This window comes from Anabrus simplex, chromosome 11 (assembly GCF_040414725.1).
Source record: "Anabrus simplex isolate iqAnaSimp1 chromosome 11, ASM4041472v1, whole genome shotgun sequence".
Taxonomy (NCBI): domain Eukaryota; kingdom Metazoa; phylum Arthropoda; class Insecta; order Orthoptera; family Tettigoniidae; genus Anabrus; species Anabrus simplex.
Genome location: NC_090275.1, coordinates 35,142,051 through 35,214,139, shown reverse-complemented (window position 1 = coordinate 35,214,139; position 72,089 = coordinate 35,142,051). Strand labels below are relative to the sequence as shown.

Below are 72,089 nucleotides of genomic sequence, written 5' to 3'. Positions count from 1 at the left end.
GAATGTATCCCCTAAATTCAATTTCTATATGTCCAGTAGTTTTGGCTCAGTGATGATGAATCTGTCAGTCAGTCAGGACATTTTATTATATATATATGATAATGCAGGGACCATTGTCCATATCTTCAGCCCCTACTACATCTGTCATAGGCTGAAGTGTCATGGAATGTGATGCAATATAAATTTGTTCCTTTTTCTCTTCATCCTGTATAAGTTGCTGCATATTTTTTGTAATTGGCTCTATGCAAATGTATAATTTCTCATTACCTATTTATCCGAATTATATCAAATTCTGGGCATTTTCTTCAATATGCTATAAAACACAATATAACGTGGGTAATGTTTCAAAATGCTAAATTTGTGATTTGTGATGGTCAGAAACAGTATGAACCTGGTATGTGAGCATTGGAGAGTTGGTCATACTGATAAATTTCATTGAAAGAAATAATTCGATATCTCGTGACGTCATTTTATTAGCTACTGAATTTAGCCAATCAGATCGCTTCATGGGCGAATTCAAATGGGCTTTGCGAGGTGGTGTTGCTTGAAAGCCATGCTGAGAATTCGACATCAAGTATAAACACACCGTGGGTTTCAGCCATTGTCACCGTAACGTACTTGCTATGGCGCAATGCTGTCAGCTCAGAGGTCTTGTGTTCAACGCTGTCCCCTGGCAAAGATTTTTTCTTCGATTGGCGCTCTCAAGCTGGTCTTAAACCACATGTAGATTTAGCAACAGTGCTTCACTCAACCCCTTTGAATTTGCCTGCAAAGCAATCTTATTGGCTAATCTGAGCAGCTGAAAAAATGACAACATTGTGAGATATCAAATTATTTCTTTCAAATAATTTGTCAGTGTGACCAACTCTCTAACACCCGTATACCTGGTTCACGTTGTTTCTGACCACCCTGTATTTCTGTAGACTGTAGTTCACTAAGAGACTTCCCGCATCAGGACAAAATGAATGCAGTTTTCTATGAATTTAAGAACTAGAATTTTTCACTGTTCGCTACTTAAATTTGTCCTAGTCAAGAAGGCTTGTGCAAATGAACTTTATCAACTTTATCATCATTAGCAGTTGATAAATGATCAGATAATAAAGCTAACAGTGACAAAATATAAGTGTATTGGACCTGGATTAGAGTACACATAAAAGAAACACATGGGTTCATAATTCTCAGCTGTAGGCATTGTCAGTAGGAAATACAGTTATTCTCAGAATGAATGAAAACCTACAAACTATTTTCCAGTCATTCGACCGGGCCAGGGATGGAATGAATGAAGCCCCCATCTTGTGGCGAGGGTAGGAATTGTGCCGGCTGCCGAAGCTTGTTGCACTCCGCTGGGGCAATGATTAATGATTGACAGATGAAATGAAATGATATTGGAGAGTGTTGCTGGAATTAAAGATGACAGTGTAAACCAGAGCACCCGGAGAAAAACCTGTCCCGCCTCCGCTTTGTCCAGCACAAATTACATGGAGTGACCGGGATTTGAACCACAGCACCCAGCGGTTTGAGGCTGCCGCCTGAGCCACGGAGGCTATTCCCAGACTACAGCTGAAAATTTTAGAGCCATCTATGCATGCATGATTACGTAATAAATCGCTGCTCTCCCTCAGTTCAACCATCCAAAAGGGTATTGCGACATCATGCAGCAAGGTGTTATGTGACTTGTTTCCAAGCATCCTTGTCTTGGGTAAGAGAGCTGGATTCCTGCATGTTTTGTCCAATAGTTTCTTCGCATGGTCTACCTAAAGAGCTTGTGCTCATCCTCTTGGTTGATGAATATCAACTTCTCTCTCTACAACAAATTCTTCCACCCTCTGGTTTTCTGGCTGTCTGGCCAAAGTACCTAAGGTACTGCTGGCTCACACTGGTTGACAGTCTCCTATTGATGTTGAAACTTTAGCAATATTGATTCATTGGTGCAAAAATTGTATTTACTTGTGCAAACTGGTAATGCTGACCAGACGTCTGTTAATGTTGAAGATTACGACTCGATGAATTCTTTCATAATTTTGTTGTACTGTTGTCATTAGTTTTCAACATAAATTTTTAACAAAGCTATACAAATACAAAAACAATTTAAATTGCCTTTCCTAAAATTAGGATGCAGGGATTATTATACAGCAGGGATTATTCACATATGTGCTGCCTGTGTAACTTAAGTATTTTGACTTTTTTCTGTACATTGAGATAACACTATATTCAACACAACTGACTAGAGGCATTCCTCCAATGTTGGGTTATTAGCCATTGAGTGTATTTTGTGCGTGAAAAAGGACCAATCACGATTAATGTTCATGCATTGTTGTTTAAAAATTTGGAATTTGTACATTACTCCTCCTCCTCCATTTGTAGTCATTGCCAAAAAGTACTACACACACTCTAAATAATAATAATAATAATAATCGTATGGCCTCAGCTACCGTGTGCAGACATTTTGATTTGACGCCATCTGGCTGTCTGCTCGTCAATTTCGACGTTCCGTTTTAATCTAGGTCCGCTAGATGGCAGACAGAGTAAACCGGATCTCTCTTGGGCGTCTATGGCTGAGATTTAATTAATTTTGTTGGGTAAATACCAAATGTATCACCAGAGATCTTTTACATGCCGACATCGTACGACATGGAGTGTCGAATGGACTCTTTTCGGCCCTTCAAAAATCCGACTACCTCTGCCGGGTTTGAACCCGCTATCTTGGGATTCGGAGGCCGACACTCTACCACGGATCCACAGAGGCAGCTGTGATGTAAAGCTACACACACTCTAAAAATACAGTACTGTATCATCCCATTTACACACATGCTATGGAAATAAATGCTGTCCTATGCAGAAAGTGTATTTTGTGGTCAGCATACAGTCTGCAGCTATTAATCTTCATTTTCTAGTTTTATATTATACTACCATCCATCTGATTTTAAATACTAAGACAGTTTGTGTTGAAAATGGCATGCATCCATTAAGTGGGGTATTGTTTTAACCACAATTTTCTAGGAAAAATTTGGAGTGCATCCATTGTATGGTGGCATCCTGTACACAAATAAATACTGTTAAACATTTTTTAATATTTCATTACTCGTGCCCTCTTGATTAGCTGTACCATGTTTCTCTCCTACAGGAACCCCTACAGTCTGCAGCCTTCTCCCACGATGGGAGTATCGTTGTGGTAGGCTGTGTGTCCGGGCGCTGGATCGCAATGGATGCAGAAACTAGGGAGATCTGTGCAGTCCATACAGATGGCTCAGAACCCATTCAGGTGAGTAATTGTAGTTTTAATGCAGTCTGCTATTTGATGAAGATTTAAACTTTTAGTCCTGTCACCGAGTACCAAAGTTTATGCTGTTTGCATTAAATAAGGTAGTTTTAAAATCTTACTCAAAGCGTACATTTGGATGCCTCAAAAGACCTACTTAATTTGCAACCCCATCAGATTTCCGTCTTAGTTAAATGGTGCAAAAAATAGTTCTTTTCCAAATATTTTGGCTCCCATGTATTCTAGTGCAAAAATGGTTATTGTGAAAAAGATAGTGAATAACATTTTCTACAAGATAGATCCTATCCATGTTTGTTGTAGAATTCATAGTTTCAATGAACAGTCCTATGAACGCAAGACATTTTTTTTCTTGCTGAGAAATTCAATTTAATTTTAAAATCTTTTAAGTACAAAAAATGCACTTCTTCTTTAATTGTAAGAGAGGGCCAGGAGACCTAACTTCACCTCAGACAATAAGGGCTTTATCTGATATATTCAGTTCAACATTTTTTTTTTTTTACCAAGTTTTTACAACTATCTTACCATACAGAATGTTTGGCTCCATGCCTAAATGGTTAGCATGCTGGCCTTTGGTCCAGGGGGTTCGATTCCCAGCAGGGTCGGGAATTTTAACCTTAATTGGTTAATTCCGATGGCTCGGGGGCTGGATGTGTGTGTTGTCTTCAGCATTAGAATTCATCATAGGTAGGGTCCCATCCTCACGAACGTGCAGGTCGCCTATACGGCGTCAAATTGAAAGACCTGCACCAGGTCTCTCCGGAGGTCACACACCATTAATTAACCATACAGAATGCAATAAAAAACTACCTATTGACTGAACTATTAGTGAATTTATTGATAGATCCTGTTTTCTCACACGTTTTGATATTTTAAAATAGATGGAAGTTAATCTGATGAAAAGCGCTGTTCTCTCTCGTCTTTCAGGTGGTGAAATTCTCTCCTAATGGAAACCTCATCGCCTTGGGTTCCAGAGACAATAATATCTACATCTATCAGGTAGCTGAAGAAGGTCGCAAGTACAGTCGTGTGGGCAGGTGTACGGTGAGTGTTGTTTTGTCCCTTTTTTCTTTAATTAATTTAATTAATTAATTGGTCTTCTAAATCTGATACCCTTGTTTCTTGTAAGTTATTCTTGAGAGCAGGCTTGACATTTCCAAATATGTCTTCTATAAGTTACAACAATGCAAATCATTTAATTAACAAGCTTCATGTTATTAAATGTAATATAAATGACAAGTTGCAATCCTCTTTCGGGATATTAGTTGCAGTCAGATAAGTTTGGCTGGTATTACACAACTCTGTATCTATTTCTCCTGAAAATTATGGTAGTGGCAGTTGTTTTAAGAGGATGTATCACTGGGCTACCATCCTCAGCACTGATTGGGGAGGGGGAAATATAGAAGATATCCTACCATTCAAATAATGAAGCGAAAGGTCGTGAAGGGCAAGAAAATGGAAAACTCCCAAGGCCTCAAACCTGATACCGTCGGGGTCTCGAGAAGCAAATCTCTATCAGACTTGTCTAGAGACCCCCCAGGGATTCCTCTTTCAGTTGCTTCTGCTATGTTAGTGTATACCATAGTTGTATTTGCCCCTGCCGACTAGGGGTTTGTGTAATGCTATCTGTTCATAAGGCTAAAATAGTTACTACACCAATTTCAAACTGAAATAATTCTTTATATGATTTAACATTACTAGCAGTGGACATGAAAGAAGCAAAAACCCAGATATCAGAACTTCAAAACATTGCAAATAAAATTGGCCTCAAAATATCATTTGAAAAAACAGAAATTATGCCGCAAAAACCAACACAGCTAAAAGAAGTCGCCATAAATGGTAATAAAATCAAAATAGTAACTCAATTTAAATATCTTGGAGAAGTAATAACACATAACCTAAGTGAAAAAATCTCAATCCAAATAAGAACAAATAGATTAGCTAAAGCACAAAAGTTAACATGGGATATCTACAAAAAGAAATGTCTATCAATAAATACAAAAATAAAACACTACAACACAGTTATAAAACCAGTAACTACATATGCAGCAGAAACACTCTTTTACCTGAATAAACAATCAAAGACTGACAGACTTCAGAAAATTGAAAGGAGGATTGGAAGAACGTGCATCAACAAAAAATACCAGAAAGATGGACAGTGGTGGTTAATACCTAACAAAGTCGTGTACAAAGAGCTAGAACCCATTAGATACTATGCATAAGAGGAGACTGGGATTCTTTGGACATATCATGAGGATGCAGGATTTGAGACTTCTGAAACAACTAGTACAACACAATCTCGTCTCAAAAAAATACCACAACAGGACGTAAATGGATCGGAGAAGTAAGAGAGGATCTGAAGGAAATAGGCCTTACAACAGAAGACACCACAAATAAGATAAAATTGAATACAAAACTCAAGAATACAAACCTCCGCTTTGCCCTTACACAAAACAAACCAACAACACGCACATTTTCAACTGAGGAAAGGGCACGAAGGTCGGAGCGTCTGAAGAAGTACTGGGAGGACCGCAAAGCCCAAACAATCCCTTCAAAGAGACCTGAACGACGGACTGACTAAAGTGATCCTATGTGGTCATAAAAGAAGAAGAAGAAAAAAAAGAAGATTAGATAATTGCCGGAAATGCAAATGCTTCAATGAAGACTTTGTTTCGTTGAAAAGGTTTTGGAGAAGACGTAGTTCTTTGTGCTGTTTGTTACTAGACTGAACGCTGTCCCAAGTACTATTTTGAGTGTGCAGCTTGATGAAGTGTAGATTTGTGTTCATTGACTCCTCATATTGACAGGAAAAATATATTCCAAAGACCACTGACTACTGCTCTGTAGCTTTGATATTGCCAAAGATTTGAAAAATTCTCGAATCCTACTGTTGTTATGCGTTATGCTTTGAATAAACAAGTCAGAGTTTTAACATGCGACCACAACAGTAAATCTTGATGTTGGAACGTAATCCAACCTACGAGCGCAAAAGGTTAATATGCCAACACTACTTTCAGGATAGTGGACCACATTGACATTGCAGCATGAGCTCTTATCACAACTATGGTATAGTGATTGATGACAATTCAAGAGGCACTTCCGATTATTACAGTCACCATCCACGCTCCTGTCCCAATGCTAAATAAGTTCCACTGTAACTTCCATATAATGGACACTGGTTTCTGATTTAAATTCTTCATCATCACAAGCTTAAGAAAAACATCCAGTCTCTGAGCCAGAGAGATTCAGCCAAGGAGCTGGACAAGCTCTGCACTGCTTTATCATTTAAAAACAAAAACACAAATTGCTATTTAATGATATGCTGAGTTTTTGTTGTTGTTGTTGTTGTTAAAACTGTATTTTAAAGTTTCATTCATTAAACAAAATCTGTCCTTCTCAGGAGCATATAAATCACAAAATGACTTTCATTAACTCCACTGCTTCACATGCTGCAAAATACTACACTTGGGGCCTACAACAGATCAACATCAGTTTGTTCAAAATCACATGCATGCACTGTATGTACACACTCAAATGTCTCCAAAAAATGTGCAAGACAAGTAAATTGCCTAACCTCATAAGGCCTCAATTTCAATAATTCAGAGAATACTATCCTGTCTTCTGCACCAAACTGTTTTACCAGATTGCTGTGTAGTTATCTCACAATGGATTCTTCATCTAATACTGTTCATAACCTTTTATGAATATTTTATAATCATCTTATTTCCTAATTTCTTAGTCACAAAAGATATTAATATGTGGTGTCCTTGTTCTTCCATTTCTCACCAATGCAGCAGTGCACAAACCTTCTTATGGGAGAGATTTAATTATTCCATATTGTGTTTTATTCCCAGTCTCATAGCATGTCTCTGTCTCCTTAACTCTATTATATTTATGGATATCCGTAAGCATATAGTAAACAAAGACACTACTGAACACAATTAGATTTATACAATAGATGCACATTACGAAACTCGCAATAACATTTCCTTTGTCACTGTTGTGATCCTCATGGTTAATACCACGTAACTGTAATGGTGGTGGTGGTGATTATTGTTTTGAGAGGAAGTACTACTAGGCTTTGTTAACACTAATCACAGGGAAGAAAAGAAAAGGGTCCAACACTTCGAAAAATAAAGGTATTGGCCAGAGAAGCTAGTTGCTTTGCATCGCACCGACACAGATAGGTCGTATGGCAATGATGGAAGGAAGTGGCCATGGCCTTAATTAAGGTACAGCCCCAGTATTTGCCTGGTGTGAAAATGGGAAACCACGGAAAACCATCTTCAGGGCTGCCAACCGTGGGATTTGAACCCACTATCTGCTGGATGCGAGCTAACAGCTGGGCGCTCCTAACCGCACGGCCAACTCGCCTGGGTCCAGAGAAAGCCAAGAGCCATGTAGAGTATAAAAATGAGACTCCCTAGGCCTCGAATGTTCTAATACCATTGGTGTTGGAAAAGAACAAGAGTTGACCAAGAGAAGTTGGATAGGATAGATGAAAGTGAGGAGCCTGGCATAAGTAAGTGAAAACAGTATCAGAACTTGGCTAAAGGCTCCTTGGTCTCCAACCCACGCTCCCAAGTTTAAGGTCCTTGAGATCCCCTTTTAATCTCCTCTTGCAACAGGCAGGGGATACTGTCGGTGTTATTCTACCACCCCCACTCGCAGGGGGAATAACTAGCAATTAATTAATTTTCACCAAACCAGCAACGTGACTACTACCATAAATTCAGATAGGCAACACTAGTACAACTACAGTTTTTGAATATTGACAAGTCAGATTCAAATTCAATTCTTTGATTCACTTCAGTCCATATTATGTTAGTGCAGCCTAATACCCCAAAAGAGGACCACATAACTTGTCAGCTAACACAGATCTATGCCAGTATGTATTGCTTCTTCGTTACAATATATTTTTGACTGGCAATAAGAAATGGTTTATTTTAAAAGTTATTAGAATGTAACGACTCCAGTTTGTGAAGTTATTCCACTAGGACTGTATCTTTCTCATCCTTGCCTCAGTAAGGCTCATCTTTCTTCACCTTCATATTTTCCTTGTTTATATTTGAGGTTTTGCCCTTAGATTTAATTATGAATGTAGCAATCCATTAAACTAGAATGAGAGAGCTCTGATAAGCGAGCAATGGATAGATTAATGGTAGAGATTTCAGCATGTTTAAGTGCTCATCTGCAGAAATTCCCTGGAGGCAGTTCACTCTCACACTATTTAAATAGTTTTAGCACAAAATAATTTCAATATTTGTGAGAATTTCAAATTTGATTTTGTTTAGATATATATTGCTGCTGCTGTTAGTCATATAATTGTTCTCATGAAAAAAATTGTTAAAATGACCCTTTCTGGAGACACATTTTGTACATACACTGCTATTCCAAGCATAGTTTTCTTTGGATCCAGGAAATGATGGGTTCAAATACTGCCATCAAAAGCCTTGATGATGGTTTTCTATGGCTTCCCATTTTCACATCTGTCAACTGCTGAGGCTGTACCTTAATTAAGAGCACAGGTGTTACCTTCCCAACCCTAACCTTTTCTCATCATTTTGTTACTGGAAACCTGTGTGTTAGTGTGAGGTTAAACCACTAGCAAAACAAAAAGAACTACTTCCCCTTTTTAATGTTGAGTTGCAATTAGTAAAAGTTAAATATTGTTATTAATGCCTGATACAATTAATCATAATATGATCCTGACATACACCTGAATTGCATTATTGGTGTTCTCCCACAGTTGTATCTATTATGAATGACAAAGTTTTAAAATATATTTTAAATATACCGCATGGTGGTGTTCGCTGCCAAAACCTGGGTGCTCTATAAGAAAGGCATCAATAGCCTGGTAACTTTCAGAATGTTGTTTTGGCATCAAATGCAGAAAATAAGTTGACTAAGATGGTAACCAATGCTGGGGTGTTGGATAGGGTACAAGAGTGGAGGCAGTTGCTGAGACTAATTAGGAAGAGACAGCTTCAGGTGCATAGGCTGTTTGATGACTGAAGTGATGGAAAGCAAAATATCAGGAAAGTGCCTTTGTGAAGACATTTCTTGAAAACTCTGGATTTCTAAGCTGTGAAGAGGCAGAATGTTCTCCTGAAGACTGAGCTACTTGGAGAAGACCATCACAGGAGCACCATTCCCAAGACCGAATATCTCTCGATGATGACATGGCCAAAAGTCGGATACCCCTTGGCTTCAAGTGAACTTGCCCAGTATATCGCCAGAATACATGACTATTGCTGTAATGTATGAATATCATACATGTAAATGCTGTTTTAATCAGTTGAGGAGATAGTTGTGCATGATTGCCTGAATTTATTGGTACCTACATTCTGTCACAGATTTCTCTGCAGTTAAATGTACCTTTCTTCACTCTTAGCGATGCCATTGTAAAGTGGAAATGTCATGAAAATGGTGCACTGTAAAATTCCGCACATTGATCCACAATTGAACTGATGAATTCTGAACCATGGTAAGCGAACCAGTCTTTGGACAATTGTGTAAGCTATTGCCAAGGACTTCTGCAGCAGGTCAAATACATTGGTAGGATCCTCCACTAGGAGGTAATAGCCCTTGGTTTTCAAGTTTTTGCTGCTATCCCTGATTAACTAGAACTAATGCCCAAGCAGTACAAGCGATGCTGTCATTGGCCTGTGGAGCAAGGAAAGGCGTTACGAAGTGAGTAGTTACCATGTGTGAAACTAATAAACAACATTTGTTAAATCAGCAATAAAATTTGGTGACGATAGTGTAATTGTGTGGAGATTCTTAAGATTTGAACTTGGGTAATTAATTGTAAACAATGGATCTATGAACTCCGGCAAGTAAGGAGGCACTTTAGATGATAAGCTGCTTCCCAGTCTGCAGCAAAAGTTTGGAATAATGTATTGTGTATCGACATGATAATGCTGCTGTCCATAGGATTAAATAAGTTGTCATGATCTGAAGAAAATCAGGCAGACTTTCACCCAGTAGATCATCTTCAGGAGATGCTGGAGCATTGACTGCATGCCAAAACCTTCTCCATCACCAACTGTATGTCATCCATTCACCATGCTACAAGAAGAATGGGAAGGGGCGAAATAAATCTGTCAGTTTACCAGAACTTCCAAGAAGAGCCAACCTTGAAGGTAGCCCCATGCCTTGCACCATTGGAACTACCAAAGCAATAGGTGTCCTTTTACTTTAGACACACAGTGTAGAGGTCAGTTGCTACATGTTTTACAAACAGACAAGCTTTCCAGAGAAGAGAAATGATTCTGGAACTTGTAATGAATGAAAAGGTGAAAAGAACAAATATAAAAATACTTAGATAGGTGCTCTCCTCATCAGTCACAGTTCTACACCCATTTAATTTATATTTACATGTTGTGATCCATTCATCCTTGGTTCCTAGACTTTTACCACTTGCATTCATCTTTATCTTGCATGCCTCCTCTTTCTATTCTCCCTCTTCCCACACTTACCTGTCATAGTGTGCATCCTACTTTACATTTCTTTTCATGGACCCCCCCCCCCCCCCTCTCTCTCATCATCATCATCATCGACCATCTCCAGTTACCCGGGTGTGGTGTACGAGCCCCCCATCTATGTCCATGAACCGCTGTTCTCTCATAATCTTCTCACAACTTTGTCCTCTCTCCTCGACATCTTTCTTCACCAGATCAGTCCATTTTCTTCTGGGTCTGCTCACTGGTCTTTTTCCTTTTACTTCTCTTTCATATTCTCTTCTTGCAGTTCTGCTTGCACTGGCTAAACCGCTTCAGTCTTGCTTTCTGGATCCTCTGTAGTAAGGAGTCTCCTGTTCCCACCTCCTCTCAGACTTTTTCATTCCTGAACTTGTCCTTCCTGGTCTTCTGTATCATGGTGAATAGAAACTTTATTTCTACAGCTTTAAAATCATATGATTTGCTCAATTTTCGGGAGATAGTGGGTTCAAACCCCACTATCTGCAGCCTTGGTTTCCTATTTTCATACTACGTAAATACTGGAGCTGTACCTTATTTAAGGCCACAGTCTCATCCTTCCCATTCCTGGCCCTTTCCTATCCCATCAACATGGTGCAATGTAAAAGAAAAAATTGCAAATTTGTAGGTTCAATCATTAGTTAGTATATAGGACTGTCACTCCTAATATTGTAACTGAGCTAAAGAACTCTAAGTTCTTCGTGAGGTTATATCGTGACGTTTGATAGGAGTAGAATTAAGCTGACTGCTGTATGTGTTTGTTTAACGCTGGCCAAGGCGGAGAGAAAACGCAGGAGAAGCGCCTCTCTCACCTCGCTTTTGGTATGTCCCTTCTGGTGTAAATACTTCTGCACGTCTTGCATTTTGGCACTTGGTTTCATTACTTATGTACATTTGTAAATACACTAATAAGAATGTTGCACTTAGAAATTTGGTTTCTCTTGTATTACACTTGAATGGTATTAGATTGTGACTTGCCTATGTTAAATGAAAGAATAGACCTGGGTATTCCTTCTTAGTGGCTGCTCAACTATAACACTCCATCTCTGATCTTGTGTGACTTTTTCTGTGACCTATATTCTAACCATTCACTGCATTTACTGGAATAATTCATGCATCCAAATTTATTTAATTTCAGAGTGGGGAAAGAAGGTATCTTTAATACCTTACCTAACCTTTTTGAATACTAGTCCCTTCAAAGTTCAGTTGATGTGTTTTTGTCCAACCCCTCTCCCGTTTTTTTATGGGGTCGGGTATGAGGTGAGATGAATCTGTCGTAGCAAGCTTTTATGATGGATGTCCTTCCTGACATCACCCTCATCAAAGGAGTTAATGAGATGAGATGAAATTAATGACGTGATATAGGAAAGTATGAAGGGGGAGGGTGAAACCCAGTGCTGGCACATAGCCTACTCCTTACAAGTAACTAATCTCATTTTGTTCTGTACTGAAGATACAATAAGTAAAACACTTTCAAGATTAAAATTATTGTGTTCATCTATTCAATACAATTAAATATTTTCTTTTTTTAGTGATTAAATTCTACATGAATTATAAACACCAGTTAGGGACATGTTTCGCCCTAGTTATGGGCATCTTCAGCCTAATACTTCTTTCTAATGATTCTTTCTAAAGGAATATTCAAACAGATTCAAACTAAACATGATCGACTTTAACCAAGGTTCCAGTTTTGTAACAATTCTTACGACTTAGGTGACCATGACAGTTGAAGAAACCCCAACTCTCGCTGTAATAAACCTCTAGTCAGTACAATTGCAGAAACCCCAATTCATGCTGTGATCAATCCAATCTATACTTCGGATGTCTAGTCATTATAAAATAAATTAATTCATTGTTCATAAATTCTGGCAAAGTTAATGTACATATTGTACATACTGTAAACTATGTAAAAAGCATAAGACCATTGCATTTAGTATTAAGTTAAGTTTACTATTAAGTTCCAATGTTTATAGTTTTAATTCTTGACCTTAAGATTAGTATTAGGCTGAAGATGCCCATAACTAGGGCGAAACATGTCCCTGACTGGTGTTTATAATCCCTGTAGAATTTAATCACTAAAATATATAATTGTATTGAATAGGTGGACACAATAATTTTAATCTTGAAAGAGTTTTACTTAGCCTACTCCTATTGAATAGCACCAAGGGGTTTGCTCAAGGCTTAACGTCACCACCCTACGGACGAATCACCATCAGCAGCGTCATATGCGCGCACTCCATATAAGCACTGTGGAGAGATGTGGAATTTAATCCAGGCTTTTGGCATGCAATCTAATGATTGGAAATTTTATACCACCACCTGCCCTACCCTGCTGACCAACATTCTGATGGTAAAAATTTTTTTGACCAACTAGACCCGAACCGGCTAACCACGATGTCAAACCGCTTAGACTTCAATGCCTTAAAGATCATGGCGACCAGTTCATGTAATAATAATAATAATAATAATAATAATAATAATAATAATTGTTCCGGGGTATTTGTGGATCGCAGAGGTGAAAGAAGGTGCCGGATTAATGGGTCTAACTACAATGTCAAGAATAGAATTTAAAACTTAAAGTGAAGGTTATATTTTCAGAACTTCACACATGACAAGATTTTATGACAATATTGCAGTACAAGTTGCAATCATTGAACAATATTTTTAAAAAATCCAAGATTCAGAACCTTAACACCTTGAGCTTTAAGCCCTTAACTTTACATTTCCTGAGCTACAAGTTCATAGCTACAAAGAGCACAAATTTTACTCAAGGGCAGAAAACCCCCTAATTCATGGAGCACTTGCTCCCATAATACAATATCTAGCCTTCCAGAGGCACTCGTTACAATCACAAAATAAAAAAAGAGCTAACAGGCTCTCAGTTTTCCAAGCCTACTCAAGGCAACATTGCATGAAAATATAAAAATCTCTGGCCTTACAAGACACTCTTTACAAACAGAAATCACATTACACAGAGGTAGCTAGTACCCAACCTACAGGGCCTTAGTGAAAAAGAACGGGTTAAATAAACGACCCGAGTACAATTTGGAGTAGAAGACTGCGCTCCAAAAAAAATTTTTTAAACTTATACGGCGCTGGGCCGACGAAACAGGGGCTATTCCCAAACTACTGAGGTAGCACGAATGGAAATAACTTTAATACATTGCAGAAACAAAACGTGGCACCTCAAACCAAGATGAAGGGGAGCTTGAGAGGTTACATCACTCTTTATCCCCGATTTACAGTTGAAGATTTTATGAAGTTATTACATTAGCCGGCAGAAGGTTACATATTTAGAAAAGAAGGTTACATAATTGATGATACGGACCTTTCCCTCGGGTTAAACTGCGGAGCTAGCAGGAAAGGAAAAAAGATGTTATGTGACCATTACCTGGTAGTTCTAGCGGCTGTCAAAGAGGCCTCCCACCTCCTGCTTGACACACACACTCTGTAAGATGACGATCAATTGGCCAAGAGACGTGAAAATCCGCAGTATATAAACCCTCGGGGAAAGTTCGAGACCATTCAAGATTAAACTAGCCACCCCCTCTCATTTTATTGGGTAATTTAAAAGTTACACTCAAATAGAAGAAGAAGAAGAAGAAGAAGAAGAAGAAGAGATAAATATTGCCAACCCAAAAATAAATGAACATCAATTAGTAAAAAAGACTTATGAACACAAAACTTCTTTAAATCAAAAGTTCTTTCACATCACACCAGGGTGCATGAGCATAGTTTTTAGCTGTGACATCTATGGAAGAATGTCCAAACTTCCTGATGAATGACAAACAAAACAAATAGAAATACAGTCAGTTCAAGAAACTTCACAATAACAAAATTATATCATATTTTAGTGGTGACATCTTCTGAGTAAATTTATAAGTTGGTCTAGTTTCAATTTCACTGTTTCACCAGTAGAGGAGTTCTTTTAGGTGCTAGATTTAAATGCACGGCATTGGGGTGTACCTCCCAGTACAACAATAATAATAATAATAATAATAATAATAATAATAATAATAATAATAATAATAATAATAATAATAATAATAATATAATATGGCCCCGGTTTCATTGTTGCAGACATGTTTATTGGACACCATTTAGCCTGCCTACATGTCAGTTTTGAAGTTCTGTTTTTACTCTACCAGATGGCAGGAAAGCCGTGATTCTGTCATTCGAATGTTTCGGGCTAACACCAGATGTGTCGCCAGAGATCTTTTACATGCAGAGATTATACAACATTGCATACCCTATGTACTTTCTACCATCCTTAAAAAATTGGACATCTGATTTTGAATCCAGGATCTTGGGATCCAGAGACTGACACTCTACAGCCTGATCTACAGAGGGATCTTTTATACTAAGGAGAACTATATTTATGTTTACAGTAAAAACAGATTTACCGTATAGTTCACAAATGCCAAGAAGCAGTCCTTGTATTTCAAACCAAGATGAAGGGGAGCTTGAGAGGGTACATCACTCTTTATCCCCGATTTACAGTTGAAGATTTGGTGCATTCTGGTGTTGTAAAACATTAGCTGATGTTGAGCACCAAGGAGATGCATTGATTATTGGAGCTTTGAGTGCCTTCTAAGTAAAAGATGGTTCACATTCTGTAAGCAGTACTAACTTTTTTGTTGATCTTGTTCTTAATCTACAATGAACATCATTTAAACTTGTGGTAATTGATAATGCTTGGTAACAAGTAAAACATTCATTAACTGAGCTCAATAGCTGCAGTCTCTTAAGTGTGGCCCGTATCCAGTAATCGGGAGATAGTGGGTTCGAACCCCACTGTCGGCAGCCCTGAAGATGGTTTTCCGTGGTTTCTCATTTTCACACCAGGCTGTACTTTAATTAAGGCCACAGCTGCTTCCTTCCAATTCCTAGGCCTATCCTATCCCATCGTCGCCATAAGACACATCTGTGTCGGTGCGGCGTAAAGCGAAAAAAAAAAAAAAAAAAAAAAAAAAAAAGCATTCATAGCAACAGAGAGAAAGGAACAAACTCCCAAGAAATGAAGGGTCTGAAAAAATCCTTAACACCAACAATATTCTGTAAGTCTCGGATGATAAACACGCAGAATTACTGCTTCATACAACATCTTGCTGGATTTTGTGTTAATATTTCATTGAATTTTCCATGCTCTGTGTTTTAATGTACTGTCGTCAACGAACATTTGTATTTTTTAAAACTGTGCCTTTGTTGGTTGCTATTTTGCAAAAAGAATGCCATACTCCAAAGCACAGTGTTTGATTCCCAGCTAGTTGAAGTATTTTAATTCTGGACAGATTGCTGGACTTAGCCTCGTGAAGGCAACTGGAGAGCTACTGATACGAGAGTTAGTGGATCCATTCACAAAAGCCAAGCAGCATGGCTGAAAATGTTATGCTGACATGTGGGATTAAGTCCACGAAGGCCATCTGGTTGCACAGCAGTCATCTTGGTAGACCACTGTTGTGCCACAAGATTTTTATTCGCTTGTTTCCCCCCACAAAAAAAAAAAAAAAAAAAAAAAAGAAATGGGTGAATGACTCAAGTACATTAAGTAATAGGTCTTATTGTGGTCACAGTTGGAAAACTGGTTTAATTGTCTGTTCTTTCATTGATCCAGTGGAATTAAAGTTAGCATACTTTCTTGAGATCTAAAGTGAATAGCTTATCCATGTTCTTAATCAAAGTATAATTTTCATATATCCCTTTCGAAGGACATCATTTCAGATATTGTTTAATTTATGTAGGCTAAAGTTTCCTGAAAGATAAAGTTATAAGCCATTGGGTAATAATAGTAGTTAAAATTAGCTAAGAAGTACTTTTACAATTTACAAACCTATTTCTATTTTCTCTTCTGCTTTGACTTCAATATTGCATACACTTCCCCTTTACTACTGTCATTTCATTCTTCCCTTGATTCATCATGACCATAATCTGCATATTACACATAGCAAGAAACATGATTTGTAATAACATGAAGTATTTGATATTTGTCTGTAATCTGTGTATTCTAGTACTATGAGTATCATAATTTATTACAGATATGCCTGACAGTTTCGTAAGAGACACTAATTCATTAGAAGAATATTTTGGTTGTAAGTGTAATTAAAAAAATGATACTTTTGTTCTTTAGGTATTAGCATACGGTAATTACATTATTATACCAGATGTTTACATGTACTTGCTTAGATTATACTGTTTATATTGTTCCTGGGATAAAGACAGGAAGTATTAAAAAAATCCAGCACCACACGCTCGCTTTCTCTATCAGTGAAATACACTCAACTCTCGACTTACCGTAACTGGATCAACCGCATTGTGGCTTCGAAGCTCTTAGGATGGAGGGTGATTTTTATGCATCATCCGGATGGTTTACACACTTTAAACAGTGACGTGGCATCCATGATGTCAGTGTAAAACGCAAGTTGTTAAGTGGAAATTCAGAAGCTGCTCAACAGTTCAGTTCGGATTTTGAAGAATTTTTTGTGGATGAGGGTTTGGTCCTAGAACAAATTTACAATGTGGACGAGTCTGGCCTGTATTGAAAATGCATACTAACCCGTACTCTTGCTTTCAAACAAAGTAAAGGGCAGGGAGGAAGCAGGAAGTGAAAGTGAAGGGGAAACAGCTACTTGTGCCGCACAAGCACAACAAACATTTACGCTTGGGGGTACTTCAGCAAATGTTGAGTCATTGCAGGAGTACGTTGAAAGCCAGGATGATGCTCTCATTGCTGAAAAACTTGCTTTGAGAAACTTCCGAAGCAAAATAAAGAAAAAGCGTTTCTCGGCACAAAAGCAGAGTATTTTCAGAAACAGTTAAATTAGGTAGTCTGAATATTTTTCTTTGCCTTATTAGTTTCAACGAAAAGTAGCCTATTGTTTATTTTTCCATTTATTAATTGTGCTAAGTGCTATTTCTGCTGCAACGTATTGGGAAAGTTAATAAAAAACAATACAGTAGTATCATTTGTCATTTTAACTGTACCTTCAGTACAACTGTTCTATTTTTAACTTTTTGCGGGTTAACCACGATTTTATGTATCCAGGATGCCTTCACCGTACATTATCTCGGTTAATCAAGTGTTGAGTGTACCTCCAAAATTTCTCTGCAAATGAAAATGCATATTTTGTACTAACAGAATGGGAGAAAAATTAAATGAATGGGGTATGAATGATACTGCAGTGAATTTGCAGTTAAGGCTTGGGAAACTTTTATAATACAACATCATTTCTATGGAAGTGGAGATCAAATTATATTTAGATATAAGGCAGTTAGCACAGAGATCAGTCTTATGACAGAAAGTGCTGGTGGTAATTCACAATTCAGTTTTAGAGAGGTTTATTATAAAGTCGTCTGTACCATTGTGGAGGAAAGGGGATTACAATTTCAGACCTCTGTAAGAACAAAACTGCCTAGGCCTTACAAATTGAATGCCATTAGGGTCTGATCAATTCCAGAGTTGATCAAGGGTGGGTAGACTGAAAGGATTGAATTGGAGCAGCCTGATGCCAATTTCAGTTATAGATTGCAAAATGTGTGGTTATCACCAGGATCAGAGTTCCTTGAGGTAGTGATAGCTAAAAGGGTAGTGGTAGATCAATTTAGGAATCAAATGTTGTGGTCATCTGTCCTATGTGTGCATGAAACATCTGTATTACTTTTGTGTGTTTGGATTAGTGTAACTCAGGGCTTGAAATATTCTAGAATGAGTGTCAAATAAACTAATATTGCTGAAATGATAGCTACCAAAAGTCTCTGTCAGTGGGCATAAATGGCTTGTTGCCAGGTTCAGTGGCTTAGATGGTATGCAACTAGTCAGGTTCAATCCCAGTTCAGTCTGATAGTATTTGAAGGTGCTCGTATAAGCCAGCCTCATGTCTGAAGATTTAATAGCGTTGAAAAGAACTCCCGTGGGACAACACTTAGGCATCTTGGCGTCTCCAAAACCTGTAACAGTATCATAGTTAGTGGAACAGAAAACAAAATTTATTATTATTATTATTATTATTATTATTATTATTATTATTATTATTATTATTATTATTTAAGCCATTGGCTTTACCTTCCTAACCCACTTATGACAGATGTTTTGTTCTGTTGTAAGGCTATAGAATTTGATCATATTGAAAATGGAATAAAAACAAAATGAAGCTATTGGTTTTGGAGGAGAGGGTGTGGGGGCAAGGATAATACAGCGTAATACCTGAAAATCTTCTGATGTTAGGATCATAGGAGAGAATTGTGTAATATTAGACTCGGTACAGAGCCCTTTCCTTGCCACTCACTGTTCGTGATTGGTTATAAGAGTGTATTATGGACAATGAATTAACAGTGAAATACTCTATAGATCATGTATAAAGAGTTGTCAATTTGTTTCTCTTTAGGGTCATTCAAGTTTCATCACACATTTAGACTGGTCGACTGACAGTCAGTTCATCCAGAGCAACTCGGGAGACTACGAGCTTCTCTTTTGTAAGTATTTTTCAAGGTGAAGCCATTCTCCTCAAAAATCTATGGTTTCTGCTGTAGCTTTCATTCTAGTATTGATTCATTTTGCTGGCAGAGGATTCTCATATTAGATTAATGGAGATATTGAAAGCATGTTTGACTGCTGTAATCATTTTAGGTGCTCGGGTTTTAGCAAAGCACTGCACAAGCAATGGTGGCTAAAGTGTTCAAAGGGATTGCTTGACAGGCTATCTCAGTTTCTTCCCAGGGTGCACATCCTTCAAAGTTCCCCGTGCAGGTAGAAGTAGGGCTGTGAACTCGGCGAGATGTGGTTGGGATTCAACAGCACATCTTCCTTCCAACCAACGTCCTAGTAGCTTATCATATAGATAGGCTTGCACATCATGACAGTATTGTGGTGATGCTCCATTGTGCTGGAAGTAAAACTGCTCCTCCGCACAAAGCACTTGGATGGCCAGTAAAATGATACCTGCAGCATGTTGAGGTACGCAAGGCCAGTGACCTGTCAAAAAGGAAGGGTCCAGTTGAAACCCCCAATTGTGCTCCTGAGAAAATGAGAGTAGTATCCTGTCTGGTATTTGTAGTTTTCCTCTATGGAGCAGACATGGACTCTTTGTGCTACTGGTGTGAAGAAAATAGATTCTTTTGAAATGTGGTGCTGGCAAAGAATGTTACAGATACCTTGGATAGCATTTCACACCAATGATTCCATTATAAACCAGCTGAACCTCATCAGGTTATCATCAATACATAAACAGAGATCTACAGTTCTTTGGACACACTATTCGACGTGGGAATGACAACATAGAAAAACTTATCATTCTTGGAAATGTTCCGGGCAAGACAGATCATGGACAAGTTCCCACTCAATGGTTGAACATTGTCAAGATTAAAACTGGGAACATCTTTGATGCAGCACGCCTGGTCGAGGACCACAAGATATGGGGACAACTGACGAATAGCCTCCTCGGAGATCACGGTCCTCAGAATGGAGGGAATGATGAGAGCGAGAGCCAAAGTATATCAGTATGGAAAAAGTGCAGTCTTTCTATTGATCTTCCTTGAACTTTCCATGCTCACTTTCAACTGCTCTTATACTCCATATACTTCTACAGGCCTAGCAAAGTAAGCACTGCACAGAAGTACAATTATAAGGATTTAGCACAGATGGCACATTATTGTACAACTTATATTTATGGGTTTAGCATTGAGAGTTAATTGTGTTACACTCCCGGTTCCTTCTGTTCTCCTGCCTTTATTTACTCAGCTTTCAAGCCCAAACTTGTGTGATGTGCTCAATAATTGATCCCAAATATTTGAATTTACTGAATGTAGTTTTCAGTTGTTAACAGAAGTTAGCTTGAATTTAATTTGATACTTTTGCTCCTATTTTTAATCATGGCTGGGATACTGCTTGAAAAATTGAGGACAGAAATTTCACATTTGACATCTTTTGCATTTTCAGGGAATGCTGGTCTGTGCCGTCAGATCCCACAATCCTCGCAGATGCGGGATGTAGAGTGGGCCAGCAACACCTGCGTGCTCACCTTCAACTCCATTGGCATCTGGCCCGAGGGTGCCGATGGTACGGACGTGAACCATTGTGACCGCTCCCACAATGCACGATTCATGGCCACAGCTGATGACTTTGGGAAAGTGAAACTCTACTCCTATCCTGTGACGCAGCCTAAGGTGAGTTTAAGGTTATAGGAGTTTAAAAAACTGGGATAGAAAGCGCACTAGCAGCGATTACGGGGGTTGGGGTGGGGAGCTGCAGCCTTCCCATGCCCCCACCTTACTGCGCCTTTTAGCCGGCTGAAACTAGGAATTATTAAAACAACAATGTACAAGCCCTGTTGTCTTATGAGCTAATTATTTCCTTTAATTATTAACAAAATTATTAACGGAAATACGTTTTAAAAGTTTCTTTTTAGAAAGTCATTTGTCGTGACTAACGGATTACTACAGCGTAGAGCAAGTAGTGGACACTTTTAATGTGCTGTCGGGAAGAGTAGCAGGGGTACTTTTTTTGCCAAGGTCATGGACGCTGAGGTACGATTAACCCCCTTGCCATTTGCATTAGTCAGTTTGGCGGTCTCTTTAGTGTCTGCTTAGTTCCTTAGTGTGTAGTCAAATACTAAATGATTTTTAATTGTATTATCATGCCATACTTCTGTTTAATTGTTATAAATGTGTAATATTGTTCCTTTGGTGAAAGTTTTGATTTGAAGTATTGAATCCAAACCTAAAAAAAAAAAAAAAAAAAAAAACCCTTGTTATTCCACCCTTCAAAAATCAGACTACCTCTGCAGAGTTTGAACCCCCTTTCTTAGAATCTGGAGGCCACTGATCCACAGAGGCAGCTACCGTAACAAAAATATCAAGGCCATGGAAAGAAAGATGTTAAAAAAGAAGTAAGGTTGTGTGTAACATATTCAAATTGTTGAGATTTCTTTGTTTACATTAAAATAGAGATGATCCAGGTCAAATATCTTGGAAAGACAGGTGGCCAAAGCGGGATTTCAAGTGTTACGGGAATAGAGTAAAATTGAGTGGACAAATTTAAGTAAGTCTGCATCTGGTTTGATCCTGTCTTGTCAGAGAGTCATTCTCCACAAGAGTTAATAAAAAGAGCTACACTGGAAGAAAATGCGGTAGTACTGAGCAAAAATCAAAGCCCAACAATTGAACGAGTGAGGTCCTAAGTAATCTTCTTTAGTAGTAGTGTTGTCTTCTTTTGAAGTACATGGAGAAGGTTATGAGCTGTCGGGGGAAACAGAATATTTATTCATGTTCCAAGGGCTGAAAGTGAGGTTTTACATAAGTTGAGATGCTCACAGCTGAGTTGGGAAGGCAGTAATATAATACAGCAAGCCATGAAGTATGCAGTTAAGTTACTCTGTCACATGTGCTGTAAAATAACTTTATTTCAGTGTCCAGGAAAAGCTGCCTTTTAAAATACAAAATTGTTTAGGAAATGCATAGTTTTTGTAGTGGCAGTAGATAATAATGTAATAAACTTGTATTAAAGACTACTATAAACAGTATGATTCACTATGACTTTCATTTTCTTTTGTTACAGTCTCTGTGCCATTCATACGGAGGTCACAGCAGTCATGTTACGAATGTGACTTTCCTTCACGATGACTCTCGGCTCATCTCCACTGGCGGACGGGACACCAGCATCATGCAGTGGATGCTCACTTAACAAAAGACTTGTGCAGTGAATCTCTTATTGTGTTACCATTGTGCCTCAGTTTGAGCAGAACTTGTAGCGAGGGGAGTGGTGTGATAAGTGCATTTTGTTAATAGATGTTTGACATTGTACTTTGAAGGCTCTGTTGGAATGGAGTATTTCAAAACACCATTAGCCATTAAAGTGGTAAAAATTCACTCCCTGTGTTATCTTGGCAAGGGACTGTATACCAATAACGTATTGGGCTTCTTTTAGAAATGGCATCGCGTTTCTAATAGTTGCATATGAGATGCATGTCGTGAAAAAGAAATGAAGAAGTGGGAAACACTTAGAAAGATATGTAGGTGATACATATCTTGCACTAAATTCTTGTCGCAGCTCGAAATGGGGGAGAAAGAAACAATTTATAATCTGTTCAGTTTTGTATATTTCTCCAGCAATCTATTGAATCTTTTTTGAAAGACTTTTATATTTATTGTTGTAAAAAGAAAATTAGGTATATATTAATTCTTTTCAATATGCTGTCATTTTTAACAAAACATGACATCCAAAATCTTTAAAACTTCCTTGAAACAAAAGGAAGTGTACACACAAATGTATCTGATGGACTATGAACTTTTTGTTATTGATTAATGTTTCTGGGACATTTTGTTGTGTACTTAAGAAAGCAGGTGGACTGTGTTCTATGAAAGGAATCTTAAAGGCAAATCTATACTATACACAATGTTAATTATTGCAAAGGAAATGACATATTGGCCCTCTCAGTGTACTGTGTTATTGATAACTCTTGTGTATCTTCCATATTTAACATGAGCACCTTTTTATCACACTACATCAGAGTAGTAGGTGAATCTTAATAACTTGTGTTAGTCATTTCCAGTGATAGATTATTTCAGGCTATTCTAATTAACTGAAAGAAATGTCTCAGGGTTAGAACACTGGAATAGCTAGCATTATTTGCAAAATACTGCCTGTTACATAGTCTATCCAGTAGCATGGGAAATTTATATTGAGGTAATACAGGATTTCTAAGGGCAGCTCTTTTACATCTTCCAGAAATACTCTTCAACAATTTCCTCCCTTCCTGTTAATTTTAGTTACCTGAAGAACAGAGTCTCTGTAGTCAAGGGTGTATCAACACTCGCTTGGTAATAATTGTACTGTTACGATATATTGCATACATGAACAGTGCACACATGTAATCTTTGCAGAGACCTTCATTCTATGTAGTATACTATTTCCTCCCTCTTCCTATGCTCCTTTCTCACCACATTGTCAAATATTCCATAAAAAGCACTGCAATAAGTGTGTCTGTAAGGAAGAGTAGCTGTGACAGCTATCCTATGTTGACCCTGTATATCCTGTGCATAGGGTGTTGCATGAACTGCTGACACAGTTATATTTAAAATTACAATGTTAATTTAGAATCTATTATAACAAAACTTCACACACACAGACAGCTTAGAGAATGCATTCACTTTTAACACTAGTTTGGTGTGGCCTCCAATACGACGGAGACAACCCTTTCAAAACGAGTGTACGTGTCCGCAATAACTTTGCGGCGTAACCCTCAGTAACTCCACTGTACATCTCGAAAATCTGTGCACACATTTAGATTGCATTATTTGGTCTTGGAGAAAATAATTTCTCTAAGAAACCCCACAAAGAAATCACAAGGGTTTAAATTTCGGATCAAAGGGGGCCAAATATGTCATTGTGTTGCACCAGATAACAACTGGACATGAGAAGATCTCCAAATATTATCAGGAGTTCCAATGTAATGTGAGCAGTGCAAGGCATTGAAACATCTTGCCTAAATGCTGTGTTTGGATTGGCAGTTCAGTAGCCAGAAGTTGAGGCACAGTCATTGTGCAATTATTCATGTAGTGCTATGAATGAACTGTCTTGCTTAAGAAATCTGGGCCAATTGAACAACCCAGATGGTCATTTCTATCCAGGACTGCTTTATCGTGGACAGTTTTAAGTATTTCTGTCGCCCAAAGCATACGTTTTGCATATATGCAGCCCCATCCCCTTAAAAACGTGGTTCATTAGAGAACCATTACTTTCAGCCCAAAACACACACTGTAACCTCAGTCACGTTGCATCAGCCTGTGTAAAACTGTCATTTTATATGGGAACAGTTTTTGATCACTGTGTAATATTCTCTTCAATGTAGAGCAGGACATTCCCATTTCTTTTGAAGCTCATCAAGTGGACTGCCTTCATTGCATGGCTACTCACAACACTTTGATATTTTGAGAACACACGGCTGGTGCCAAAGATCTCTTTTCTTGCCTGTCTGCACAAATTCTCGATATAAATGAAGGATGGTATCCGTGCTGGTGTCCCACTGAATCTGACACACAGCTTGAAATTTTCTTTTCATCACCTTGAACTCTTTTATCTCAGTGTAAAGCAACACAGCTTTAGTGTGTTGTTCAGCAGAGAGGAGACTGTAATCCACCATGGTGAAAACTCTGCTGAAACAAAGATAGTTGATAATCAGATCAACTGGACTAACTTCTACAGACCTTTCTAGGAAACTGTAGAGCTGTGCACAAAAGGTGAATGGCATTTGATCAAAGATTAAAAAGGTAATTTGCTCTATAAATGTATCGGCTGTTTGTGCACCCTCAGTAGTAGTAGTAGTAGTAGTAGTAGTAGTAGTAGAATAATTATGTTCTGGGATTTTACAAAAATACTGTGTGTACATGCAATGTTGCAGAAACAAGGAATGGAGAAAATAAAAAGACACTATTTTTCCATTTGCAGAAAAAAACAAATTATTATTAATGTGTGTCTTGGTAATGGCCATCCATCAACAACTGCAAAATTCAGGTGACCAGCAGCCAGCCATAAGACATATTTATGTCAACTGCTTTACAGGACTACCCTGTATAAGATGTTAACTCCAGCTGGAGCAGAATTCATTTTGAAAAGAGCACTGCAGAGGAGGGGAAAATTTTAATATCTTGCCATTGCATATCAGCCACATAAAGGACTACACACAAGTTCACTTCTAAACAAAAGTAGCATAAAGCAAGTAGCATATCTGCACCTTTCAATTAGGTGCTCCCAAATTTACTTGAGGCCAGCATGTTTAGCCCGGAGACTATATTTTTCTTTCTACAACCAGATCATTTGGTATCTGTTCTTTCTGCAAGGTGGATTCATTAGATCTCCCAAGTCACCTTGCACCTTCTTCCTCTGCTTGATTCCGGGATGTCCAAGGAGAGATAAATCTCATTACACGACCATATCAGTGAAACTGCTTCTCCTAAAGCTTCTCGCTGATAGAAGTGTCCTCAAATGTTCCGTGCAGGTATTCATTTTGGAGCTGATCGTGACTGCAGCACACCCCCGCAGATTACGCACCTACGTCACATGACATGGTTGACCATGCTGCTTTTCCTGGCCTCAACACTCGGAGCAAAATGGATGATAGATTTATATGCCTTGCTCTTCATCTGTCGCACACGATAGCACACCTGATGTATAAACCTACTCACTCACTCTGTAGGCTTCTGAAGGACGTGAAGTTCCCGTGCCGATCTAACAATCCTCTTCCATCCTTTTTGATCTTGAGCCTGCTCTTCCCAGTTATCAGTTTGGAGGGTCCAGCATACCTTGTTCATCTCCTTATTCCAGGTGCTTTGGGGTCTTCCTGAAGGTCTTTTCCCATTAAGAGATCCCTTGTATAGATCTACTGGTGCTCTGTTATCCTGCATCCTCAGTACATGTCCAGCCCAGCGCAGTCTATTGGATTCTATCACACCCATTATAGTGTGTTGAGAGAGTGTGTAAATCTCATAATTAGATCTTTTCTGCCAGTTTTGAGAGATAAAGCTAGAAGGCTTAAATTTTGTTTAATGTTAAGAACATACAGTATTAGGCATCTGACCATCTGTATTATATTTAGATAACATTGGGGTTACAAGAAATTTAAATATATATTTTGTGCTGTAGAATGATAGCTAAGTTGCTTTAACCACATAAAATGGCAGAGTGGAAGAGATTCCCTCACTCCTCTGCATCACCACTTCTTATCTGTCAGATGTAGTTCTTATAGACTATGAAGATCTCTATTAAAATCTTCAAAATATAGTATTTGGTGTGGTCTTATTTGAATGAAATAGATTTGCCTTTATAATGTCCTCCTTGGAAGAGGGTAATACTTTGGCTTTATTAAATTCAAATACATTATACTGTACAATAACTTGTATAGTAATACACAAGTATTTCATAATTCTTGGGCACAACTTCTGATCCCAACAGAGACTTCAGAATGAATCCTATTTTATGTTTTCGGCCAAGGTTTGACATTTTGATAGAATGAAATATGTTCACAGAAACTTATGAATAATCAGTGCTGTTTATATATTCCTTGTAAACATAATATATTGCCTTAAAATCTACTGTCCAATATCTGCTAACAATTTTCTGTAAAATAAAATGAACTATATATAAATAGTGGAATGGATAGTATCATTTCTCATATTTTCATAATTTATAAAGCTACAGTGATTTATTCGTGTTGCTCATCCATCTGCCTTTAAGTTTGCAGACATCAACAAAGAAAATGAGTATTCTACAAAATAAAATTGAGACTGTATAAAACATGGCTGCTCAAGTTTTAGGTGTAATAAAGTCTACGTTACATTAAATGTAACAAATTTATTCATGTCACTGAATCAAGTGAACAGAACTCTCACTCTGTATCACTACATCCACACTGGACATGTGATGCATGTTGGAAGAGGGTGGTGCAGGTGACTTCAAGTCAGCTTTGGACATGCTATGATTGTCTTGTTGAGCATATGTCTCTTGAATGGGTGAAGATCATCATGTTTGGCTTGTTTGACATTTCAGCTAAATGTATACGATAGGAATGTAGACACAGACATAGACTGTCACTTTTAGTCTCAAGAATAAACTTTCATACATACATACATACATACATACATACATACATACATACATACATTATAATTATAGACTGTTATGCCTTTCAGCATTCAGTCTGCAAGCCTCTGTGAATTTACTAAACGTCACCACAAAATTAGCAACATGATATTGTTGCAAGTAACATGTTAGCAGTGGATTGTTCATCTCTTGAGCTTTGAGATTATACTTGAAACAAACCAATTGAACAAATGACACATCGGCTAGCAACAGTGAGTTTATAATCCCGGAGCAATAAACTGTTACAGTGAACTCTGTTTTCGTTGGTCTCAGTACGTACCTTCGGGTGAAAACGTCACATCAACTAATCCACAAACCCTCGTGTTAGAGAGATCATTCTTATTTCAGATGTACTCTAGAAATAAACTGAACTAGATCCAGCTTGTTCTAAGAGCCACTTGTAAGAGATGGAACAATATCATAATTTTTAGGCAAAAAGATTTTTTGAAAACTCTCATTTTGAGGTAGAGATTTAACCCCCCTATAGAACACTATTAGAAAACCATGTTCAGGGCTTCAAGTTCGGCTCCCAAATGCAAGCTTCCAGCTAAGAGACTCATACCACATAATCAACTGACTGTCTTCCATACTCTGGTCACCAGCCTCAAAGGGGACCACTCATATTAAGCAAAAGTTTTGTTTGCTGACCACAACAATGCTCGCAGAGAGTCCTGCGGTAGCCAAGATACAGTCATGGCATTGCACCATACCTTACCACCTGTGCCTGAGTGGATGAAACAGACTGGGAAATCTTGAGGTCCTTCAATAGACTTTGGTGTGGTGCTGGACGATGCAGAGTTGATCTACAAAAATGGGGATAACTGAAAGGAATACAGCTCTGCAGTGTGAGCAGACTTTAAAAAAAAAAAAAAAAAAAAACACACACACCTATGCATTATCCTGCACACCACAAGAATTGATGGAGGGTCATCATAGTCCTATCAGAGTAGCCAGTTTCTGTTTGAAGAATATTTGACCAAACATACAGTACTTATAACTGTAATCAATGTCCGACTCGTTGGCTGAATGGTCACCGTACTGGCTTTCGGTTCAAAGGGTCCTGGGATTTTAACCTTAATTGGTTAATTCCAAGGGCCTGGGTGTTTGTGCTGTCCCCAACATTCCTGCAACTCTCACACCACACATAACACTATCCTCCACCACAATAACACACAGTTCTCTACACATGGGAGATGCCGCCCACCCTCATCGGAGGGTCTGCCTCACAAGGGCTGCACACGGCTAGAAATAGCTTAACGAAATTATAATTATTATACTGTAATTAATGTCTGCCTCCATAGCGTAATGGTTTGTGCTATTAGCCGCCATCCTTGAAAACCCAGGTTTGATTCCTGGAACTGCCAAGAGGTTTATAAAGGGCTGGTATGTGGTAAAAAAGGTACATGCAGTTCACCTCTATTGGGGGTGTGCCTGAAGAGAGCTGCATCATCGTGAAGTACAAGGACACGAGTTTACTGTAATTAAATAACTTGTTTTATTTAATATGAAAGGTGCTTCTCTAAATAAATTGATTGAATAAATAGAAAAGCTACAGCTGAGTTTACACTTTCATAAACTCCAATTGAATTATAACTATTCTTTAGGACTGATCTTCATTGTTATGGGAACAATCTACATTCAGGGCTATTGCCCAGGTGGCAGATTCCCTTATGCGGTCTACTGCAGGCTTTCCGTTATTTGAATTACTGTCAAACTGATGTTTTAAATAATTAAACTAGACTGAGCCAGCTAACTGTACAGTAGTATGAGTCACAGCTGTAAGCTTGCATTTGGATATGGTGAATTCAAAGATCTTATAGGATGTATTTTTATGGTTTCCCATTTTCACAACAGGCAACATGCTGGGGCTGTATCTTAATTAAAGCTAGAGCTGTTTTCTGTTCCATAGTCATGAAAACCTACTACAAGCTAGTTAAAATGAAAGGCAAAAAAAAAAAAGTTTGCCTACATGCAAGGATAGTCAAAAATGATATGATGCCACTGTTGACTGCATAGGTCAAGCCTCCAAAGAAAAATTACACTGCACTCAATGTACTGTAACGCAAAGTACTCAAGATACTGACCTCAAACTTAGAATATATACTCATCAGGTTGCTTAGTAGTCTGTATGATGCAATACCTTTCAAAGCAGTACGCTTTGTGGCTCCATTCAAGTCTTTCTCAGCATAGTGTAATAGGTGTCCATCAGTAAGTGGATGTGCCACGCCATGTTGACATCCGCCCTGGAGCTCCACAGAATAGCTCTACATATCTGATATTATTTTGTTAACTATGTGAAGGTTTAAAGTAAAGAAAGAAAGAAACAGTGGTAGCTGCCATAAACTTTACATTCATTTTATAGAAGCACTTTTCATATAAGTAAAAAAGTTAAATTATTACATTCTAAAAGTTTCATATTGTTTCCATATTGACATTACTAAACATGTACAGTTGTTATGGATCCACCAATTCAATGCACTATTTAATCCAGATAAAAGACATCACCTGATAGAAATTATAAGTACCGGTACATGTTTCATCCACCTGGTGAAAATCTTCAGCTACATAAGTACTAAACCATTATTACATTTGGATTGCAAAAAAAGAGAACAATGGAGACTAAAATATCCATTGAGTAATAATGAATGACCCATTAAAATTGTGCAATGAACCACCAAATTAAAATACTGTACATGAAATAGAAAGTACATCTGTCGAGTCGAAAAAAAACCATCAAATATTTTTTGCACGGCAAACCAATCACATGAAAGTCATTCTCCTATAGCATTATGACCTAACTTCCACTCTCTTTTTAGGTTCATTTTCTTTTGTCTTTCATATTCTAACTTGGATTTTCATTTTGTTTTTTTAGACATTACACGTCTTTCAAGTGATATATGCGGTTATCAGTTTGCAAGATCTTAAAGGTTAAATGGTTCCCTTCTGAAGCCCACTATAATACAAAATAGACTGATCCAAACTATAAGAGGATATTTACCCCTAATTTGAATGTTTCTTATGCACACTTTGTTACATGAGACGCGTTTAATTTGGTTTCCCATTGCATCAAGACACTGTATTAATCCCGAAATTTTTGAGACTTTTATGCGATTGGTTTGCCACGCAAAAAATATTTTATGTTTTTATGAATCGATAGATGTACTTTCTATATCATGTATGTATTTTAATTGGGTAGTTCATTCCACAGTTTTAATGGGTCATGCATTATAGTTACCCTATGGATATTTTAATTCCCAATGTTCTCTTTTTAATAATCCTAATGTAATAATGGTTTAGTACGTATGTTGTATAGCTGAAGATGTTCATTAAGTGGATGGAACATGTACTGGATGATGATGATGATGATGATGCTTGTTGTTTAAAGGGGCCTAACATCTCGGTCATCGGCCCCTAATGGTACGAAATGAGACAAAATGTTACGACAATTTAAAAATCCATATTCTTCCACTGACCAGATTCGAAAACTTCAGGACGAAGAATGAATGATGGATATGAAATTAAAACAATCAGTGGATCCGACCCGCAATGCCCAACATTCCCAGAAACTAGTGTTAAATAATAGTTTTACTGACCAAGGGACTGCTTCTAAAGCACAATCCTGAATCGATGTTGCTTGTAGTCGAAACGGGTCCAAAATCCCGGTCATCGGCCCCTCATAATGGTACTTATCTCTAGGAAAATAGAACCATGCTTTTTGTCATGTTGCGGTACTAATCAAAAGTAGCGTAGACTTGCGGTATTCCACACATTATGGTACTATTCACAGGTAATGAAATTTGCACACGTAACACAGACCTATGATGTGTGGCGCTATTTACAGGCAACGCAAACCTATGGCGTTCCTCACATAAGTCTACTAACCACCGGGACCCACACTATCCCATGGTGTTCCTCACATAGTGGGTACTAAGCTCAGGCCAGGCAGAACCATGGTGTTGCTCATATAGGGGTACGAATCACAGGTACTGTAAAATGCATCCTGAGCCACACACTCTCACTACTAATCACAAACCTATTTTGTAACCTAACATAGTGGTACTACGTGCAAGTAAAAGCGACCCATGGTGTTCCCTGCGTGGTGGTACTAATCACAAGTAATTTCACGATTCTAATAAAATCATCCCTTGGTTGTCCTTTTAGTCACCTCTTACGACAGGCAGGGAATACTGTGGGCGTATTCTTTGTCTGCGTCCCCCACCCACAGAGGGTTTTTGGTCCGCTAGAGGTATTTTTATTTCCCCCAAGTCCACTGGCAAGCCGGTTAGGTCTCCCCTATCCGTCACCTGGGATGCGCCACGTGGGAGTATCACCTCTTGCCCTGCTACGCCAGCGTGGTAGGTTCGTGGGGAACATGTACTGTACTTATAATTTCTATCAGCTGATGTCTTTTATCTGATTAAATAGTGTATTGAATTGGTGGATCCTTAACAATTGTATATGATTAAAATATTAATTACAGTAAACTCGTGTCCTCTTACTTCGAGGTGATGCAGCTCTCTTTAGGCACACTCCTGAGAGGTGAGCAGCATGTACCTTTTCAACCACATACCAACCCTTCTTGAATGGTAGAACCAGGAATCAAACCCAGGTTCTTGCTCTAGTCCCTAATAAATGTGAGGGGCTGCTGCAGGAATTCGTTCTGTGGGCTTACACTGAAGCAGGCTGACGTATTTGACATTTTGTGACCCTGGATGCATTGCTTCGTATGTATCCTACTAGATAATAAACCAAACCTTCTTTAGTAAGACTGGCCAAATTGTTCTCATGAGTTTCCAATACCGTATTGACAGCATTTTCCTAACCCTTTCTGCAAGAGCAGTTTTCAATTTGTTCATACACATTGAAAATGTAGTGGAACAAAAACTTGCCTGCAAACATAGCAAACATAGTCTTTCTTTCCTTTCCTTGTGTTAAGCCCCATTCACAATGCAAACATAACATAACGTAAACTTAAAATTACCGTTAACTTAGAAGTTTGCGGCCATGTTATCTGATGGAACCATTCACAATGCGGAAACTTAACTGTGAGTCCGTAAAATTAAGAGATTGCAAACTCCAAGCTCTTGCGGTTAATTTTACGTTAAGCTTAAGAACCAGCCAATCAGAGCATATGTAAACATTGTATTTTGTGTGCAATATAATGACTTCTTTCGATGAAACACTTGTAATTCTCTTTCAAAATAATCTTTGTGTGTATGAATGATAAAAGGAAAAAAGAATTACAAAGACACTGTACTGAAAGAGAATATGTTGAAATAAATATGCTGTAGCAATGAAATCTGACAGTAAATGGCGGGAGACAAGCTCGCAACGCTGGCGACCGGGCGAGTGACAATCCCTGTCACAGATAAAACAGTGTCCCTGTATATTTCTTAACATTATGACAGACTACTAGTTTACAAAAACGATATCACCAAAACATCTCATCGGGGTGTGATAGGGGCATAGACGTCGGTAAAGGAGACCTTACATTTCTTTTTATTGGAAAAGGGGAATCAAATCTTAAAAAAGGCAAACAGTTCAAGTTTCATTCGCATGTACAAAATGAACTGATGAGTCATTTCTCACAGTGGATTACCAAAATCGCCTTGAGATAACCTCCTTTGATTCAAGGGATGAACCCATTTTCTGCACCGTTGTTTAGATCGCCTTTTCAGGTACACAGCTCCCAGGAACAAAGTAAGGGATATTTGAAGTAATATGAATTCTGCTACCACGTTGTTTGATTCCATCGAGGTACGGTATTGAAATATAAAACTGCGAGATAGCCCAAAACCAGACTTCTAAGCTAAATAACATAGCAGTTTTGATTGGCTGCTGTGTACTTTTTACGTTCATGTTACGTTCCTCCATTGTGAATACCACAAATTTTACGGTTGCATTACGTCAAGTTTACGGTTATGTTTGCATTGTGAATGGGGCCTTATTCTCGCACAATCGCAGGGTCTGCATATTTGCAATTTTGTCACCAATTGTGGTGATACCTTCAGATGTAACAGGGTTACAGAATACATGGAAAAAGCCAATCGATGGGGTGATTTGGACAGTTAATGCAGTATCACAAGTAATTCCAAAGAATGAGGATGACCATATCAAGAAAATTGTCTCTTAAGTATATTTTTACATTATATGAAGTGTCTGTCTGATTTTGTAATAAGACAGATCAGAAAGGAACTGAAATCTTCTAAGACCACTATGTCTATCCGGAAGTTACCTGAACTGACTGACTTCTGGACTGGCAGGCAAAGGCATATTTTGCATGTAATAGTCTTTCATTTGTATGTTAACTTGTAAGCTCAAGCTCAATTAGTGGAGAAACAGCCACCTAGCGGAGGGACTGATGAACAAGGGGATAGATCACACTTATTCTACTTGCTATGAGATCTTTGCACCGGTGATGTCACAGGGTAGTGTGTAGAGATGGGCAATGCTCTCACTCGAGACTGATGTCACAGATCTCAAGACCAATTCCCCTGTGCTGCAAGCTGTGCGACATCCCAGTAACTACGAGTGTAAACTTGACAGTATATGATCAGCAATTATTGCATGAAATAACATTCTTATATGGAAACGTGAGAGCCAATAAATTTTGTCGAACGCTTGGAAAAGTACTGCACGTTGAACTGCGAGTCCCTTAATACCATTAACAAAAGTGAAAACAGAATGTCAGTATCATAAATTGCTCATGACTTATTTGAGATGGACATCTTAGCTTAATAACTCTGCATAATTTGTTAATAACTATAGATAGGATGTACATCTACCTGAATACCTCGCAATTGTTGTCGACAGGGTAGCTTCTTGTGATGTAGACCGGGCCGGAGGTGTTCTGTGATGATTCCCCTTCAGTGATATGTGTTTTTAAATGCTGGACCCAGAAGTATTTCTGCCAACGTATTTTACTTCTTTTGAACAAACAACACAGCAGGCTGTGCTATGTTGCATCTTTTCAAAATAACTTACATCCACCACTTACATTGCGTTTCGGACATAGTCTTCAAGTTGTTGCGTACAACTAGACAATTAAACATTGCACCATTATGTGCCGAAATACCTAATTATGACACGAACACTCTATAATATTGTAAAGAATTATTTCCTTTGTCACAAACATATCAGTCAACACAAGCAGGGTCATACGATATTGAATGTGGGGGCTGATAACAATGTACACCTACCTGTCGAAAGAACTGGAGCAAACTCAAGCATTTTAGAGTACACATTCCACTCATGCATAATGGTAGTCGCATATGCAGCAAGGCGCATCTTGCCCTGTCCCAAGTTCGAATAATACACGCCTCTAGTATCGAGGTAGGTGTACCTACAGTAGCCATCAGTTTCTGTATTTAGCCTATTCATTCGTGAACTTACCGCTGCACACAATGTCAGAATGCGTATCCTTTATAATTATGTTATACTGCATCAAAATAGAACTCTGTAGAAATTAAAGAAATGAACGCCCTAGTCGCTTGTTGACATGCATTTACAGAATGGAGAAGGCGCGTGGTTTGCTATTCGTATACTCGGCACAAACAACATTCAGCTCAATGAATATTGAATTTTCACAACCGCATTGTAATCAAAACAGACTTTCAACCTATTAGGTCATGTTACGTACATTTAGTACGTGTTGAAGAGATGTTAAGTACCGAACAAAAATAATGTATTATTAATCACAGAACAAAAATAGCCAACCGCACACCAGTGGGATCCGAACCCACAACCTCCCGATTTCGCTTCAGTTGCTCTACCAGTTGAACTATGGTGGCCTAGGCCATCTTTGTTCTATTGGCCCTCAACGGGTGACTTAAAAGCACTCTACAGTGTGATGGCAGTAGTGCCAGACCTGTACCTTAGATCCTTTCCAACAGAACAAAGATAGCCTAGGCCACCATAGCTCAACTGGTAGAGCAACCGACGCAAAATCAGGAGAATGTGGGTTCGGATCCAACTGGTGTCCGGTTGGCCATTTTCGTTCTGTACTTAACATCTCTTCAACACGTACTAAATGTACGTAACACGACCTAATAGGTTGAAAGTCTGTTTCGATAACATTCAGCTCAGTCTACTGTAGGCCTATGACACACTGCTTGCCACACAATATGGGGACAATGTTCTTGAGATCTCTCGAAATTTCTCGTGAGAAATAGTGCCTGCGCTAATCTCGAGACCTCGTCTCAAACTGCCCATCACTAGTAGAGAGTGCGTGGTTCTTTGAAAATCGTATTCTAGTCACCTTTGGTTAGCGATAAAATTCAGTTAGTCAATGCCACAACCCGATTTCCCAGAATCAATGGCTTGGAGAGCCATAGAAAGGACAGAAGATGAGCCAACACATCGTGAGGTATCACATGCTATTGAAGTGTCCCAAAGTGTGATTTCTAGGCTATGGACTCACTTGCAAATGACAGTGTTCACAGAAGACAAGATCAAGCTCGTCCACAAGCAATAGCAGTCAGAACAGGTGGCAGAATTAAACACAACAATGATGTAGGGTGTTATCTTAAACTGTCTTTGACTTTGTGCATGTGGCCTGTATGCACGTAGGCCATGCATTCCAATAAGACAACACTGTACAGTCCGTAGAAACTAGGCAGAGGAAAATTGTGGTTGCGGGCATGCCGAATGGAGATCAGTTTTTTCTCTCTTGACGAGTCATGAATCAGTTTGGAAACTAGGAACACTAACTCAGCTTTTGTGTAAGATAATTCATGATATGGCTGCAGTGGAATGAATCTGTTTTGGTGGACATACGGACATCAACATCATCTGCGGTGGCAATCCAACAGCTCTAAAAGATTGAGGTGTAATCCTCTAACATCTTGTTGTGCCTGCGGTGATTTGTTCCATTTCATGGATATTAATGCTTGTCCACACAGAGCTCTGTTTTAACTAGGAGTGTACCGAGCTCGATAGCTGCAGTCGCTTAAGTGCGGCCAGTATCCAGTATTCGGGAGATAGTAGGTTCGAACCCCACTATCGGCAGCCCTGAAAATGGTTTTCCGTGGTTTCCCATTTTCACACCTTAATTAAGGCCACGGCCGCTTCCTTCCCACTCCTAGCCCTTTCCTGTCTGATCGTCGCCATACGACCTATCTGTGTCGGTGCGACGTAAAGCAACTAGCAAAAAAAAAAAAATAACTAGGAGTGTAAGGGCAGATGTCCTTGCTAACACCCTATGATTTTTCAGGTGAGGTGGTCGTGGTGGTGATTACTTTAAGAGGAAGTACAACTGGACAACCATCCTCTAGTAACACTAATCAGAAGAAAACTAAGGCATCAGCAGAAGAAAGGGAAGGGCACGAAAATTAAATACTCCCTAGGTCTTGCGAACTTAATATCGTCCAGATCGGAAGAGAACAAGTTGACCAAGGAAGGTTGGATTGGAAAGATGAAAGAAATGCCAGACTTGGCTAGGGGACATACAGTCGCCAATCTGTGTTCCCAAGAAGAAAGCCCTTGTGTCTCCTTTTACGACATGCAGGGAATACCGTGGATGTATTCCACAGAACTGTCCCCTACCCACAAAGGTCTTTTTCAGGTGAAATTTCAACTCAGGATCTATGGGAATTGAAACCTCTGTTGTCAGATTGGAAAGCCAGCAGCTGAACAAAATTACTACACCTACAGTTCACCATCTCAGTGCTCATACACAAGCAATATGCTGTTATGACCTACATCACCTGCAGAGTACCGGAGTACGTACCGTAGTTACCTTAACATTTACAGTAGTGTATCTGCATGGGCGCTTGATGCTCAAAACCCAAACCAATATTCCTCCATGTCCTATGTGACATCTATTGGAGCATTTATGGAGGTAATGGCGACGAAGGCCTCTTCCACAGCCTTCCGTGTAACTGGTCGTTGGTGCTGTAGCGATGGACACACGTTCCTTGGCAATGGCTTACGAGTGGTCCAGGGTGGTAAGATCTGGACTGGATGGTGGTTACGTTAATGGAGCTGGTGAACAGTGGGCAATTCAATAGCCTGGAAAATGTTCATTCAAAATTTTGCACAAGGACAAGGCTAATTGTGTTAATGCCCAGTCATGTTGCAGCCTTCGTCTCACAGCTGAGCTATCAGCCATGTCTCTAACATTCTTGAATAACTTGCAGCATTAACAGGCCCATTAAAAAGAAAGGACTGAACAGGGTAGTTGCTGTCGTACCCCCCCCACCCCAACAACAAGTAATGGATTAGGTTTCAGTTCAACCGTAAACATGGAGATTTTTCTTTGTCCAAAACACCATGTTTCTTGTAAGCAAACTGCGATAGCTGGTACACTCTTAGCGTGGGTGTCTTCATGTAGGAAAGTGTACAACAATTCACAGTATGCTGTAATACAGTTGATCCAAGTCTGTGTCTGACAGGTCATTGGTGAACCACTTTAGATGATTGGAGGTCTTTTTTTCATATGATCTGTCATTATTGATCATGGTACCCCTCATTTCCTATCAAACTTAATGGGAGAATGCTGCTCTCAGTGGAGGGGCTTACCAATTAACGTTTCCAAGCATAACTTTCATCCACACTGGAGCCTGTCTTTAATTAGGCCAAGAAGAAATGCATGTTTCTCCCAATCCAATCCAGAGGGGGTCTTCTCAAACTGGTCCCAAAACCCAGCACATAATGACCATATCCCATACCCTGGAGATGAATTAAGATTTATTGCATTCATATTTTTTCGTTGTTGCTCAGTCCCATGGTATTTTAAGTGGCTCAAATACATCAACCTCAGATGTCCTGGATTGATATGGAAAGTGCAGGACATGAAGAAAGCTGGATAAAAGAAAATCTCTGCATTTGGGAGACAGAGTAGCTCATCCCCCACCATTAGCTGTCCTAAGAATGGTTTTCCATTCTCCTGCACTGTACGCCATGGCTGCTACCACCTCACCTTCTCAAACCACCTTGGCCTGAGAAATAATGTTATCATCTGAGAGACCTGCTGTAACCCCTCCATGGTACAGAAAGAAAGCTTGCCAAAAAATATCAAAACCTTGCTTGTAAATTATTCAACTTCCTTATGGGGAATTGAACCGTTGTTCATCCAGGTAAACCGAGTAGATTTTTACCGTCACTGCACCACAGCCATGTAGAACCTCGTTTTTTCCAATCTGCTACCGACTGTTCCATGCAGCGAATACATAGTGTAATATCCTAGTAACTGACTGTCTCCCACCATCTACAAGCTATTCAAAAGAGCTGTAAAGAACAAAATCTTAAAAGACTTAGGTTGGGAATTTAAATATGAAATGGACTGGACCACTTGGGCATTATTCCTACAACATCTCGTTGCTGAATCCATCTATTACACACAATGAAACAAATCTATTTTCATTATATATTTCAGTTTATTCACGTACGTGAATACTGTATAAGCATTTTAACAAAGTCTTCTTTAAATCATTAATATTTCCATGATGCAAACTATACCAAAACATTACAAGACTATCTTACAAAGTTGTTTAAAAAAAAGACAGGAAAAAATCTTGTCAATCACTACTTATACATTATTACAATAAAAAATTCTTATAAACTTAAAAAATATCTCAAATATATGAAAGGTCGAGCTGTACTTGATTTAGTACATCACATACTTTTAATAAATCTTATGAAAAATGTGGTGTACCAAATAAATTTGCTCAAATTAGCATAAATCATAATTAAAAAAGGAAAACAACACGATGAGGAAGATAAACAGAGAAACATAATAACAAAAGAAATACGTCTAATTGTTATTAGGACAGCCCTTTTTTGGATGAATTTTGACCTTTCACCACCACACTCCTCATATCTAGTCTTACCATAAATACTGTCAACATTTGATGGTGGCTGTAATTCTGCTCATACAGGGTAGCACATTCCTGAAGCATGTCTTAGAATGAGTGTCACTGGCCGAGCTACAGAAAAGGGAGTAGTTTGTAGTAGCTTTAACAACAGATTAGGATTACAAAAATTGTGTAGCAGTCGTAGCACTGCACAAGTAAGCCAGAAAGATGTTCAACATGCTCCAGAAACTTAACATTTCCGAGAGGTTTGTCTATTGACCTACCCAGTGTTCACAGGGACTGGAACTGTGACAGTCCTACGCAAGGAAGGTCACATACAATATGGCTAAAGCAGTGGCTCACATGGGCAGAAATCTACTAAGACAGACGGTGATGGCACAACGTAACATGCGAGATATAGACATTATGGATATTTTTAAGTAGTGACATGGAACTTCGTGTTTACAAAGGGCACCACCTTGCAAATGAATACCAAAAATTCATAATGCAGTGGTGTCAGTTCAAGGGATGCTCGTATGTTAAGCGTCCCCATTGTTTTTGGCATTTTTTCACATTTATTTTGTTCTAAAATAGCTTTAACACAGGACAGTTATTTTCTATAGCCATTTAGTAGTGTTGGCCAGCAATAATTACCTAAACTAACAAACACAAGTTTTACAAGTCATTCCATACTGTTCGAAAACAGCCAGAGTTTCTCTGCCTGCATGTGATGTGGCCAGGATGACCTCTCCACTTACTTCCCCTTGCCTACAAACTAGATTCATCTTAACGGGGCCACCATAAAGATGTTAAATTCCAATAACAAGGGCAAATTTCTGTTAAATTTACTTGCTCAAATCAAATTAGTTATATGAGACCATTTACAGTCTGAATCAACATTCAAAGGGACTTCTGCAGAGATTCAGAAAGAACTTGATGAAGGCATAATTTCTATTGTTAAGGACAAAATTAAGTCAGAAATTAAAGACTGTTCTTTTGTTTCAGTTTAAGCTAAGAGATCTTAGACGTGTCTTACAAGAACCAACTAAGCATAATTTTCTGGTATTGTGTTCAAGATAGGATTGAAGAAAGGTTGACAGGTTTGGCAAGGTATCAATCGTATATTTTTGTCTGTATTCAACTCTTCCAAAATCAAAGTCGCAAGCCAAACCTACAACGGTTGCTGAGTTACGGAATTTTACTTGGATCTAAGCATTGGTTCGCAGTCTACAGCCTATGCAAGAACAATTGAGGAGCTATCTGATGATATTGCCCCAAGTCTAGAAAGCCAAGAATAACGGCGCTGACCATAGGTCACCTCATAATCTGCAGGCCTTAGAGCCGAGCAGCATTCTCTTAGTAAATCAAGGCCCATCAGAGCTGCAGTGCGACAGGGTTTAGTCTCTTTTCTGGCTCAGAGGGGCCAGCCTCTAAGGTCAATCATAGTGGGGTAGGGTGTGAGATGCAAGACCATAATTGCACTCCATTCTCTGCAAGAAAGGGATAAAAACATCAACCAAAATGCATTGCGAGGCAGTACTGAGGAACTGGTCAGGAACTCAACAACACCCTCTTCCAAAGTCAGAACTGGAAGCTTCAAAAGGATTCAAGCCCAGCATATAAGATTCGGACAATCCAGCAGTAGCTTGCGATCAATGTGCCGAACTTAATTTCCACCTCTGACTAATCTTCTGGCAGTCCGGGCTGAAACACTCTTGACTAAAAATTGTGGTCTGTGCTTCAAGACATGACTTACATGAGGAAACTCTCCAATAATACCAGTTTTAAGAACTATATTGAGGAAACAGCAGCAGAATTCCATAGTGATGTGTTGTGTAATGCAGTTGGTGTGGCCAAAAAGACTCCAGGACTGTGCGTGTTTGCTAAAGGTGGTTATTTTGAATAATGAGGGGTGATCAGTGATCACTTCATATCTCTCAGCCTCTTGGGTCAATTCACTGAAAACTTTGTGACAGTATTTATGGCAAAACCAAATAAAATATGTTCAGTTCAGAGTAGAGACAGGACAAAAAAATTTCAAAGATCCCTGGTTTTCCTATTATTTTCATTCCAGAAAAAATTATCATGAAAGAAAGATAATAATTAGTAGACAATCTTGACAATTGGATTTTTAATGTTCTTGCAAGAGTTAATCTATTTGTCTTCCTCAACAATAATATAAGACTATGATTTAAACAAAGCATTGTACTTTCAAATATTAACTCAAATAAAAGATTTCTTATAGCAAAACTCCACACACATGTAAGTCAATCAGTCTCATGCAACATCTCCTCAATCTAACGGCGTCTTCGAGTAAGAACTTTAAGATACTTTCCCCTGGTCATCTCCTTCGCCTCTTCAAGCCCAAGTTGGTATGCAACATCTTTTAATTTCTTTACTTCTGCGATTAAACCAGCTGCAGTTAGACTTCCAAATTCTGTAATGAAGAGAGGTGGAAGAAAAAGTTTTAATTTAATATTGAACAGGTAAGTAACAGAAAGGCAGATATCCTTTTCCTCAATTTCTTAGGAGGGAAAAGAAACTAAATACCATTTCACTATTCATATATATCTCAGCAATGAGTAGTTAAATTCATTTTGTACCTTACATTCCTATAGAGAGGATATGAAAAAGCTTTCCAGTCCACTGAACGCACTTTGTGATTTAAATACAGAACGGCATTTTGAATATTTAGCTTTCAAGACCGTATTGTATTTTAAACATACTTTCAGCTTATTAGGTTGTGTCAAATGCATTGGTACATGCCAAAGAGATCTCAAGAACAGGAAAAATAAAAGACGAGCAATTGGTTACCAGTGGGAATCGAACTCCCATCGTTTCTGAACAAGTTAGATGTATGCGTATGCTCTTCTCATACCATTTCCATGCATGTGTAACTTGGCTCAATAATGACATGAAATGTTGACAGTCAAATTTTTTTTTTTGCTAGTTGTTTTACGTCGCACCGACACAGATAGGTCTTACGGCGACGATGGGACAGGAAAGGGCTAGGAGTGGGAAGGAAGCGGCCGTGGCCTTAATTAAGGTACAGCCCCAGCATTTGCCTGGTGTGAAAATGGGAAACCATGGAAAACCATTTTCAGGACTGCCGACAGTGGGGTTCAAACCTACTATCTCCCGAATACTGGATACTGGCCGCACTTAAGCGACTGCAGCTATCGAGCTCGGTAGTCAAATTTTGGAGAGGTTGTCTGTCAATTGAACATATATCTACAAATATATACCAAGTAGTTCTTACATTATAAGCTCTTACTTTTATATACATTTAGTAAGGTTGCGGTTTAATAAGTTTATTGTACAACTAGGGTTGGAACTACTATGACCTGCAAGGTAAATCGCCAACAGGATAGGCATGAATCGCACAGTACGCAGGGGCTCGTTTAAATGGAATCACACCACTGATCCACTCTGCAATTGCCAAGTAGTACATGAGACCATCAGACATATCGTTCAGGAGAGTAGCATCACAGCATATCAAGGTGATAGAATGGACTTCTACAAGGTGTATCAAAACTGAATACTCTAACTTCTAGAGATGAGAAGAGACTGAAACAAACTGTTTTTTTTTTTTTAATAAATAATGCTAGGTCTGAAACAAATTATTAACTGACAAAATCAGAAACTGTACTGTAACAGTCTTACTAATAAACTGTGTATATAACCTTTATACCAGGTTTATATGCAATCTGTTACTAATAAACCGTGTATAAGGGATTGGACTTCTCCATACCTATCAAATTTGAAATTTCACACTCACAGAACAGAAGAAAATGCCACTAACCTCAAGAATGTCAGAAAAGAATTCACCCAAACTACTTGAAGAATTAAGAGAAAATATCAAATATTTAATAAACTCTAATGAGGAAAATTACTAGAAAACCAATTCTAGAGATTATTACAAAGCCTTTGGTAAACAACTGCAAAAATACACCCCCCCCACATTATTGTTGAAAAATAAAAATGGAAAAATAGCGCATAACAATAAGAAAAACGTAGAAATCATGTCGGAAGCATTTAACAAGTTCTTGAACAGTGATGAACCTGAAAAACGGTTATTAATTGATACACATACCCCGATAAAAACTGAACAAGAAAATATAAACCCACCTACAGCAAAAGAAGTTGAAACAATCTTTAAGGAAATAAAGAACTACAAAGCATGTGGAGAAGACCAGGTTTTTGCAGAGATGTGGAAATATGCTGGCAGTGCGACTCAAACATCCCTCCATATGACATTACAAAAGATTTGGATATCAGAAAAATTCCCAGAAAAATGGACAACAGCTATAATTAATCCAATCTATAAGAAAGATGAAAGAAGTAACCCAGACAACTATAGAGGTATTTCCATCCTTGACTGCACGTACAAGATTTTCTCTACGATTATACTATATAATCGGATTGAAGAACAACTTGATCAAGAGTAAGGTGAATACTGGAAGGCTTCAGACCTTGGAGAAGCTGCTCTGAACAAATAACTTTGAAGCTAGTCATGGCATATTACAGAAAATGAAAGAAGCCCCCTTCAATAACATTTATAGATTTCAAGAAAGCTTATGACTCCATCCATAGACAATCATTATTTAAAAATGTTAAGACATTTCAGACTTCACCCAAAGGTAATCAAATTGACTGAACTTGTACTCTAACTAATACAATTTCTAAAATTAAGTTCAGAGAACTTTCTGAACCATTCTTGGTAACAACTGGTTTAAGACAGGGTGACGGGACGGATTGTCATCTCTTCTTTTTAACTGAAGAGTACGTTATGAGGGAATGGTACAAGAACAACTCGAAAAATATAAAAATTGGAACCTAGAAGGATAACATACATTTGAACTGTCTAGGATTTGCTGATGAACTAGCTCTTCTGGCCAATGGTATTCAGGAAAGAAAACAACAAATAAAATCTTTACAGAAAATAGCTCAAAATATTGGTTTTGAAATTTAATTTTTTTTTAAACAGAAATTATGCTAACTCAACTTCAGCTTGCAAACAAAATTAAGCTGGGAGACCACGAAATAAAAATTGTAGAAAAATGTAAATACTTAGGTGAAATAATCACATATAACCTGAATGAGAAATCAGCATGGCAAAATAGAATAGATAAACTGGTTACAGCAAGCATGTTACCAAGAATACATATAATAAAAAGTGTCTCTCAATAGCAACTAAATTGAAACACTACAAAACAGTCACCCAGCCACAAATTACATATGCATGTGGAACATTATTCAAAACAACAAACACAGTTGCAATAGATAGAGTACTCAAGTTAGAAAGGAGACCAGTGAGAACCTGTTTAAATAAAAATTATCAAATAAATGGAGTCTGGATACTAGCTTCCAATGAAACAGTTTATAAAAAAATAGAACCTGTGACTAGCACAATGAAAAAGAAATGAATATCATTCTTAGGGCACCTAATATAGTCACCAGAAAATAGAATCAGTAGAAAAATAATAGAAAAAGTATGGAATAGTAAGAGTAAGAATAATATTAGATGGATCACAGAACTTAAAGAAGACAGGAGAGAGTTACATATTACAATAGAAGATTTAAAATACAAAACAAATACACTCAACATATTGAAAGATAAACACACTAGACTACAGGCAAAAATCAACAAGCAGAGAATAGGAAGAGTGATTCCAGAAGCAGAAAGAAAATTATGTTCAGAAAGGATGAAACAGTACTGGACTGACAAAAAGAAGAAAAACCTCCATAAACCTGACTAAAGTAGTCCTATGTTGGCTAAAAAATTAAAATAAATAAAACCGCGTTTAAGTCTCCTGTGTATACATCTTACAGTTATTCGCTGAATTGCTTATACAGACCAGGACCCTTTTATAAGTGCTGTATAGCAGCGAGTGATGAAAAAGAAACAAGTAATCAGTTTATTTTGGTGGTCCCTGTCTGCAGTAATATAATCGTGGTGAAATATCAGACTTATCCATTAAGCACCACTGAAGGAATGGAAAATAACAATATGATCTCGTGAACATTTTGAGGTTATGGAGACTGTAAATGTTCGTAAATAAGAGGCAGAATGACCCATTTCTCCTATATGACGGAAGTTTTTAAATTAAATATTGATTTACGAAGGAGTATGCTCAAATTATCATTAACACAGTCAGAAATGACAATGCAGGATCCCAGAGGTGGTTCTATATCTTGTGAACTTCCAAGTTCTCACACCACTACAGACATGAGCCTAAAATAAGGTTAGTAATAATTATCAGTGACATAATCATTACTATGGAACGTTTCTTCTTAATTTGAGGATCCATTGTGCACCTTTCTGCCTTTGTTCTTTGAACTAAGAACCCACACACACACGAACACACATTCACAAATTACACAGACTACACGAAGACAATCCACTTGTCCTCAAGGATTGTAAATTTATCACTGATTTTTTAAAATCAATATTATACTACTGATAAAATGAACACTGCACTGCATACAACTGGAAATACACATTGTCTGGGAGATCTCTACGGGCAAATTAGCCAGCCAGCGGTGTCACGCGTGGAACCTAAACAAAAAATATGTTCTTCCTGTTATAAATTAAGAACCAAGCGAGATAAGGACTTGAGGCTTGTTTTAAAAATAACTTCCATATCTAAAGATCATTTGCCTCGTTTTGACCCCCATGTAAAGTCGCTGGCCAGCGACTGACTTTTTCATGCTTGCACCTGCAAATTTCTGAATGTAACTGTAAAGAAAGACACATACTGAATTATTTTTATCATTCAAATATATCTACGTTGAACTGAAATATTTCTTTACCAGCAGTGACAAATTTACAAACATAATGATGTTGAAATGGGAGTTATGACAAGTTCCATGCAATGCAGATTCTTTATTTGACATAACTGTCCATTATATTAACATTTTCACACACAATTACTTTTAAACATTATTTTTGTTAACGGTATTAGATGTGGCTTGAAAATCTGCACATAACTCAATATTTACCTATTTCAACCAATGACATTCAGAGTTTTATACAGATAACAAGCAAAAGCGATCATAAAGGCGGTGAACGTGAAGAAATACGTCAGTGAACCACAGGAAGAGATTCCTACAGCTTGGAACGAGTGTATATGTGCAGTATAGTAATACAATGCGTATACCACGTTTATTAGTAAGAAAAATATGCAACACTTATACAAGATCTCCATATAAACTAAAACCGAACGCACGGTGTTTGTACTCTTCGCTACAGCAGCTGCCTCAGCCAAACTTATGTCGCACGCGGCCGCCCTGCTTTAAGCTGTATACAATCTTATACGAAATCTTTTCACCTTATAAGACATGCTGGAAATGTCGTTCTTCTTGGGTTATACGGGCATTGTATCCGGTAACCACATTCTGGCTGACACAAGTGAGTTCTGCCACTGTAATGCTTCTGATTTCATCCGTAATGTTTTCTTTCAGTTCCTCCAATGTGCGAGGATTTGTTCGATACATTTTTTCTTTCACTTTACCCCACAAGTAAAAATCACACACGTTAGATGTGGAGAACGAGGCGGAAATAGATCAGCACTTATCACTATCTGCAAACACTTCCGAGATTGTAAGGAGGGAATCTTCTGCTGCATGAGCAGGGGCTGAATCTTGTTGAAACTACCCATGTGATTTTTCTTCTTCCATTAAGTCAAACGGCGTCAAAATGTCACCCTGGTACCTCTCTGCATTTACTGTTGTCTCAAAAAAAAAAAGGTCCAATTATTCATCCTGCACTAACAGCATACCAAACACCAATCTTCCTATCATAATGAGGGACTTCATGAACACCATTATGATTTTCTGCACACCAATAGCGAGAGTTTTGACTGTTCACACGACCATTAAGATTGTACCAAAACTTCTACATACGAAAATACAGTGTAGCAATGATAACTGTCACACCATGTTAATAGCTGAGATTAAGACCGGCGACTGATGCTTACGAGGATGAACACGTGCAGGCTGCTTGCAAGATTAAGAACTACACATGCGCCTCCCATACTGCAGCTTGCATATCGGAGAGTAAAAACACCACTTCAATGGTCTTAGTTTATGAGAGACCCTGTACAGGGTTTTTTCAATGTATAACCATACAAGTGTTAAGCAACAGTATAAGGAATTTTTCTTAGTAAGACTGTAAGGGTATAAATTAATTGACTCCATTCTTCAAAACCATCAATATTACATATTCTGTTAAACATGTTATGAAGCCAGAATGCAATGCCTGTGTGGTGACAACACAAGTACGTTTAGAGCAAAGCGAATGTATATGACAATCCAACTGTCTGGGGAAGACATCATCGCTTAGGCGCTTGCAGCCGCGTATTACCTAAAGCAGTTGCCTGGGGTCTTTGAATGTGTATGTCAGGAAATGGCATGTCATTGCAGAACTGAAGCAGGATTTCACACTTCTGAGTAGTTCTGTAAACGATTACAATTATAGCTTGTGCCACGTAGCTTTGGCCCCTAAAGGAGCAACCTAACAATTCCTCTTCCCAGTACTTTTTTCTTTTTGTTAGTGGTTTTAACCTCGCACTAACACATCGAAGGTTTCCCGTGATGCAAGGATGGGTGTGAAAATGGAAAACTATCTGCAGAGCGCCGACGGTGGGATTCAAACCCACCATCTCCCGAATGCAAGCTCACAGCTACGTAACCCTAACCACACGGCCAACTTGCTGTCACCCCCATTATTACTGAAGGTGGTGAATGATAGTTATGTTCTGACTGTTGAGTTGCGTTCTGCATCACCAACCATTCAGTATAGGGACCCTGCTTGCTGATAGAACGTCTTTCAGGTATCTTTAATTTCGTTGTTGGCATTATGTGGTCATTTCCTTCCATGAACTGCGAGATTATCATAGATTGCCACCAGTTATAATGCCATATTGTGAAAGTCACTACAGGTACAATTGGGAGTGAAATTAATATTTCTTTTTCAGTAGGATTATAAATCTATTTTGATAATACTAAGTAGAATACTGAAATGTTCGATATAATGTATTTTAATAACATGGTTCATGTAAGATGACGAATACGCCTAGAGCAAACAACTGTCTTAATTCATCCAATTCCTACATAGATTTTAATTACGATGTCTAAGAAGCAATAGAATTCTTCAAGAATCCGAAAAGCAAAGCAATCTTCTCTAAAAACCTCACTCTACAACACAATCATAAATATGTATGACGAACTGAAAAAGAAAGACGAGGCAGAAGATGTGAACTGCAGTGATACAGCAATCATATTAGTAGTTGTTAAATTAATGGGGGTAAGGATTAGTTTAATCTTGTTTCTATAATAAGTTGCTGACAATGTGGATCGGGCAAAACAGAAGGAAATGTCAACTTTCATGATCAACTTAACCCAACAGTAGCACATTGTTAAATTGTTATTCTTCATTTCAGTGTTTTGTTTTGTAGACCTATACCTTTCCTATTCTTATTGATTTGCAGTATGTGTGTATGCATATACACCGCCGGAAAAAAAAAAACCTGCAACGACAAGATCATTTTATTCACTAGCGATGTGACAGGTAGTTCATCACTGCAGGAGTATATGATTACAAATTCAGACTAAATAAAACACGTCACAGTAAAGGGTGCCCAAACAGTCGCATCAATACACAGTGTACCCCACTGTGGCTGCAACGCAGGCATGTACTCGCGCATGCAGACAATCATAAAGGTGCCGAATGGCTGACATCCTGCGATAGATTGTCCCAAGCATCTTGCACATTCTGATGCAATGGTTCTTGCAGGCTCTGGAGAACACACAAGTTCCCGCTACATCATGTCCCATATGTGTTCAATTGTTGAGAGATCCGGTGGTGGAAAAGAATCTAATTCCCTCCATGGGAACTTAGAATTTCCATCCGGTGAACTTGCTGGTCAGGGCAGTAGTTGTACATCACGTAGAGCACGTTGCATCCCAACAACTGTATGTGGAAATGCATTGTGCTGCTGAAAAAGCACGTTACTTTCCTGTCGAAGAAATAGCAGTAGCACGGGGACAACAAGCTGTGCATTGTAGTGGGCACTGATTACGTTACCCTGTAGAAACACCAACTGTGAGAGCAAGTTGTGACTGATGCCCCCACGCACCCACACTATGAAGCCTGGAGTGGGACCTGGGTGCTGTGGGCTAATGCACTCTGGAATAGGCTGCTCATCAGGCGTACGGCCATCACTTGCAAACGGACAGAACCTATTCTCGACACTGAAGACAACAGAGTGCTATTCCCCTCTCCAGTCGAGTCCCATGACACCAGAGTAGCAGTGCTTGGTGGTGTCGTGGTGTTAATGGTAGCCTGGCTAGAGGCATACGTGATCATAATCCTGCTGCAAGCAGACGGTTTCCAATGGTCCTTGATGACACAGTAGGTGCAACATGTGACCGGATTTCGTTCCTGGATGATGTTCGATCGGCCATCGCTGCTCGCACAATGCATCAATCTTGACGTGCATGTGCAATACGCAGAAGGCTGTGACACACCACCGATACATAGTGCTCAACATGTGCAGCAATCTGTCAATACATCCATCCAGGTTCCCGCAAACCCACAATGCGACCCCGTACAAATGGTTGCAGTTGTTCAACACAAGCACGTACTCGTCGGCAGGGCATGGTTGTACCCAAGAATGAATGTTGCAAACACTGTTCACCTCTGACCTCAACACAGTTACTGCCTGCAGAGTCAAAACAGAGTGCACAAGGACAGACCTCCTGAGCGTCATATGATCGCCGATGTCCATGAAAAATGAATCACTAATGCAACAACCCCCAATTTGCACATACTATACCCTGGTGCCACTGAATACAGTCCTTGACTATGTTGCATATTATTTTTTATTTTTTTTCCAGTTGTGTGTTAGCCTGTATACATTATTAAAACATGTACTCATTGCATTTAAGACAGTGATAAAGAATTCTAAACTCCTATTTCCTCAGTGACCTTCAAAACTGACCCAATTTCTGTTGAAGTAGTTTAAATCGTTAGTAACGTATGTTTCATGCATTCCTCTAATGTGGTAAGCTTGAAGATACAATCAGACTACAAACTGAAAATATATTTTAAAATCTCCCTTCCTTACTGCTTATTGAAGAAAGAAAGAAAGAAAGAAAGAAAGAAAGAAAGAAGGAAGGAAGGAAAGAACTAAACATTATCACACTATATACAGAAATGTTATGAACAGATAAAATATTTTCTTTAAATATAACGTCGTCTTCATTTCAACAATGAGATGGCACATATACTTACGATGTAGAAGATTTATATCTTCACTGTCCAATTCTCGAGTCCAAGGCTGCATAGTTTTATTTGGTGGTGGGGTGTTAAAAATATATTCAGTCACCCCAGGAACTAAAAATAGAACATTGCAATGTTACTTTAATATGAAAACAATCAACATTAACTTAAGAGTACCTAGAAGGGAAGAAGACATTAAACAGTATTACTTTTCAGCTCAAGGAGAACATCCATGAAATTTCTTGTAGAGAACAGCATTAAAATGTAAAAAGCATTTTCAGGACTTCGTTGAAACCACAATTATTCAATACTCAGTAGCCATTTTCATAAACCACTTGTACATACTGCATAGAAATCATTCAAATAATAATAATAATAATAATAATAATAATAATAATAAATAGCTCTATTTCATAAAATAAATGTGTTATTAATTACCATGTATGCCTGTGGTGTGATGCATGCTGCCCCCACGGTTTAGGGATAGCGAGCCTGCCTCTCACCCGGACGCCCCAGGTTCAATTCACAGCCAGATCCCTGAGACCTATCTAACAGTGAGATAACGGCCCAGTCTAGAAAGCCAAGAATAACGGTCAAAAGAAAATGTCTCGCTGACCATGCATCAGCCTGTAGTCCTTCAGACTGAGTAGTGGTTGCTTGGTAGGTCAAGAACCACCAGGGCTGTAGCACCATGGGGTTTGTTTTGTGTGTTCTAATGCACTTTGATACAGAATGACTACTGAGTATTTAATGACTTTGGTTTCAATAAAGTCCTGAAAATGCATTTTTAATTATTATGCTGATACAATGAGTGGTTTGCAATCTTCATTTATTTATGTGCACCATCTTTGGTCAATGAATTAGTTCCTCCATGCCTCAGAGGTGAGGATTGTTTTGCAAGTGTATGTCCAGTGTGATGAGTCCGCCTCTGTGGTGTAGTGGTTAGTGTGATTAACTGCCACTCCCAGAAACCCAGGTTCGATGCCACAAAATTTGAAAAATGTTACAAGGACTGGAATGGAATCCACTCAGCCTCGGGAGGTCAACTGAGAAGAGGGGGGATTCGATTCCTACCTCATCCCTCCTCAAAGTAGTTTTCTGTGGTTTCCCCACTTCTCCTCCAAGAAAATGCTGAGATGGTACCTAACTTAAGGCCACGGCTGCTTCCTTCTCTCTTCTTGTATATCCCTTCCAATCTTCCCACTCCGCCCACAAGGTCCCTGTTCAGTATAGGAGGCAAGGCCGCCTGGGTGAGTACTGGTTCTCCTCCCCAGTTTTATCCCAGACCAAAAGTCTCACGCTCCAGTGCACTGCCCTTGAGGTGGTAGAGGTGGGATCCCTCACTGAGCCTGGGGGCAAAAACCAACCCTGGAAGTTAAATGGATAATGAAAATGTCAAGTGTGATGACTGCATGTAGTATGTGATAAAGGAACTCTGTATCAGTGCAGAGCCTATTTCTATCAAATAACACCATTTGATCTGCCATTCAACAGACGAATCACCATTAACGTCACATACCCTCACTCCATATGAGCATGAAATTGAAATTAAACCCAGGCTTTCAGCAAACAATCTAGTTGTTATACTCTGAATTATACGAATTGTATACCACCATCTTTCCAACCCTGCCAACCAACTTTCTTTCGACCAATGAGACGGTGTCTTAATGTCTTAAGTCACGATCACAAGGCAGGCAGTACTGTTAATTATTCCATGCTGATTTGGCAAACCTACTTTGGGTCAGATTGTTTAATGCAAACAAATTAATATACAATAAGACCTCTTTTAACTGAAATGAAGAGGGCTGACCACATTCTGTGTAAGAAAAATTTTGGTAATGAACATACATAGAAATTGCCTCATGAGCTATACCATAGTTATTAGAAAGCATTGTGTCTTTTTCTTTAAAATCTGTTGATATAAATAATGCATACAGTAAATACAGTGCCTATAGCATTACCAAATATACACATTATTTATTCACCACTTCTTTAAGAAAAGTTCAAAATTTGATGCGAACCATAAAAACATCACTTCATTCTGAGATGACTTTGTAGTTTCCTTATTGCGCATAAATGCTCCTCTAGTTTTTCATTTTAACCCAGTCCAAAACTGCAGAAAGTCCTACATTTAAATCTGCCACTACAGTCCACAAAATGGCTTAATTTTTCATGTATTTTCCAGATTGTGTCCAAGTTTTTGTTCAGTTGTTACTCCAACCTGTTTTCATTTTGTCAACATCATATATGCACATCAAAATCACACACAACTCAACTGACCAAACTACAATTGGACTGACTATTGTCTCAAAGCATAGGCAGAGGTAAACAGGACTGTCTTGTGGGAAGCAAGGGGTGGGTTTAGCCGGCTTGCATAAATAATAAGTGTTGTCCAACTTGTGAGCATTCCTCCAACCTGCTTAGTAGCAATTACTTTTCTTCAGGACTGCATTAACTTTTCCCTTATATTATACCCATAAAATTGAAATTAAAAATAAGATATATTACAATCGAGCATACCATGAACCTACTACGGTGTCGTAGCAGGCGGAGAGGTGATACTCCAATGTGGTGCATCCCAGGTGGCAGTTATGGGGGCCTACACCAGTTTACCGGCGGACTTCCGCGAAATAAAATAGCTCTCAAGGACCAAACACTCTCCACAATCTCATTTTTCATCTTATTTCATTCATCACCTTTCCAGATCACATCTGGAATTGTAAACCCTGACCACGTACAGACTCTTGATCATTGATCAATCAACCTAGTATGGGGAGTCTTCTATTAAAAGAATCCACCGGTTCGGACAGCTATTATATAATCATCCAAGCAAAGACACCATTTGATATAGTGGGGTGTCAGATAAAAAATTAAGGCAAGTCAGAATGCCTAGAGACATAATTAACAATTATGCAGACTAATCAAACTAAGAACGTACTTAAGTTCAACAAGCCAGGAAGTTCTCGTATTTGGCAACATTAAATATCAATTCACTGATGAAGGTTGGAAGTTAAACAACCTAACTGATATTCTGAATCAACACGAAATTGTGATCACAGCTCTTCAAGAATTACATAATACTGATCAGAACCCAATTGAATCAGGTGGGTATAATCTCTATAAGGGACCTCCAGATGAGAGAGTTACGAGGAATATTCCTCAATTTAGAGTTGGTTTCTCGGTACACAACAGAATTCTAGATTCCATTATTAATTTTTCCTCAAATTTCCCACGTGTAGCATTGTTAACAATTAGAGCAGAAAACAAGATATGCACATTGATAAATGTTCATGCACCAACAAATGAAATAAACAGAACTGACAAGGAGAGAACGGATCAATTTTGGGATGAACTTGACCAATTGGTAATGAATATTCCTGATACTAATATTAAAATTATACTTTGAGAATTTAATGCAAACGTTGGACATGAGAAGATTTCGTGTAGTGGTGTGGCGATAGCCAGCATATAAACTGACAATGGTGAACAGTTAATTGAATTTTGTATCAACCATGGACTAATTTTGGAGATGACAAAGTTTAAAAGAAAACCACATAAATGAATGACTTGGAAATGTCTTAATGTTAAGCGAGTCTCAGATCACGTGGCCATGGATCGTAAATTTCATAAACAAATTTATAATGCAAAGGTTCTTCGTGGTGTCGATGTTGTTCAGATCATTACATCTCCAAGATTAAAATCAAATTAACTCCTAAAAGTAAAAATAAACTGCAAAAATTCGTTAGGAAAAGAAAGTATGATCTTAGCTCAGTCTTCAATGACCAGTAATAAAAAACTAAAAGTTCTAGGGAAGAATTAATCAATACTAGACGATTAAAGGCCAAAGAAATCAGAAGGGTTAAAAGGAACCATCAGAAGGAAACATTAAAATCTACTGATGAAGCTTTCAATTGCCATAAAACAAGAGACTATTGTAGGACATTAAAACAATACCAAACAAATTATACTCCCCCAACTCTTCTGATGAAGGATACGAATCGAAACGTGACCCATAATGATAATGATAATGCAATAATTTTGGCTGAATACTTAATACACTACTTAATAGAGATGAACCTGAAGATTATTTTGAATATGATCTGTATCCCAGAAATAAAAAAACTCTGGAAAAGATCATACCACCGGTTTACGATGAAGTGCATGCAACAATTGATTCACTAAAAAAATTTAAAGTGGCGGGAGAGAATCAACTAGTAGTGGAACTTTGGAAGAATGCAAATATACAGACCATTTGGAATCGACATAAAAATCTCACTGATATATGGAATACCGAAAAATTGCCTGAAGAATGGAATGTTGTAATTATACACCCACTGCACACAAAAAAAGGCAATAGATCATATCCTAGTAATTATCAAGAAATTTCTTTGTGGGATGTCACTTATAAGATTTTTTCTAAGATTTTATATTCCAGAATTCATGAAAAAGTTGAGTGAATTTGGTGAATATCAGGGTGGTTTTCATCCAGGAAGAAGCTGTCCAGATCAAATTATCAGTCTAACAGGTACAAAGCTAACTGGAGCAACAAACCAAACAAAATGCAATTATTCTGTAACGAGCTACTGGAGACCACGGGTCTCTTATACCAATATACTCAGAAGATATCCCTGAACAACCTCCGAACGTTTGTCGGTGGAGTTTCGCTTCACTCTGTATATAATAAAATTCATATCCCATTTTCTGAATGTTAAAAAGTCTTTTGATCTAATATAAACACACATTAACAAGTTTTTTCTGTATAAACATTTCTCGTTATACTTTGCCCATAAAATTTATATTATAAAGAAATATATATATTAAAAATGACAAGACTGTTAAAATTCTTCTTTGTAGAAAAGCAGTGTCAACTCAGCTGGCAGAAAGTGCACAGCAATTTGAGGTCAATGGGGAGCAAGAACATAACTGTTTTCTACCCTTCTTGTTCCTTTTCTTCTTCCTTTTCTAGATGTTCTTCAAATCAACTCATTTTTTATCTTCGTGCAACATTTCCATATTGCCATCAAACTTTTCTGTATTCCGAGTCTTTTACCATCTGTATTAAGCATGTCTAGTGGCCACGATCGTTAAGGTGTCAAGTCTGTATGGTTTGACACAGGTCCTGCTGGTGGAAAAAAATGTCACCATCAGAATCTTGACTGGAGTGGTGTTCGTAAACAATTTCCAATCAAATCACTAGATTGTGTGCCAAAAGCCTGGATTCAATTCCAAAACTCTCTGCAGCATTCATGTGGAGTGAGGGCTCATGATGCTGTTGATGGTGATTCGTCTGTTGGATAAGCCTTGAGCAGACCTCTTGGTGTTGACAGGAGTAGGGTATGTGCTGGCACCGGATTTCACATTCTCCCTACCTCATTACCAGCATCACCCCACATTCAGATGCACAGGTTGTACAACAAAAAGACCTGCACCAGGTGAGCGGAACGTGTCCTCAGACACTCTTGGCACTTAAAGCCATATGACAAAAATGAGGGCAAAATAACACTTAATAATACTTACTTTGTGCCCACATTGACTTACACAGGAGGCTCATAGACAGTGACTGGGAAGGAAAGGAGTAGAGTACAGGCTTTCAACATGAAGTTCCTTAGAAGTTGTCTGGGGAAAACTAGAAATAGAATAACACATTAAGGGATCACAAGACAGTTGAAGTTGAGGAACTAAACTACAAACTAGAATGAACAGAGGCACTGAATTGTTATGGAAAGATGAGGAGGATGGATCTATGTATGTTGGCAAAGGAGCTCAAAATTAATACAATGTATTATTCCTGTTGTCCGAGAATTTTTTCAGTCTTCAGTGTTATAGTGGTAGATATATGAGACACTATATTGCCATTAATGACTGGACACACCCTGAAAGAAAAGTAGTGATATGGAATGCCGTGAGCCTGTAGAAGGCTGGGAACTCTCGGTAAAAATGTTTATAAGCAACAGTAGTTGAAATGGCCATGCGAGAGGTGAGTGAGGCTAAAAGAGGCTGATTATTGGTGCCTACCAATTGAGTCATTCCATCCGTGAGATTTCAGGCAAGTTTCCGACACTACGTTCAACAGAGAGAGATGTAGTGCTGAAATGGAAATGCCAGGCAGAAACAAATCCCCCATTTCAACCAGGGAAGCCAAAATAATTACCCGATAGGTACCACTGCTACCATCTACGTGTGTGTGTGAAGTCAAACTCGCAAGCTTCATTAAAAACCATGGCCACAAACTTTCAATTGCCATCTGGGTGATTCCAGTACTCATAAAAATTGTCGGAAAGTGATTGAACTTGGATTCCATGGGCGTGCTGCAGCACATCAACCAAGGATCGCTAAAGTGAAAGCTTGCCGCTGAGTACAGTGGTGCAAAACATGTCGTCTGTGTACGAGAACGGACCTAGCGAGTTCCAGGTGACCATTACTTACTTAAGTTCTTTGTTCTCACTGTGAAATTTGGCAGAGAAGGTATTATGTTGTGGACCTGTTTTTCATGGTTTGGTCTTGTTCTATTGGTTTTAGTTCCTCGAAATAAGAATACCAAAGCCTGTAAGGCAGTATTAGACAATTCTACACTGCCCACCTCGTACCAGCAATTTGGAACTGTACTCTTCCATTTTAGAGATGACTATGCATCCATTCATATAGTGAAGGCCATAACTGAGTGGTTTGCTAAAATGGGAGGAAATGAAGTTGAATGGCCAGCCCAACGCCTGATCTCAACCTAACTAAGCACCTCTGGAATGAGTTACAGCGCTAGTTAACAGCCAGACCAGACTGCTCCAAAACAGCTATAGAGCGTTCCACCATGTTGCAGGAGGAATGAAAAAAAAATAGCTGCAGATATTTACTGAACCTAAGAGAAAAGCTGTCCAAGAAGAGTAGAGACTGTGATAATGACAAAGAGTAGACCTATGTCATAAGAGAGGCCGGATTTTTAGGCAGTAATAGGTTAGAATGCAAACTAATTTGGTTAATAAGAAGTGTCCTCAAATGACAATATGTATAAAGGGAGAGGTCACAAGGAAGATCCCAATTCTTACAGAGGAATAGAACTAGAATCTACAATGTTCAAGCTTTTCTCAAAAATTTTAATGAATAGATTAGTCTAGGCCATGAAAATGTTCATACAACTCTCTACAAGCAGTGACACTACTGCAAGCAGAAGTAGAACAGGCCTTGAGACACCAGAAAGGGAAATACCATGTGGTCTTCATACACTATAGAAAGGCTTTTGACTTAATTGGAATATCCTCATACACAAACTAAAATAGATACTGGGAGACTCTAATCCCTAGTGAGAATAGTTGAGGTAATTCTAGCATACAACCACAAAGTTAAAAATGAGGTCAGACAGACGAATGGAGTCCTTCAGGGTGACCCCATGAGTCCCCTACTATTTAAAATCTTAAGAGCTGACATTACGAACTCAGTTTGAGACTACCCCACAGTGAAACTAATCATGTACGCAGATAACATGGCACTAGGATCATACTGCAAAGGCGATCTGTAAGCTGTGCTTCAGAAGCTTGAATTATGGGCCAGCGAAAACAGCTTAGAGATTAGTAAAGAGAAAACAGTGCACATAATCTTTAGAAAAGGAGATAAACTAGCATTTGATGACCATCTAATCCTGCAAGGAGATATGTTAACGACTGTGAACAAATTCAGATACTTAGGAGTGTACCTATTATCTGCGCACTTTTTAGCGATAGATTTACACCCTAGTACTGAATCGGTCGACTTCGAGATTCGTATTGGCAACCTTTGAAACACAAACTAAGAATCGCTTATCATCGCTGTGCGACATCTGGCGTACACTTTGAGTACTCGTACTGTTGTTGTTTACACAGCAAAGCCAAACTATAGAATTCATGCTAGGAACACGTTTCGCATCGGGAAATGTTATATAGTATTAGCCTATATATTGTGTGTACGACACAGTTGTTGGCGTAAGATAATAAAGGTTTAGAAAATTTATATTGATCGATCATATTATCGATTCAATTCAGATTTCATTTCCATTCCGTTGGAAGTACTACCGGAACTGGCAGTGCTCCCTTCTTACTCCTCAATCCAGTACAAAAAACTATCACTAAAAAGTGCGCGTACAATACAAACAACCTTGTTTTCCTACAGCATACACAATCAAGATAGAGCATAAGCAGTCACGAAAGACATAGGCCCTACATAAAATAAAAAATATCACCAAACTTTCTTTGGCTACTGCAATGACATTATTTAAAGCAGTCATATTACCAATTGTCTCGTATGGAATAGAATTAATATGGGAGCAGCTGACGAAGAGCGACCTTACATGACTAGAAAGTGTAAAAGCACCGGGCGAGTTGGCCGTGCGCATAGAGGCGCGCGGCTGTGAGCTTGCATCTGGGAGATAGTAGGTTCAAATCCCACTATCGGCAGCCCTGAAGATGGTTTTCCGTGGTTTCCCATTTTCACACCAGGCAAATGCTGGGGCTGTACCTTAATTAAGGCCACGGCCGCTTCCTTCCAACTCCTAGGCCTTTCCTATCCCGTCGTCGCCATAAGACCTATCTGTGTCGGTGCGACGTAAAGCCCCTAGCAAAAAAAAAAAAAAAAAAAGTGTAAAAGCAAGATACCTGGAGAGAGCTCTAGGAGTTGGGATACATGCACCCTCAAGGATTGTATACAAATTAGCAAGGGAAAGCTGTTTCACAGAGGATTTGAGAGTGCAATTCATGCTACCATCTACCGGTCCTTACCAAGCTCATCTCGAATCACAGCGGAGGAAGAGGAATGACATCGACCCCAATTTCTATGGACAAGTGCAATGATAGATTGGCAATGGATAGAGAATGGACAGGACCAAAGACATGTAGTAACTAATAACATGGCTTTCATCATAAAATCTGCCAAACACAACGGTTTCATCAATCTAATGAAGGCTGTACATGTTCTTGAGAAACAGGAAGGGTGACCCCTATCACTTACCGTGTGTAAAAGGAACAAAAACCATCAGAGACCATAGTGAAAACTAAATTACACTGTATGACTCAATTTTATGTATTGTGTTAGTTAAGTAATGCTCCTCCCAGAGCTTCTCAATTATGATGATTTTGAATGGTTCATAAACATATGGACTAGAATTATAGGACAAAGTTATAAATTCGTCCTCTTTCGTGCACTTTAAACGTCTTTCTTTGAAAGAAAGAAAATGAAATTGCAAAGAAAAACGTTTTACAAAACAGTGTCTACATAACCTATATAATCATCACAAGCCATTACTCTCAAAACTATGTCTTCAGTAAACAGTACACATTTCCCCTCTTCAGTTAATTATTTTTACATAATATCATCCTTACTTTGTTCGGGCCACAGCTCCGGAGATGTTCGGTCCAATTTCTCCATACTTAATAAACTCTCTTCCAGGGCAGCCATGGGGTCGACTGGAAAGAAAGCCAAGCCTTTCAACAATCAAAAACTTTTTTAACTATATAATTCGAATTGCCGATTGGGTATTATTGTATGGGTTAAAGTCTAAATACAATTTATTTTTCTGTACTCTCCAATTACCTTGTTGAACTATCCCGGGATATGAAGTCGCCATTTTTTGTTTTTATGGCCACAGCACAGCCTGCTGGTTGCTTCTGACAACTGACGATACTTGCAACCCACAGAATACCAACCCTTGCAACAAACGCTTGCGCCTGTATTTATTCTCTTTCAGCTGAGGTTTGCTTCGCTTTAGGATTAGATATTCTTTTTCCATGCACATTGTGCGAAATTCTATACTACTACTATTAGATATTCTTTGGCACAGAGAATGCACGTGTAAATTTCCCGTTTGGTTGCGTGTCGGTGGCGTGAAGTTCGGTTTTGATGCAGAAAGCGTGGTGAGAACTTCAATAAAATGGTTTTGGATTTAGATCTTTTCCGTCCAGAAAAGGGAGGTGATGTAGAAAAATTGCGTAAGAACCAACGAGATCGCTTCAAAGATGTAGGCTTAATAGATCAAATTGTATCTAAAGACTTGGAATGGCGAAAACTTAGACACCAGCTGGATAACCTCAATCGGCAGCGAAACCTGTGCAACAAAGTTACCGGAGAAAAGTTTAAGAAACAAGGGAGAGGAAATACTGATTCGAGTAATAAAAAGGTGAGTGACAGTTTTGGAGATATCAATACTGAAGGTGGACTGAATGCATTTAATGAGTTCATTGCTGAGAAAAGTTACATCGATGGGTCTTTTCCATCCCAAGAAGACACAATGGTTTTCCGGAACTTGAAGAAACCCCCACCGGATTCCATGGCTCATGCTTTAAGATGGTATAACCATATGCTTAGTTTTGGCGAATCTATAAAGCAATTTCCTGCTGCAAGCACAAATGAAGTGAAAGTTGACCTGCCCCAGAACATCCTTGATAATTTGGAAACTGTAACTGCTGATGAGCTCCGTGTTTTGGATATAGATCAGCTGAAGGGGTTACGTCAGCACTATGATTCACGAATTAATGAAAATATAGAAGCTATTAAAGAAGCCGAAATTGCACGGTTTACAGCCTTGAGAGAAGTGGGGAATATATTGCATGAGTCTGTTCCAATAAGTGATGATGAAGATAATAACAGGGTAGAAAGAACATTTGGAGACTGTACACAGAAGAAGAAATACTCTCATGTTGATTTAATAGTCATGATTGGTGGAGTCGATGGAGACCGAGGTGTGAACGTTGCTGGCGGAAGAGCCTATTTCCTAACTGGCCCAGCGGTGTTCCTGCAACATGGTTTAGTACAGTTGTCATTGCATACTTTATTCCAAAAGGGATACAAGCCTTTGTATACTCCTTTTTTTATGAAGAAAGAAGTGATGCAAGAAGTTGCTCAGTTGTCACAGTTTGATGAAGAGTTGTACAAAGTGTTTGGAAAGGGAAGTGAAAAACCTGGCACCAAGGAAGTAGATGAAAAATACTTAATTGCTACTTCAGAACAGCCCATTGCGGCATTTCATCGGGATGAATGGATTGGTGAGCAGGAACTCCCCATCCGTTACGCTGGACTCTCGACTTGCTTCCGACAAGAAGTTGGTTCTCATGGTCGAGACACTCGTGGAATCTTCAGGGTTCATCAGTTTGAGAAAGTCGAACAATTTGTTTTGACCTCTCCTTACGATAATAAATCATGGGAGATGATGGATGAGATGATTGACAATGCAGAGCAGTTCTGTCAAATGCTAGGCATTCCTTACCGTATAGTTAATATTGTGTCTGGAGCTCTCAATCATGCCGCTTCCAAGAAGCTGGATTTAGAAGCCTGGTTTCCTGGCTCAGGAGCATTCCGAGAGCTAGTTTCGTGTAGTAACTGTCTAGATTATCAGGCTAGGAGACTACTCGTACGTTATGGTAAAACAAAAAAGATGAACACTGCAACTGTATTTGTGCACATGCTTAATGCTACAATGTGTGCTACGACACGAGTTATATGTGCTCTTCTTGAAGTTCATCAGACAGAGACTGGAATCAAAGTGCCAGAAGCACTCAAGCCTTATATGCCATCTATATATAAGGAAGAGATTCCATTTATCAATCCAGCTCCTATAGAGGTGGACCAGAAGAAAGGTGGTGGTGACAAAAAATAACAGACGGAGTTGTAGGGATTGTGATTGCTAAACTGTCTATTTATTTCTTATATTATGTTATTCGTAAGATTCAATTAAGCTGGGGCATTAATTTTCAGTCAGTAACAGTGGTGAGGGAAGGCTTTTGTTATTAGCATATATATATATATATATGTATGTATGTATCTTTCAATGCTTGTAAGTGTGTATGCATTTTCCCTCTTACTGATTAAGACTTTTTTTAATATATATATATGCAAGTTGACTTGGAAACTGGAAGTAAATGCCCTTTAGTACTGTGTAAAATATCTACTGGCCTCAGGATCGACATAGTAATAAGCAGTCTATTGTCATAAACTTCAGAATAGGTCCTAATCTTAAGTACACAATTTAGGAAGGTCATTCTCTCCAATTTTATGTTGTATTGCATGTAGGAGAATGTGTTCACTGCCAGTGCTGCACCCCACCTGTCTCCAGAAACTTTCCTAGCCAGAAGGCGAAAGAGAAATTAGAAATCCAGCATGGCACAGCTCAGACGATGCCAATATGCTACACAAGGTTTGCTAACGTTGGCACATCCATAATGTCTACGTACGTATCAAATTACCTTTTTTTTTTTTTTTTCTTGCCATGTGAACGCTGTGCACTGCGGTGATACAGAAGAGCCTATTCTCTGACAGAGATTGCCCTGAACACTCCCACAACATGACACAGGATAGCGGAGTATTCTATGTTCACACACCATGACAGTTTCAAAATTTGTATTTTTCTTATTTTCACAGAATGTGGTCAGACATGATGCGAGCTGTATCGGAGACAATAGGAAATTTGTTTTCATCTAAGCCGGTTGTTTTACATCTTTTTCTTTTTTCTAAACATGCCTTCCGGGTTAAAAAGTGCTTACAAATTGAGCGAAATTTTCCAAAGTAGTTGGCTGAACAACCACAGCTATTGACTGAAATTTATTCAATATGGCATCATGACAAAATTTAACAAAATGGTCCCCATCATAAATCACATTATTCGGAAAGATGAATCATAAAATGTTATCTCGTTTGACTTCTAGGAGAATGATTTGTTCATTGCCAAGGGCACGGACCCACCAACCAACCTCAGAAGCACAGTAATCTAATAGCTAAAGTTGTGCAACATTTTTCATTCTGTTATGCCTGTTGCTCACAGTAAAATTTTCTGTCAGATTTATTGTACAATAATTTAATTTTATAAAATATCTGTTGCTCACGGTCAAATTCAAGTTTTATAAAACATTTGATAAAACTTTTCATAAAATAGGACATGTTCTATTCCTTAAAATTAACTTTACGAAACAAACCAATCAGCGAAGCTGACATCACGATGATGCCTGGCGCTTTGTTGTGAGAAGATTGTGAAGCTCGATTGTAAACAAACACCTCTTTTTAAAATGGCAGGATCCGGGTGGACTAAAGAAGCTGTTAGTGCTTTACTGGACGAATACCAGAAATATCCTTGTTTGTGCGAAGTTAAAATGTCACTTTAGCACAACAGAAATGCAAGAAGAGAGGCAGAAAACACAATCGCCGAATTTTTAAAGGAGTGTTGGTCTTCTAACCTCAACTAATTTTCGACCAAGGACAGCAATCCTCTACCTTCTTCTCTTCTTTTGATCCAATCCCGAGTCCAGCATTTCCTGGCATTTCTTTTCTTCCTTTTTACCACTGTACAACATATAATTGCAGCTAAAGCAGCAAGTTTTGCTTTGTCTGTTGGAGCCATACTCTCAAACACAATTGAACAGCTAATTCTTGGTTTAAAAGTTTATCGATAGATGGCAGCTCTTACACATCTTAGTTCAGAAGTGAGTTCATAGATGGCCATCCTGATGCTTCCACGGATTTTATAAAATAATCTTACCGTGAGCAATACAACTTGTTTTCACCAAATTTTTATAAAATTAATTGTACAACAAATTTTACTAAACATGTTACCGTGAGCAATAGGCATTAGTGTCAAAAGCCAATGCCATTAGCTGAAAATATATAGTATGGTGTCATTTCCAGAATTCAACACAAATAGACATCATAACCAACTACAGCACATTAACAACTCCTAAACCATTGGTGATAAATTAACACACACCTAAACAGAAGTCTCACCCCCTATAAGCTGAAAATCCAATAGCGATGAATTAATATACACACACTTGCTCATTGCGCCTTGCTTCACTCACGCTCCAAACAAATAGCTTGTTTTTTTTTTTTAATCCTTTGTACATATTTCCTCAGTTGGTAACTGTTCCTATGAAGTAAGTACGTCTCCAACAACAAACAAAACATTGTATGGGAGTGTGAGCCATCTGCGCTTGGGTTGTACTACATTAAGTTCTACTTGGCCTCCCTGTCAGAATTGAACACAAATATATTTTGTTACAAACTAGGTAACATTACAACTCTTAAACAGTGTCTTTGCTGTTAGGCTAATGGTCTGACACAAAACATTGCTGACACACTCCCTTCGAGAGACTCTGTACTAAGCACCCTGACATGTAAAACTGATGGGTTTTGTTACTAGCAAAGAGATGCACCCTCTCTCCCAGCAATTTTGTCAACAATTGGTAGCATTGTGTGAGCATTTTCTCCATGTCTGTATATGTCACTTTAATACGTCCTTGTGGTGGTAACGTAGGATCTATAATGTTTTACCTCCAGCATCCTAGCAACTACACTTTACCCAGGGTGATATGAATGTGCAACTCACAGAAAGAAAAAATTAATTAATAAATGAATGAAGGAAGATGCTGTTGGAGAAAGTAAAGCCTCTACTTGTGGTCAGTCATTTCAAACCCCCATTATCCTCCTGTGTCCTGTGCTTATGTTTTTGTTCTGACAAGTTTTAGCATGAATATCACAAGAACTGTCACTCGTAGAAAATTTGGTGTGTTTTTTTCGAGTGCCATTTTGAAGCTGTTGTGAAAACTCAAACTTTGAACTTGTGTCTTTTGCCCCTTAAGAGGTGAAAATATTGAAATGCTTGAGGAATATTTTGTTGCAAATATTTTGTATACATAATACATTTGATATGAAAGAGAAGGACTGTATCATTTGATGTATGAATCATGTATTCCATCCCTAATGCAAGATGGAATCCTTCATCTTAAAATGTTTACATCTAAGGCAATCTCAAAAAGCATATTTTTGTTTTGTAGAAACTGCAATGTTGGAAGTAAGTATTTTATAAACAAAGCTAATATGTTCACTAGGGCTCAGATTTCTGTGACATGCCATATTTTTATCCCATCTCTTTTTAGAAATCTAACTTAAATAACACATTTCTAACTTTTGTGACCACTGTTATACTGTTCTTACTGGTCATATAAATGTTCTGTATATTTTATCCTTAAAGTCTAATTGACCAAAACAAATTGTATATTATATGCAAATATTTGGCCATATTATATCGCGCATGTTAACGCGTTATTGCTATGGAGCCCAGCTCTAGATTCAGGAGAAGTGTGAGTTTGAACCCCACTGTCGGCTGTCCTGAGAATAGCTATGTGTGGTTTCCCATTTTCACTTGCAGGCAAATGGTGGAACAATTCCTATTCATAGGCCACAGCATATTCCCTTCAAACTCCTTACCCAATTTCATTCATCTTCATTAACTCCTCAACTGAGGTTGACCGAGCTCGATAGCTCCAGTCGCTTAAGTGCAGCCAGTATTCGGGAGATAATGTGTTCAAACCCCACTGTCGGCAGCCCTGAAGGTGGTTTTCCGTGGTTTCCCATTTTCACACCGGGCAAATGCAGGGGCTGTACCTTAACTAAGGCCACGGCAGCTTCCTTCCCAGTCTTAGCCCTTTCCTGTCCCATTGTGGCCATAAGGCTTATCTGTGTCGGTGCGACATAAAGCCAATAGCAATAGCAACTGAGGTTGGCATCAGGAAGGACATCTGGCTGTAAAAATATGCCACAAAAATTTATCTCGCCTCATCCTCAACCCCGTATCAAGAAACTGGACTAAGGGGCAGACATACATACATTTGGCCAAATTATACTGTAAATTTTTTTTTTTTTTTTTTTTTTTACAAGTTGCTTTACATTCCACCAACACATATAGGTCTTGGGCTAAGAGTGGAAAGAAACTGCCATAGTCTTAATTAAGGCCCAGCGTTTGACTGGTATAAAAGTGGGAAACCACGGAAAACCATCTTCTGGGCTGCCAACAGTGAGATTCGAACCCACTATCTCCTGGATACTGGCCGTTCTTAAGTGACTGCAGCTGTCGAACTTATTCACATGTTGTGCTAATAATGCCAAGTAATTTTGTATGTATTTGGTTATTTTAGATTTTCTTTCCTTGGGAAGTTTGAAGATCATATGTTTTGTGAGTAGTAAGTTGTCAAAATAGAAGTTGTGTCATATTTCCAAGTCTTTAGGTCATAGAAATATGAGTCCTAGTTATCATTTACCAAGATGATGATTGTTGTTTTAAGGGGCCTAACATCGAAGGTTTTCGGCCCACTTACCAAAGATGCAACCTATGTCAAACAGTCAATTTCTTAGATATTGGGAGACAAGCATCGTGGTATGAAATGAATAGGCAATTCAATTTGACACAGACAACATGGTCATAAATCAGTAGTTCGTTATAAAACTTGCTCTGTGATTTGTGCACTATACTACTTCAACCTATTCATTGGGAAATATTTGTAAATGTAAAATAATAATATAAGAATTTATAGATTAGCACTAACTTTATATATCTTTCAGGGACAGAAATATTTCAATCATCTCATCGACTACATTTTATAAATAGTTGAGATACTTCCTGAAAGAAACTGTGCATGGAAAACTTTTCAGTGACAGTTTTTGCAGATATTCTTCATTTTCAGAGAAACTTGAAGACTTGTTTATTGATTGATTGGCTGACTGACTTAAATGTAGCAGGCTTACTTAGGTAGTAGATTCTATAAAAGGACAACTGATGTCTCCAGAAATACACAACAGAGGAACAATAAATCCTGTTACCTTTGTGTTTGTTGTTAGTGTAATGAAGAATCTGTGTGTGATGAAAGTCTTTTGAAACTGCAGACAATGAGACAGGAAAGGTCTAGGAGCGGGAATGAAGTGGCCATGGCCTTAATTAAGGTACATCCCCAGCATTTGCCTGGTGTGAAAATGGGAAACCACGGAAAACCATCTTCAGGGCTGCCGACAGTGGGGTTCGAACCCACTATCTACTGGATACTGGCTGCACTTAAGCGATTGCAGCTATCAAGCTCGGTCCAAAATATTTGATTACTTTTTTTTGTTTGTTTGTTGGAACACTAAGGAGTTGTTCATAAGAATAATTAATAACTGTAAGTAATGGAAAAGAACGAACAAGTGTCAAATCAAGACGTGTGTGTGTGTGTGTGTGTGTGTGTGTGTATGTTCAGTCTTCAGCCCTAAGGCTGGTTGGATCCTCAACAGCTCCGCCATCAGCTGCCATAGATGGCCTAGGCATCACTGAAGAGGCATACTAGGGAAATGAGGAGTGAGGTAGTTTCCCGTTGCTTTCCTCACCAAGCCAGAAGTTGCTATTACATATCAGTCTGCCAAGCCCACTGAAATGCATGCACCAACCGACCCTATGAGCAACATTTTCACAACATTCATAGCAGGGACTGGCTGCAGAAGGAATGGCATCGCTCATACCTCAGTCACTTTCATATTGTCAAAGCCAAGTATAAGACAGAGACAGATCAATGAAAGTAACAAAATTACTCTAGCCCATACCAGAAGACATAGTGCACTGTAAACACTAGGTCCTGCCAGAGCAGGGTTGCCAGACATCCCAGAGTTTAAGGGACTGTACCGTATTCGTGTTAATTGTCCCGTATTTTGAACCTCAAGATAAATACGCCAGTGTTTTTACTTATGATAAGTACCGACAGCTTCACTTCTTTCTTTCAAAGGGATAGATTTTTTCACTCTTTGGTTTCTTTATCTGGTGCGAGTTCATAGATTTTTGAAATTGTTTTTTATTTCATTGTTTGCAGTTCTTGGGTTGTCCATCCTGGAATTATCAGCTGTGAGAAATATTATGTTCTGTTGGCTTGGTTAGGTCTGAGCTGTTCATTTCTGCAAATTTTTCTTCAATGTCATGCAGAGATTTTTATGAAATTGCTAAGAATGACAAAAAAACTGTTAACAGAACTTCAGAGAAATGAAAATATCTTGAAATTGAAAGAACTGGTATGAATAAGTAAATAAACTAAGTTTTTTCCTATTCGTTGTACATCGCACCAACAGAGGCAGGTCTTGTGGTGACGATGGGATAGAAAAGGGCTAGGATTGGAATTGACCGTGGCCTTCAGGCAGGCTACAGCCTCAGTATTTGCCTGGTGTAAAATGGGACACCACAGAAAATGATCTTTAGGGCTGCCGACAGTGGGGTTCAAATCCATTGTCTCCCGAATACAAGCTCATAGCTACATGACCTAAAATGCGCAACCACCTTGATAGGTACTGTTAAGTTTCAGTGTGTATAAATGTTAACGAATGCATTAATAAACTGCTCTATGATGTCAACATAATTATAAGCGTATCTTTTTGAAACAAAGTTTATAACTTGTAGAATGCGAGCCCGTTGATTTCCTGGACCGCACATCTGTCCCGTATGTTGATTTCAGGAATCTGATGACCCTGATAGAGAGATGGATGTGAAAAGGAACAGGTCAGTGCAGGAAGAGAGAGCAATACAGTACATAGGGGAGAGAAAGACAAACATGAAAACACAAAAAGATGGGGAAGATCTACACATTTTCAATTCCAGTTCTATACTAATTTCATATGGATACTGACAAATTCATTTATTCTGGCATTTGTTTGTTGAGCTAGTGGGATCATTTTCTCTTTATGTGATTATCCTGTGTTACTAGTCATTTATCACCCATTTTCATCATATAAACCTTCTTTTTTTATGTATTTCTTTCTTCTTTTCTTACACCAAGACTCAGGTCTGTCAAGATGGCCCCTCAAAGAGTGTTAACCCCTCCCTTCTAATGAAGATAGGAAGCAGAAATAAGCTTGTCAACTGCTGAGAAGAACTGGGGTTGATGAGAGGAGAAATAGTCTTCAGTGTTTTTATGTTTGTCCTTGCCTCTTTCTATTGCTCCCCCTTCTAACACTGACCTATCACTGTCATATATAGAAAGATAAGAAAAATGAAAGGAACAAGTAACAGGAAAAATGCTATGACAGATCAGTATGAGAAGAGAGAGAAATAGAAAGAAAACAAAAGGACAATTAAAAATGACCTGGAATCACAGATAAGGCTATATGCAAATGATGTTATACCCTATAGAATAGTAATGAGTTGCAGGATGGTGAGCGACTGCAGGGGGACTTAAACAATGTCTGCTGTCCAACTCACAACAATGGGATGAAAGGCCAAGTTGTAAGTTTCACCAAGAGGAAAAGTCCTCTCAGTTTTAATTATGTTGATAGGATGATAGTACCTCATGGAGATCACCAAGTCCCTAGGTGTTAATATCTTAAGTAATGATCTTCATTGGTGTCTGGCTCCATAGCTAAATGGTTAGCGTGCTGGCCTTTGATTTTATAATCAATATGGGTTTTTATCTCAAACGAATCAGTTAAAGCTTGTTACATGTACTGCTGGCCTTTGGTCACAGGGGTCCAATGTATGATTCCCGGCAGGGTCAGGAATTTTAACCATAATTGGTTAATTCCCCTGGCACGGGGACTGGGTGTATGTGTCATCTTCAACATTTCATCCTCATCACGACGTGCAGGTCGCCTACGGGAGTCAAATCAGAAGACCTGCACCTGGCGAGCCGAAGTCTTTGAACACATCCCAACACTAAAACCCACACGCCATTTCATTTTCTTCTTCATTGGTGCAATCATATTGACGAGGTTGTTGAGAAAGGTTACAGATCTCTTCACGTAGTTATGAAAATATTTGGGGTTTATAATAAGTAGAGACGAGAATTATAGGCACTAAAAACAGTTAAAATAGGCAGGCATATAGGCTCTTAAATTAGCCAAAATAGGCATTTAAATAGGCACTAACGTGTAAAATAGGCATGAAAATATTACTTATAATTTAATAACACACTCAATTACTACAAAAGGAATTCACAAACAACGTTTCAATGTTTTCCTGTAACAATCTTGTTTTCCTGTCGTGCATAATGTTTTTGTACTGAGAGAAAGATCTCTCAACATCACATGAAGTGATTGGACAAAACTTCAGTGAAGTCACTTCATCTGGTTTTATTTCGCTGACAGTGGCTGCCTTCCCAGAGGTTCGGTCAGAACTTCCCCTGACTCCTGACTTCACCAGGGGCATGCCACTCTTCTCCAACTTGGTGATTGCTCCCGTCAGCTTGTTGAAATTTGAAGATGCTCCGGTTTATGCAGGGGCATACTAGCTCCCAACATTGCAGTGCATAGGTCTGAAGAAAATGGTTGTTGGTCGCTGCCCAAAGTGGACTGGTAGAAAGGCTGCGTTGATACAGATTTCTGTACTCGTATCAGATGCATCGCAGTATTTCTAAGTTGATCTATGTGTTATTTTTCTCACATTTGATCTGAAAAGTAATAAAATTGACATAAATTACATGGTCCCTATATCTTAAATTTCTACAGTTGGGCTAATTGGCAATAATACTTAGTATATATCATGCATTTGTTTCATAAAAAAAATATTAGAGATGATGTTTCTAGAAGTACAAACAAAACTTTAAAGTAGGAACAAGGGAATTCGTAATTTACATGGAAATATTTCTTCAAGGATTTTCAGTTATAATTTGGCAGTATCGTGTCGAGTTCACCGGGTGAATAATATAATAAAAAAGACGTGAAACGATACCGAAGTAGCGTAGAGGAGAGATCCGTCCTTTATGCTTGCCAAGGACCCACCAAGCTGCCCCAAGCATTATTCTTACTTATATAGAAGAATGAAAACGGAGGCACTGTAAATCTCAGATTTGTGAACATTTTATTTGTTGCTATTCGCGGCTTTGGTCAGCCAGGTCAACTGCCATGAAGACTATTTTCTGTTGCCTGCTGTTGCCCACGAGGCCGCCACCCTCGTTGAAAATTAAATAAATAATGTTACTTGCTTTACGTCCCACTAACTACTTTTACGGTTTTCGGAGACGCCGAGGTGCCAGAATTTAGTCGCGCAGGAGGTTTTTACGTGCCAGTAAATCTACTGACACGAAGCTGACGTATTTGAGCATCTTCAAATACCACCGGACTGTGCCAGGATCGAACCTGCCAAATTGGCGTCAAAGGCCAGTGCCTCAACCGTCTAAGCCACTCAGCCCGGCTGAAAATTAAAAACCGCGTAATTTGAAATTTTCGTGGCATGCGCCCATAACCTCATTTTTGTTACAATTTAGCAAGACCCTAGGGGGATGCTAGAGGTTTGTTGGCGACTTCGTAGCGCTAACCTGGGAGCTCACACCCCTCAGACTCTCTTTGCTTCTCCCTCCCTGCCCCCAAGCATGGTTACTAACCCGACCTCAATAATCCAGTCCAACGGTCTTTTTGCTGGCCTAGTCTTGTGAAGATAATCTTGGCAACCTTGTAAAACACGCTTTGGCATCGTCCTAGCCGGGCTACATTGGATCTGCAACCTGTGTTCCGCGAAGGCTTAGCTTGTAATAGAACTAACGATTTTTTAAAGGGAGTTTTAAAAATTGCATTTCAGTTGTAAATCTCTACTTTCACAGGAAATGAATCACAGTTCAAAATACCGATTTAATTTTCATTCATTCTGTGACAAGAGACCATCGGCGTTCTAACTCCTCGTTCAGTAATTTAATGATTATTTACATTTGAAAGTTCCCAACTAATACTGTACAGCATTGCAACAAAATAACTTGCCACAATACATACATTAATACGCCTATAAATGCTAGAATGAGATGCGGTAGTAATTCTCATTCACAAAAAGGATAAAAGGAACAAACGAACTTACCTCCTTACAGCCTACCCTTCCATCCGTAGTGAAATTGGGATCCCCTCTGATCCACGGCTCCAG

At 38.6% G+C, this 72,089-nt stretch overlaps 3 protein-coding genes across 7 annotated transcripts in view; 2 read left to right on the top strand and 1 right to left on the bottom strand.

Annotated features, from left to right (window-relative positions):
* LOC136883357 (echinoderm microtubule-associated protein-like 2) overlaps positions 1-25,448 on the top strand; it is a 340,211-nt gene extending 314,763 nt beyond the window's left edge. For all 5 annotated transcript variants that reach the window (XM_067155614.2, XM_067155610.2, XM_067155612.2 and 2 more), the window contains 5 exons: positions 3,125-3,262; positions 4,205-4,321; positions 19,140-19,227; positions 20,690-20,916; positions 22,307-25,448. In XM_067155614.2, the coding sequence (XP_067011715.2) occupies positions 3,125-3,262; positions 4,205-4,321; positions 19,140-19,227; positions 20,690-20,916; positions 22,307-22,432 (696 nt within the window). In that variant the 3' untranslated portion in view covers positions 22,433-25,448. The remainder of the gene's footprint in view (positions 1-3,124; positions 3,263-4,204; positions 4,322-19,139; positions 19,228-20,689; positions 20,917-22,306) is intronic.
* A 13,306-nt stretch (positions 25,449-38,754) lies between these two features.
* On the bottom strand, positions 38,755-60,083 carry lin-52 (DREAM core complex component lin-52). The gene is made up of 4 exons (XM_067155755.2): positions 60,014-60,083; positions 59,803-59,886; positions 50,474-50,575; positions 38,755-41,614 (listed from the first exon to the last, which is right to left on the bottom strand). Exons 1-4 carry the CDS (start codon positions 60,045-60,047, stop codon positions 41,475-41,477), a joined length of 360 nt encoding a protein of 119 aa, XP_067011856.1. The 5' UTR covers positions 60,048-60,083; the 3' UTR covers positions 38,755-41,474.
* Positions 60,084-60,264: 181 nt separating this feature from the next.
* On the top strand, positions 60,265-65,750 carry SerRS (Seryl-tRNA synthetase). Its single transcript, XM_067155900.2, has one exon. It carries the CDS (start codon positions 60,351-60,353, stop codon positions 62,070-62,072), a length of 1,722 nt encoding a protein of 573 aa, XP_067012001.2. The 5' UTR covers positions 60,265-60,350; the 3' UTR covers positions 62,073-65,750.
* The last annotated feature ends 6,339 nt before the right edge of the window (positions 65,751-72,089 follow it).

Excerpts from the sequence above, each read along its gene's own strand:
- lin-52 (XM_067155755.2), bottom strand. The coding sequence starts at position 60,047 with ATGGCGACTTCATATCCCGGGATAGTTCAACAAG. Across the intron at positions 50,576-59,802 it reads GGAGCTGTGGCCCGAACAAA|TTCCTGGGGTGACTGAATAT; the intron begins GTAAGGATGATA and ends TTCTATTTTTAG. Across the intron at positions 41,615-50,473 it reads AGATATAAATCTTCTACATC|AATTTGGAAGTCTAACTGCA; the intron begins GTAAGTATATGT and ends TCTTCATTACAG.
- SerRS (XM_067155900.2), top strand. The coding sequence starts at position 60,351 with ATGGTTTTGGATTTAGATCTTTTCCGTCCAGAAAAGGGAGGTGATGTA.